The sequence below is a fragment of the Panthera tigris genome, chromosome A2 (assembly GCF_018350195.1).
Source record: "Panthera tigris isolate Pti1 chromosome A2, P.tigris_Pti1_mat1.1, whole genome shotgun sequence".
In the NCBI taxonomy this organism is placed as follows: domain Eukaryota; kingdom Metazoa; phylum Chordata; class Mammalia; order Carnivora; family Felidae; genus Panthera; species Panthera tigris.
The window spans coordinates 39,542,427-39,614,188 of record NC_056661.1 but is presented as its reverse complement, the minus strand read 5'-3'; the positions used below and the strand labels follow the sequence as shown (position 1 = coordinate 39,614,188).

The following is a 71,762-nucleotide window of genomic DNA, read 5'->3' as shown; positions in this document are numbered from 1 at the left end:
TGGCAGAGGAGATGAGATTACACTGAAGGGTTGGGCCAGTCACGGCCCATCCTGGGCCTGGGGCTGGGTCAATTCGATGCAAGCCCTGAGCTGTCACACAGTGGAGCTGGGTGGATAGGTGGTGGGGAGGCAGCCACAGGGCTCACTCCGTGGATTTCAGGGGCTGTGGCATGATCTACCAGCACTGCGACAATCCTATATTTGTCCGAAGTCCTAGTTTGATATGGTCCATACTGTATTTCCAGAGCTTTCTTCCAACTCTTTCTCCAGAGATGATTGAGCCCCTGAGTCCTGCCTGGTCCTCTTGTGAGTTGTGAATCTGACACTGAAAAGTGCCAATTCAATGTTTTAGAATCCTAGAAAATCAGAATAGGAAGGGGTGGTTTGAAGTCATCTGGTCCAGTTCCTCATCCTTATTTTTATAGAGGTGCTTTTCCCACCCAGATTCCATAGTCAGTGCTCTTTCTCTGACTCACTGGGAGGCTCTACAGGTAAATTTTGGAAGACCAGGTATGATCCAGTTCTGCAACTTCACAGCCAGGCAAATGACTTAGACTGTCTGAGCCTCAGTTCCTTCTTATGTCAAGCAGCAATGTTGACAGTAGAGCTTACTTTATAAGGGACGGTGAGGATGGAATCTGTATGAGTTTCCAAGTGCTGCTGTAACAAACACGCACACATTGAGTGACTTAAACCAAGTACACGCATTTATTGCCTCAGAGGTCTAGAGGGATGAAGCCTGAGACCAGGATACCTGCACGGCTGTGTCCCTTCTGGCAGCTCTAGGGGAGAATCCATCTCCTGGCCTCTTCTACCTTCTAGAGGCTGCCTGTGCTCCTGGGCTGGCGGCCCCTCCTCCGTTCCCAGAATGTTTCACTTCACTCTGACTCCATAGTCACATCTCCTTTCTCTGACCTTGACCCTCTTGCCTCCCTATGTCAGGGCCCTTGAGATGACACTGGACTCAGCCAGATAATATAGGATAATCCCTCCCTTTCAAGATTCTTAACTCAGTCACATCTTACGAGTCTCTTCTGCACATATGGTGTCATATCCACAGGTTCTGGAAATTAGGATGTAGATGTCTTTTTTTTTTTTACATTGGGAAGGACATTTTCTTTTTTTTTTTTTTTTTTTTTAATGTTTATTTTTGAGAGAGAGAGAGACAGACAGAGCATGAGCAGGGGAGGGGCAGAGAGAGAGAGGGAGACACAGAATCAGAAGTAGGCTCCAGGCTCTGAGCTGTCTGCACAGAGCCTGACGCAGGCCTTGAACTCATGAGCCTTCGAGCTATGAGATCATGACCTGAGCCTAAGTTGGCCGCTTAACTGACTGAGGCACCCAGGCGCCTCTGGGAAGGACATTTTCTTTGTATCACAAAATAATATAACCAACATGAAAGCATGTTGCATGGTGATGGGTACGTAGTAAGCATTCAATAAATGCCGTTATTATCATGGAGGCACCACCTACTGTGTGCCCAGCACTGTGCTAGACATGAAGCTACCACAGCAATCAAAATGGATGTGGCGGGGTGCCTGGGGGGCCTCGGTGAAGTGTCCAACTCTTGGTTTTGGCTCAGGTCATCATCTCATCGTTTGGTTCATGGGTTTGAGCCCCGTATTGGGCTCTGTGCTTATAGCTCAGAGATTGCTTGGGATTCTCTCTCGCCCTCTCTCCCTGCCCCCCCCCACCTGCTCTTCTCTCTCTTTCTCTAAATACATAAATAAATAAATAAATAAATAAATAAATAAATATTTTAGAAAACAAAACATACAGATGTGGCACCTGCCATTGTGGGACTTCTCCAGTCTCATCAGCATAACATTTGAACTCTCAGACTCTTATGCACCATGATATGCTTAAATCTATTTCAAATATGCTCAGTGACTGTCATCAGTCAGCTTTTTCTATGTAACAAACTACCCCAAAGCTTACCAACCTCAAAACAACTACTTATTTAGCTCTCAATTTTATAAGTCACGAATTCTTATTCTTCTGGGCGGGGCTGGACGTGGGTGGTTACATCGGGGCCATGGTCAGCTGGGGATGCTGGTTTATAATGGTCATGGCTGGGATGCCTGCGGCCTCTCTCCGTGAGGTTTTCATCATCCAGCATGTTGCCCAGGCCTGTTCGCATGTTGGAAGAAGGAAGCACCTTGTTGCAAGGTCTCGTAAGTTGTCGGCTCAGAAACGACACACTGTCACATCTGTCCCTTCCATTGACCAAGCAGATCGCAAGCCCTGAGTCAAGAGGTAAGGAGATAGACTTCATCTCTTGATGGGAGCAGCAGTAAAGCATTGTGGCCATTTTGCCATGTACCATGATAGAAGAGAAAGGCAGAATGGAGGTTGCATCCCCGTGGAACAGTTATCAGAGGAGAATGTTCCCCAGGAAAGGAGGTGGCAAGGCCACAACCTGTTCAGGAGTGGCCTTGGGCTGGCTAATTATTCTTGTGCTCTCTGTGAAGCACAACGCATTAGCATATTTCTTTCTCTTTCTGCTCAAATACCAGGCCCCAAGATCTCTATTATAAATGACACAATTAAGTACTTGGCAAGAAAAAGTCAAGTTCACTAACCTTTCTTCTCATTTTCAGGAAGCTAGTGAGCACATAGCAGAACAAGTACACGAATGTCCACACAAGAGACAGAACACATAGAAATTTGGACACATTAAGTGAGGTCATTGAAACACTAGGTTTCCTTAAAACAAAGGCTTCTGTTTGTCACTGGAAAACGTGAGTGGAAGAAGCAGGATGTAAGAGAGTTGATGCAGCTTCACCTTATCCCAACCTTTTAAGGAGAAAAATATTTCCTTATAGTTAGCTCCAGAAAAACACCTGTGAAGACCAGCACACCACGATATCAACAGTGGTTTGTCATCTTTGCTGCGACTAGAAGTGATTTTAATTTTTTTTTTTTTTTTTTTTTTGGCTTCTCTGAACTTCCCAAATTTTCTATAGTAAGGCTGAGTTACTTTAGTATCCGGGGAAAAAATACAGTTTTGTCCTAATTGCTTTGACATTTAAAAACAGAGCTCTAAGTTATTTGATTGCGGTGTTAATGGCATTTGCAGGAATTGGGACTTCCCCATTATTCCCTTTAAGGGGCGCCTGGGCAGCTCAGTCTGTTGAGGGTCTGACTCTTGATTTCGGCTCAGGTCATGATCCCAATGTCATGAGATCGAGACCTGCGTCAGGCTCCATGCTGAGCATGGATCCTGCTTGGGATTCTCTCTCTCCCTCTCTCTCTCTTTTTCTCAAAAAAAAAAAAAAAAAGTATCCTGGGGCATTAATTTATACACTAAGGTCATGGACTCTTATTTTCAGCTTATGAAATAAAATGTATTTGTAAGTTCCTTCTGTTTGTATCCAATCTCTCACTTTTCTAAATGCCAGGAGCTCAAAAATCTTTGGCAAGTGGGATACTCAGAGGCCATTACAGTGTCTTCCCACAAGTGACTCTACATGGTCACTGGCTCTCAGCTCATATCAGGTTCTCTATATACACAAAACAGGCCTGCAAAGAATATTCCTGCACCTTTTGTAAGGATCTTGTCTGTATTTGGCTCATGGTACTTTCCATGGAGATCCCTTTGGTAGATTCCCCTTGTATACCTTTTGAGGAAGTTTGGTTTCCACAGTGCACGGCAGTGCTTCCTGTTAGGAAACATCAAAATGAGGTTATTTATCTTGGTTTCTCTTTGCCTTTGCTGCTGGGAAGCTTTGAATCAAATTTTGTGCTCAATTAAAGGGGACTTCCTTTAGCCAAGTTTTTCTGTCTTGTTAAATAGTACCACCATCTATCTCTCTGGCTGAAGCCAGAAACCCCAGACAACATTCTAGAATTTTCTGTCTCCTTGTGGCACTTATCCATCCAGGAGCTTTTTTCTTTGAAACCTCTCTCTCTAATCTCTCCATCTGCCATTTCATGCCTGAATTACTCAAAGGGTCTAACTAGACTTCCCGAATCTCACCTTGCCTTGCTTCTCCACCCACCCTCTTAGCCAAAACCAAAAGTCCACCTTCTATACTAACAGGTAAGTGGTCTTTCTTACATGCCAGCCTGATCTTGTAACCTCTCAGTTACAAATCTTTACGCATGCAGTCTCGACCCCTCATCCTCTCTCGCATATGTCCCCATCTGCCTCTCTCAGCTCCGGTATTCCTTGACTCCAGCCACGCTCAGTCAACAAGGCACACCCACCTCTCGTGTCTGGGATTCTACACATTCTGTTCCCCTGCCTCGAATGCCCTTCTCTCTTCCCCAACCCTCTCTGGCATGGTTAGTGCCACGAACCTTGCTTTAGGGTTTCTTCCTGGAGGCCATCCCTGGTCCCTTCTCCCACAATGGCCAGGTGCCTCCCCTGGGAGTTTTGACACTTGCCCACAGTTCTCCTGACACAGCCTCGCTCATGGTGAATTGCAGGGTGGGTGTCTTTATCTGTGTCCCACTCCAACATGCAGTCCCGAGAGGGCCTGATCCCAGGTCTGTCTCCTGCTGCACTCACAGGGCCAGCACAATGCTGGGCCTGCAGCAGATGTTCCCTGAATATTTGTCAAAAGAATGAATAAACTAGTTTTCTGGCACCACATCTCTTCCTTCCGTCCACCCCCTCTCCCTCATCCTCATTATTTATCTATTGCTTGTCCTTGTTGCTTTATAGAGTGCATTTCAGTTACGCTAAGCCAACCTGTAGGTGATTGGTTTTCAGAAATGGTCACAACGTCCCTTTCCTTGCAGTACATCCTATGGGGGAACCTATTTCCCCACCTGTTGAGCCTGTGCCACCGCCTGATTAATAGCCTGCAGTGGATGGAATGGGGCTGGTTCTGCTTTAGTCCGGGTGGCCTCGAGTGCTTCTGTTCCTCTTTTCGAACGGCCATGTGAACAAGCCCGAGCTGGCCTGCTGGAGGATGGGAGACACAGCTCCAGAGACCCCCACCGCCCCGTCCCACAGCCTGCCGGCCGCCAGACACATAAGCCCGGGAGAGACTCAGCCCCAGGCAGCCCCACAGACGGTAGCACCGGAGTGAGCTCAGTGGGGATCAGCAGATCTTGGCCCAGATCACTGGGCATGCCTAGTTTGACAAACAGACTGGGGAGCAGTAACAAAGGCTCATTGTTGTAAACCCCCAGGTGGGAAGGTGGTTTGTTACCGCAGGTGTTGGTATTGTTCCTGGTTGCTGACCTCAAGCGACACACTCTCCCTCCAACCGCAGGTTACTACTTCGAAGACTCCAGGTCACGGCAACCCTCCTTTATCCTTCTTATCGTCACTCTTCTAGCATCTTCCACCTCCACCCCTAAACGCAAAGGAAATTTCAATTTACTTTCTCCTCCCTGGACTCTACCTAAAGTATCCACATGTTGCTTGCCCTGAGATCCTTAAAACTAGCCCAATGACTGGCTCTGAAGTGTGTGTGACCTGGTGCTAGTATCTGGGTCCTCCATGACCTCCGCGAGTCACATGACTTCTCTGAGTTTCAGTTTTCCTGTCTGTAAAATGGGCACTACAATTCTACCTACATCTAGGGGCTTTGAAATTTCATCCATTCCATGAATACTTACTGAGGGACATACCAGTGAGCAAATAGAGGGGGAAATAGTCTTAATCCTATGAAACTTACATTCTACCAGAGGGAGACAGACAATAAAGAATGTGTAGAAGAAGAAAATTATGTAGTGTGATTGAAAGTTAAGTACAATTACAAAAATTAAATCTGGACGAGGAGGATCGGGAGGGTGGAGAGGGGACTGGCAGTGTGGGTCCTGGTTGCAATTTTAAATAGACTATTGTTAGGGTAGGTCTTACTGAAACGATACTTGAAACAAGGCTTTAAAGAGGTGACAGCTTTGTGGGATCTGAGAAAAGAACAGGTGCAGGCGGGGACAGCCGGGGAAAAGACCCCAAGACAGGAGTATGCCTGGTGTGTTGAAGAAGCAGAGAAATGGGGCGCCTGGGTGGCTCAGTCGGTTAAGCATCCGACTTCGGCTCAGGTCATGCTCACGGTTCGTGAGTTCGAGCCCCACATCAGGTTTTGTGCTGACAGCTCAGAGTCTGGAGCCTGCCTCGGATTCTGTGTCTCCCTCTCTCTCTGCCTCTCCCCCACTCACACTCTGTCTCTCTGTTGCTCTCTCAAAAATAAATACACATTAAAAAGAAAATTAAAAAAAAAAAAAAAAAAAAGAACCTGAGAAGTGCATGTGTCTGGAGGGGAGTGCGGGGCCTGAGCAGCCGGAAAAGCAGGCGGAGAGAAAAGGAGCAGGGAGATTGCTTGGGGAGCCCAGGCCTTGGGTTTTACTCTGAGTAAAATGGGCAGCCAGTGGAGGGCTTTGGTCAGAGAGATCAAGCTTGCTGTTGACCAGCACGGTGCCTGGCCTGGAATAAGGCCTCCATAGTTTTAGAGCAGACAGAAGTGTGGGTGTCTCAAAGGAGACAGTAGGGCCCCTCTGAGGAATGTAAGGTGGGGGCCCCATGCCCCTGCCCGAGGCCGTTGCAGGGCTGCTAATATGCCTGTCCGCCTCTGTACTTCTCTGTATACACAGCTCCAGGGAGTGGGCGGGCACATTTGCATGACGGCCATGGAGCCTCTTGGGAGAACACGAGGACACGTTTGAGGCTTAGCAGTAGCAAGCGCTATGTTGATCGCAGAGATGACACCTGAGGTCAACTACCCAGGAAAGATCCCAAGGACCCCCCCCAAGAGGAAATCACCTCGGGGCAAGAGGGAGTGTCAGCCACTTTCTGGGTTTAAGGTTCAACCAAGCATGAGGTTGAGCCTCATGCTTGGGGCTCTCTGGCCAGCAGTGACTATACAGACACTGTGATATTCCCTCTCAAGATTCAGGATGGCTGGTGTGGGCAGCAGCCAGAGATGCAATATGCTGATCCCTCTGGAGTGGTGAGGGCCTGGGGTTCTAGAAAACAGGAGGCACAGATAGGGCAAAAGAGAAAGTTAGGTAATAGGTATGCTGCTGATCAGACAGGAGGAGGCTTGGAATCAGTAATGTGAGTGTTAAGAACGGGTGTGTCCTTTTTTGTGTCCTAAGCTGCTGGAGATGGTCAAGTCAGTTGACCAGAGTGTTGTTCTTGCTGTTACACGCATTCTGGAGAGTGAGTTGGCCATGTTATCCCTTCATGACATCTGGGCTCCCCTTCCAGCCTACATCATGGTCTGTCCAGACCTCAGCCCTCTCCGTTACCCAGGCCATGAGCCACCTGCTGAGGTAACACAGAACTGGGAGCCGTTGTTCCGGTGAGGCTCCAGGAGCCAAGCGGTACGGGCCAAGTCGTTTAGCTCCGAGCGCCCATACAGCAGTGTTGCTCAGGCTGGAGCATGGCGTGAGTGCCCAGGGGATGTGCGCAAATGCGGGCTGCGGTGCCGTCGGGGGGTCTGTGATGGGACCGGAGCCTCATCCTTGTCGGGGACTCCCTGGTGCTGCTGCCTGGGGGCAAGACCACCTGCCGTGGTTGCAACTCCAGCTGCACCTTAGAATCCCCCGGGGAGCTCGAACCAAATACAATTTCAGGGCCCATCCCAGCAAATGTTCTGATTTAATTGGTTTAGGGTGAGGTCTGAGTATCCCAAGTTCATTCTCTCCCAGTGACTCTGTTGAGCCACCAGGATTGAAAACCACTGGTTTGGTCCATGTTCCTCCTCTTCCAGGGCTTCAGGTAGGGAACTGCATAATTTATCTACCAAGCTGGAAGACATTTTAGAGTGAAAGGGGTCACAGGTGATAACCACACAGGCGCGACAGGTATCAGCCTGGGTTAGCCTGGGCGTATCCCCATGTGTAGCCAATTCCACCGTAGCCTCATGGGGCCTCAGCCCTGCCCAAGGTCACGAAGGTGATTAACGACTTGGAATCCAAGCTCCCGTCTCTTGAGTTGTCACTTCACTTCCCCAGAACCTTAATTACTCAGCCTGTGAAATGGGAATAAGAATGCCTATGTCACTCCAGAGTGACTGAATATAAAAGGAGACCATCTTCCATGAAAATGTGCTTTAAAAGATTGAGCAGCTCTATGGAATGGGAGGGCACTTTTATTGTTATTATTTTATTTATCTATTTTAGAGAGAGAGAGTGCGTGTGCTAGTGAGGGAGGGGCAGAGAGAGAGAGAGAAGGAAAGAATATCCCAAGCAGGCTCCGCACTGCCAACGTAGGCTGACACGGGGCTCAAACTGTGAAACCGTGAGATAATGACCTGAGCTGAAATCAAGAGTCAGATGCTTAACTGACTGAACAACCCAGGCGCCCCTAGAAGGCACTTTTGTTGTTGTGAGTCCATGGCCACCAGAGCCAGGCTGGGATCTACCCATCTTGAGTTAGAGCAATCACAGCTATTTGAATAATAAATAATAAATGCAGCATATTAGCTAAAATAACCTTGACAATGTGGAAAAGTGGAGAGGTGTGAATCAGAGAGGCATTTAATAGAGAGGAATGTCATTCCCTGGATCCAGGTTGAGCAGAGGCAGGCTCTTAGGATGAAGGAAGATAAGAATCTCAGAGTGGCCCACAAGCTAAATGGGAATCAATAACATTGTCTCTAAAAAAAATGAAGTTACCGTGACACATAAATAGAAGCATGGTTTGTGTAAACCATGAGCTCATCCTAGCTGACCTCTCCGACCTGATGATGGTATCAGCACAAAGAGGGTGGAGATGACATTGGAGTTGAAATTGTCGAGGTTGAGATGGTAGAAGGTGATGAAATCCTTTCCAACCTACACATTTTGCAGATGAGAACACTGAGGCCCAACAACCAGCAATTTACTGGCGGAGCTCGGACTGGGCTCAAGGTCTTGAACCAGTCACTCCAAAGTTCTTCCCCGTGTGTTTATGTCAAAGGAAATGCCAGTTAGGACTTCAACAATAATACTGACCACATGCTCTTATAACATCCCCCCAAACTAATGGTAATCCACTCTCATCATCTAGTACAAAGTGCCTGTTCAATTTCCCCCAATCATCTCAAAAACATAGCTTCATGGTTGGTTCGTTCAAATCAGGGGCTAAATTCTTCTGTCAGTCCCCACACTGCATCTGCTTGAGTCTGCGATAGTCTTTAACAATTTCCTCTCTCTTTTTAAAGGCTATTCATTAGGTTAAAAAAGAAACCCCAGAGTGGGGGTTGGGGGCACCTGGCTGGCTCAGTCAGTAGAGCATGTGACTCTTAAAAAAATTTTTTTTTAATGTTTGTATTTATTTTTGAGAGACAGAGAGAGAGACAGAGCATGAGCAGGGAGGACAGACAGAGAAGGAGACACAGAATCCTAAGCAGGCTCGGGGCTCTGAGCTGTCAGCACAGAACCCGACACGGGGCTTGAACCCATGAGTTGTGAGATCATGACCTGAGCTAAAGTGGGATTCTCAACCTATTGAGCCACCCAGGTGCCCTGAGCATGTGACTCTTGATCTCAGGGTTGTGAGTTCAAGCCCCACATTGGGGTTAGAGCTTACTGTAAAAAAATATATATATTTTTTTAAGACAGAGAAAGAGAGCATGCAAGCAGGAGAGATGGGCAGAGTGAGAGAGAGAGAGAATTTCAAATAGGCTCCGTGCTTGGTTTGGAACCCAATGCAGGGCTTGATCTCATGACCCTGGGGTCATGACCTGGGCTGATATCAAGAGCCAGACGCTCAACCAACTGAGCCATCCAGGTGCCCTGAAAAACTTGTGTAACATAAAAAATACATAAATACAGAAAAAAAGAAAACGTGGGTTATTTGCCCTGTAGAACATGGCACGTTAATGGACGTAACTGATTGTAATCTGGGGGTGACAGTGAACACACCCCAATTCCCTGTAGTTCCCGTAAAGTCCAGATCTTGAGTCAGGCTCAGTATCTGTGGCAACATTCCTTTATAGGTGGTGCCCATGCTTTCTACTGCATCACGTGAGGTGCTCATAATGTAATGAGGGCCTGTATCTGTCAGAAATACTGGGGTATTTAAAAGAGAAACAATTACATGTCCTTATATATTTGTCCAAACGCATAGAAGGTGCAATCAAGACTGAGTGTGGACTCTGGGTTCTGGGTAATAACCATGTGTCAGTGTAGGCTCATGGATTGTAACAAACGTGCCTCTGTTTGCAGGGGGTGGGGGGGGATGTTGGTAGTTGGGGAGGCTGTGTGTATGGGGACAGGGGTTATATGGGAAATCTCTGTACCTTCTCCTCCATTTTGGTGTGAAACTAAAACTGCTCTAAAAAAACAAAGTCTATTTAAAAAAAAAAAGCGAAGAGTGGTGCCTGGGTGGCTTGGTCAATTGAGTGTCTGACTTTGGCTCAGGTCATGATCTTACAATCTTACATGATCAGGTCATGATCTTCCATGGTTCAAGACCCACGTCAGGCTCTGTGCTGACAGCCAGGAGGAGCCTGGAGCCTCCTTCAGATTCTGTGTCTCCCTGTCTCTCTGCCCCTCCCCCACTCGTGCTCTGTCTGTCTCTCTCAAAAAATATTTAAAAAAATTAAGGGACACCTGGGTGGCTCAGTCGGTTAAGCGCCTGTCTTTGGCTCAGGTCACGATCTCACAGTCTGTGAGTTTGAGCCCTGCGTCAGGCTCTGTGCTGACAGCTCAGAACCTGGAGCCTGCTTCAGATTCTGTGTCTCCCTTTCTTGCTCTCTGCCCCTCCCCCGCTCATGCTCTGTCTCTCCCTGTCTCTCAAAAATAATAAAAAAAGTTAAAAACATTTTTTTAATTAGAAAAAAAAGTGAAGCGATTCCTTTATAGTATTCTAGTGGGGGCAGTGGGGAGGTAGTCAGGAAGGGAGAGGTGTGAAATCAGAATGGCAGAAGATGGTCGTTGCAGTTGGCCAATGGGGACACGGGGTTCGTTGTATGATCCTCTCTTCTTTTGTCGTAGATTTGAGAATTTCTATGACAAAAATTAAACAAAACCAAACACTGCTGGAAATGCCCCTAAGAAGATGTGGCAGACACAGTGGGTCGCTTCTAACCCAGTGTTCATTCCCTGCCACCCCATCTCTCTCTTTTGCAGAGAGAACAATTCTGTTCAAGAGAGGGTGCTCTCTACCTGGCCAGGACGGCTGCAACAGCTCCAGACCCAGCAGAGAAGGCGGCTGCCCCCCCCCCCCCCCCCCCCCCGCCACGGCCATGTGCAGTGCCGGCTGCTTTACGACATGGCCCATGTGACATGTTCCGTAGAGGACATGCTCAAAACACACGCCTCATGTTCATTACAGTCCTTCATCTTCACAAAAAGACCAACGAGAATATCGTCGTCCCCCATCTTACAAGTGGATGTGAGGTTTAGAGAAATCACGTAGCCGCGGGCCACTGGCCAGCAACTTTTGGTCTGTGCAGCAGCCCCAAGCCCAGATTCCTCACCACGCCATGCCTTGCTTCCAGTTCTGGCATTGCACGTTGTTATCACGTTTTCTCTTCAGGTTGGTTGAACCTCACAGCAATCTGTTATCGGGGGATAGATTTGTTGGGAACAGTGAGACAAACTCTTTGACATTAGAAAGACATTGTGGGGCACTTGGGTGGCTCAGTTGGTTAAGTGTCTGACTTCGGCTCAGGTCCTGATCTCACCGTTCATGAGTTCGAGCCCCGCGTCAGGCTCTGTGCTGACGGCTCAGAGCCTGGAGCTTGCTTTGGATTCTGTGTCTCCCTCTCTCTCTGCCCCTCCCCTGCTCATGCTCTGTCTCTCTCTATCTCTCAAAAATAAATAAACATTGAAAAAAATTTTTTTAAAGAAAGACATTGTGCTCAGGGAGCTTGGGTGGCTCAGTAGTTAAGCATCTGACTTTGACTCAGGTCATGATCTCACGGTTTTGGGTTCGAGCCCCACCTTGGGCTCTGTGCTGACAGCTCAGAGCCTGGAGCCTGCTTTAGATTCTGTGTCTTCCTCTTTCTCTGCCCCTCCCCTGCTCATATTCTGTCTATCAAAAATGAATCAACGTTAAAAAAAAAGAAGAAGAAGAAAGAAAGACACTTTGTGCTATGGTTCTGTTTTCCATAATTTTCTGTTGGTAAGAATCTCCTTGAGTGTTTATTAGAATGCGGTCCAGAGAAGGCAGGCCTGGTAATCTCTGTTTTTAACAAAACACCCTCCTTTCTCATATGATTCTCACAATCAAGCAAGTTACAAAAACTATGCCTCATGGCATTGAATACAGGCCCAGATGGAGCAGATTTATTAAATCTTGGCAGAAAAAGGTATCTGAAAGCTCTGCTGATGCCCCATGACCCACAGCGACTGGGCAGCGAGTTCTGATTACACATACAGTGGACCCATTGACAGGCAGGTCCTCCTTGGGGGCCCAGACTGACCTGCCTGCACCTGGTAACTAACCCTGCCTCTAAGCCCACAGCTGATTGGACACCTGATCAGGCTCACCCAGTCAAAACTGTCCTCCCAAGAATGTTAAATTAAAAATTCTAGACTAGCTATTGCTGGGCATCCGATCTGACAATTTATGTGAAGTTCTGGCCAGTACAAGCTAAATGATGAGGAAGCACCAAAGAGAAGTCTCATTAAAAAAAATTTTTTTTTATCTTTATTTTAATTTTTGAGGGAGAAACAGAGAGAGAGTGCAAGTGGGTGGGGGTGGGTGGGGGTGGGTGGTGGGGTGGCGGGGAGGCGGGTAACAGAGAGAGAAGGAGACGCAGGATCCAAAGCAGACTCCAGGCTCTGAGCTGTCAGCACAGAGCCTGACACGGAGCTCCAACCCTAGATCTGCGAGTTCATGACCTGAGCCGAGGTCGGACGCCCAACCAACTGAGCTACCCAAGCACCCCAGAGAAGCTTTATTTTAAAAAGGCAGTGGAGAGAGAAAAGAGAGGCGGGAAGAGGGGAGAGAAGGGGAAGAAGAGGGAGAGGGAGAGGAACAAGGGGGGTGGGCAGAGGAGTGGGGAGAGGAAAAGGGGGTGGATATACAAAATTGGGGGTTGGAGAGAAAATAGAAAAAGCATTTAGTGAGCTAAATAGTGGCCCCAAAAGATATACAGTCACCCAGAACCTCAGAATAGGATTTTATTTGGAAAAAGGGTCTTTGCAGATGTTATTAAGTTAAAGATTTAAAGACGAGATAACTGGGACATCTGGGTGGCTCAGTACTTTAACCGTCTGATTTCAGCTCAGGTCATGGTCTCCCAGTTCACGGGTTCGAGCCCCACGTGGGGCTCTCTGCTGTCAGCAAAGAGCCCACTTTGGATCCTCTGTCTCCCTCTCTCTCTGTCTGAGCCTCCCTCGCTCTCTCAAAAATAAACATTAAAAAAAGAATTTTAAGATGAGATGACCCTGGGTTTGAGGATTTAGATCCAATGAGTGTGGTGTCCTCAGAGATGAAAGGAGAGGGACTCTGATACAGAGACGGGGGGTGGGGGTGCATGTGAAGAGTGTGGTGGAGGTCCTAGTGATGTGTCCACAGCCCAAGGCATCGGGAATGCCAAAGACTGCTGGTGGCCTATACAAGGAGAAAGATAAGACACCAATTCTCCTTCAGAACCTCCAGAAAGAACCAACTCTGTGGACACCTCGATTTCAGATCTAGCTCCAGAACTGGGAGAGAATCAATTTCCATTGTTTTACGCCACCAAATCTGTGGTGAGCTGTTACAGCAGCCATGCTGTAGGGAGAGGGAGAAAGGACTGGGAGGGAGGAGGATGGAAGGGCAAGGGAGGGAAGCAGAGCCAAAGTGGGAAGGAAGGAGAAAGTCAGAGTGGCAGCATCTGGTCTCAGGGAACTGGGGAGAGAATGTGCCTGCCCCTCTCGGCCCCTCCCCGGTGTCCATACTCATGGCCCGTGGTTCTGAGGATTCCACCTTAGGTTCCTGAGGAGTCCCCTGCATCCTGACAGGACACCACTGCCATAAGAATTCCTTCCACGCCTGCTGGAATACTCCAGAACAGAGGCAGTGGGGCACATGCTTGAAGGTTTGATGGAGACCGAGGTCTCTCCTCTTGCTTTCTGTCTCATGTAGTGTTATTTTTCATTAGTGATAGCAGCTGGTCCTTCTGAAAACCTTCCCGTGGGCCAGGCACTGAGTTAAATGCTCTACAGGCTTCCTCTCAGTGGGTTTTCCCAGCCACTCCATGAGTAGGTAATGCTGGGATCCCACAGTAGAGAGAGAAACTCAGGCAGATCAGGGAGGTAATGAGCCTCCCCAGGGTCATCAGAAGAAGAGGGACACATGGGATTCGAACCCACAGGCTGACGGTTAAACACCACACCCCGCTGCTTCTCTCTTCCAGCATACTTTGAGGATAACCAGAAAATTCCCAACATGTTTTCACACTCATTTGTTAGTGAAACTGTAACTGACTTTCATTGGCACTTTACTTGGGAGAATGAGGACCTGAGTGGTTGTTACCTGGGCTTCTCAGCCATGGGTGCCTCCCCTCCGTTCCTGGGGTCTACACTCCATTCCCTGCATGGGGAGGGCTGGGGGAGGGGCCAAAGGAAAATGAGCGCGAAGAGGAAGGCTGAACACAAAGCCCAAATAAAGTCTCCCAGACTTCTGGGCACCCCCAGTCACCCCGAGTCTTCCTGCCAGCCTGGAAGTCTCCCATCCCAGCCTCACCAGGGCCATCATAGTGTCGCCTCTGGTTTCCTACAGGGGAGTTGGAGTGGAGACAGAGAGGGAGGACAGGGCCTGGGCTGGAGCCCTGGAGACAAACCTGCCCTCACAGGTGTAGGACCCTGGAAAGGCCAGCCTCCCCTCTGTGAGCCTCACTGTCCTCATCTGACAAACTGAGACAACAATGATATCCACCTCAAAAACTGCACTTTAAATATGTGCCATTTTTTGTATGTCAGTTGTCTTTTAATAATGAGATTTTCAGGGGTGGCTGGGTGGCTCAGTCAGTTAAAAGTCTGACTTCGGCTCAGGGCATGATCTCATGGTTCGTGAGTTCAAGCCCCGTGTCGGGCTCTGTGCTGACACCTCAGAGCCTGGAGCCTGCTTCAGTTTCTGTGTCTCCCTCTGTCTCTCTCTGCCCCTCCCCAGCTTGTGCTCTCTCTCTCTGTCTCAAAAATAAACATTAAAAAAAAATTTTTTTTTAAATAATGAGATTCTCAAAAGTACAGTCGTCTATTATTTAGGGATGCATACTTAGGCAGATAGGACATGTTAGGAAAAAGAAAGACATTGGTCTGGACTACTTTCTCCGTGTGTAAAGTCATGTACCTTTCCTGCTTCCTCCTGACATTTAAATCTGTGCTTTCAATGCATTTTCCCCTTTTACTGTCGTGTTTTAGGAGCCTTCTAGGATCTGAGTGTTCCACAGTTGAGCCTTTAGTCTTAGATCTTTCTCCCATCCTCCGGCTTTGTTTTCTGCTAAATCACACAAATAAATCTGGTTTCAAACAATAATGCATGTAAATGGGCTTGCGTGAGTTTCCATGTTCCTCTGCCCGAATAGGTGCTTGTATTTGAACCTGGCTGTTTTCATGACACAGAGCCCACTGAATGATGAGAGTTTGAGGCATCTTAACTGATTGTAATGGGTGGTAATATTAGGGTGCCTGTTTTTCCAGTCACCTTGCCATGTAGATGGTCATCTCTTTGCTCCCTCCTGCTTTTCTCTGGCACTACATTCACCCCCTGATGGTATAATGGTCTATTCACGTCTGTCTCCCTTGCTCCATTTTAAGGTCCTTAAGGGCAGAAGCTTTGAGTTCTTTCTAGCCCCTGTATGCAAAACTGTTTGATGAATGAATGCATGGGTCTTGATTATCATTGGAATCTACCTTTGAAGCATTTGAAAAATCAGCATTTTTTATTTTCTCATATCCTTAGAACTCTATGGGCCATCGATACCATAGTCATCAGGCACATAAGCTACGGAGCCACTGAAACGTGGCTAGTCTGAATTGGCCTGTGAAACTCTAGACCTAAGGCACTGGATTTCCTTGACTTAGTATGAAAATACAAAAGTAAAACATCTCATTGTATATAAAATATCTCATTAATATCTCATGTATAATTTTATACTGATTTAGGTTAAAATGATATTATTTTGGATATTTTTAATAAAAAATATTATTAAAATTAAATTATTATTTAATATTTAATCATTAAAACGATTAAAGCTTATTTCCTCTTCTTTTGTTTTACACAGCCACCAGAAAATTTAAAACTGCATACTATGGCTAGCATTATATTTCTCTGGGACAGTGCTGCCTCAGAGAAGTCTTAGTTCCCCCACTCACATCTGCAAATTTTCTTTGCTTCCCTGGGGAGTAATTCACGTGAGTCTGGAAGTAGAGACATCTCCAGAGACGAAGAACACCCCACAGTAGCTCTTCCTCTCTTGGCCTTTGATTCCCTCCAACACAGTTTGTTTTTTGTTTTTTTCCTTCCAATTTCTTGGGTGGGGAGGAAGTCATCAGCCTGTAAATGCCGGCGGCTCAATCCTGCTTGAGCCAAAGCATCATTTCTATCAGCACTGGGTCTGTAGCAAAGGTTCTTTTTGGTCCTGGTTGGCTGAGCCGGTCTTGCTCCTAAGCCTAAAAATCCCTATTCTGGGACAACTCAATAAGTGGGGTCGACAGGCATGAACAAGTTAGCAGAGGAGGAGAGGGTAGCCCTGCCGGGAAGCACGAGGGCGCTTCTAAAGCCAGGAACGTGGTGATTCTTGATCCATTGTGCCAGTTATGTGGGGGCGATCATTTCATGAACAATCTTTTTTTTTTAATAAAGATTTTTATTTTTAAGGAATCTCCATACCCAATGTGGAGCTCAAACCCACAACCCTGAGATCAAGAGTCCCACACTCTATTGACTGAGCCAGCCAGGTGTCCCTATGAAAGAAAGTCTTCAAACTGTATACATCTATGATTTGTTCTCTTTCCTGGAGATATTCTTATACTTCATTAAAAATTTTACATAGTGACTTAAAGAGAAGATGAGTGAGAATCTCAAAAAATATGATAAGGAGAGAATTAAAGCCCTGTAAAAATAATGGTCTCAGACAGAATATGAAAAAAATCTTACATTGTTTCATTTTTTCAAATGCATCAAATTCTATAAAATTAAATATAGCATTTGTGGCAGATGCTTAAGGTGGCCCTGTGATCTGCCTGTGGTTATGCCCTTGTGGGTCCCATCCCCGTGAGACTGGGCAGAACTTGTGACTCACTTCTTTTTTTTTTTTTTTAATGTTTATTTATTTTTGAGAGAGAGAGCAGGGTAGGGACAGAGAGAAAGGGAGACAGAGGATTTGAAGCATGCTCTGCACTGACATCAGTGACCCTGATGTGGGGTCGAACTCACAAACTGTGAGATCACGACCTGAGCCAAAGTCGGTTGCTCAACCTCCTGAACCATCCGGGCGCCCCACATGTGACTTGCTTCTACACACTAGTACACATGATTACGTGTATGTGATTAGCGGATGTCAGGTGCTGCTGTAGTCTCTACGTTCCTTGCAGGCTTGGAGGAAGCAAGCATGCATGCTGGGGAACATCTGTAGAAAGGACAAACCTTGTGGTGTCTCTTGCAGCTGACAGTGGCCTCTGACCAGCAAGATTCAGCCAGCAAGAATCTGAAATCTTAGCTCTAAACTATGAGAAACTGATTTCTGCCAACAGCCTGAAGAAGGCTGAAAGCAGGTCCTTCCCTAGTCGAGCCTCTAATGAGCATGCAGCCCCAGCTGACACCTTGACTGTACTCTCATGAGAGCCTAAACAGAGGACCCAGCCAAGCCGTACCAAGGTTCCTGATACACATGGAATGGTAGAGAATAAATGTGTGTTGTTTTAAACTGCTAAGTGTGTGGTAATACTGTTACACCATGATAAAAAAAAAAAAAAACATTACAGTAGTAAAGAAAAAAAATACAGATCAGCACCTGACCTGCAGTGGCTGTCAGTTGAAGCTTGTTGAGTGTAAGAATTCTAAGATACGGGTTTTCAAGGTCTCACTCTCCCTTTCTCTCTCCTCTTCTCCTTCTCTCTCTCTCTGTCACACACATACACACACACACACACACACACTCACACAAATGGGCCTCAGGCATCCCTTAGAGATGATTTACTGTGTAAGGGGAAAATCTGTGTGAAAATAACTTTTTAAAAAATGAAATTAATATCTACTTATCGTAGATATTTTAGAAAGTACAGATCGGCAAAAAGAACATAAAACCACCAGTTTCTTCACTGAACATGTATTAATTCTGTCATACCCATAAGTAACCATTACTGACATATAGAAAGATAGCATTGATTTTGTGCATTTATAAAAATCATATTTGTTCCCTATAATAAGCCTACAAAAATAAAATGCTGAAGCTGAAAGTCCCCAGTAATCCTACTCACAGAGATAATCCCAGTTAACATGGCTTCATGCCATCTGTACACATGAGTATCTTAGCTCAGGCTGCCAGAACAAAATATCATAGCCTGGGTGGCGTAAACAACATTTCTGGAGGCTGGAATTCCCAGATCTGGGTGGCCACGTTCTGGTGAGGACTCTCCTCCTGGCTTGTAGACGGTCACCTTCTCGCCATGTCCTCCCAAGGCAGAGAGAGAGAGACGGTGGGCTCTCTGGTGTTTCTTCTTTTAAGGAACCAATCCTGTTGTATCAGGGCCCCATTCTTATGACCTCGTTGAACCTTAATTACCTCCCTGTAGTCTGGATCTCCAGATACAATCACATTGGCATTGGGGCTTTAACTTATGATTTTTGAGGGCTACACAGTTCAGCCAATAACAGTGTGCTCACAGTTTTTAAAAATGGAAGGTAGCATTTTCTTCTGTTTTCACTTAGCAGCATATCCTATTCTCTCACATCATTGGATATTCTTCTACATTATTTTTATTGGTTGCATCGTATTCCCATGTGATAGCTGCATAATGGCGGTGAATGTACATTAGCTGTTTACTGATTCTTGTATGGTTGGATATTTAAATGGTCTCCAACTCTTTTCCTTTATAAATTTTAGAGGGATTAATATGCTTGTAATTTAGTAAGCTTTGTATGCATGATTAATTCCTTCAGGATAGATAGAAGACATTATCTTGAAGAATTTATCAAAAAGGAGTCCCTATATCTTTGCCTTTGTTTTAAGCTTTGTTACAGCAGAAAACGGAAAGACAGACATTATTTGGAACGTAGGGAAATCTTGGATTTCCCTTGTAGCTTTAGAAGCCTTGGGGTGGGGCTCAAGGAAACAATGTTACTGGGAAGCGTCCAGGGGCCTTGTTGGTACAGGTGCTTTGTGCCCTGAGACCATGTATGGGGGGCAGTCTTCAGTCTCTTTGGAGAGAAGTCAGGGAGACGGAGTGCCCTTTTACAAATTAGAGATAGAACTGGCAAGGGAATGTTAGATCCTCATACTTGTGTTCTAGATTATAGAAAGAAGCAAGGACAAAAGAGAATCCATGCCAGAAAACACATGGCCAGCCTCACAGGAACTGGTGATGTTGGGTGGTGTTACGGAGATGCTTTTTGGCCAAGACATCAACCTATCCAAATCCTGCTTTGGGCCACCTTTCCTTGGCAAAGATAAAGACAGAGAGAATGAAACCAAGGAAAATACTGAAGAAGGCATTTATAGGTTTTGCCTTCCCAGCATTCATTCTCCATTCTTCTGATAATAGGATCCCAACCCTCCTTTGGAGACCAGCCCTTGCCTACTCTCTGTCCAGAGGTGGGCACAAAACCTAGGCGTGACCAGTCCATAAGCAGGTGCTGTGATAGACTTGTGACCAATGGAGGCTTGCCAGGACTCCTGCCTGATCTAAGACAAAAGAAGGCGTCCATTTATTTCTACTGGTAGAATGTAAGCCTTGAGTTACTAATGGTGGTGCTTACCACTCAAGAATGAAGAGAACTAGAGGTGAGGAATGGAGAAATATTGAGTCTTTTTTTTTTGTTAATTTTTTTTTTTTTACTTTTATTTATTTTTGAGAGACAGAGTGAGACAGAGCATGAGCAGAGGAGGGGCAGAGAGAGGAGACACAGAATCCAAAGCAGGCTCCAGGCTCTGAGCAAGTGTTAAGCACAGAGCCGGATGCAGGGCTCGAACCCACAAACCGTGAGATCATACACTTAACCGACTGAGCCACCCAGGTGCCCGAGAAATATTGAGTCTTAATGAGAGTGTTGGAGTTCCTGAATGCAGTGACAGTGGGATGTTCTAAAGTAAAGGTACCCTCCCCCTTCCTTTCTCCCCTCCCATTTGTGTCTTACCCCATGCCTGCCCTTTGTTTTTTGGCCAATTTGAATTGGAATTCTTTTTCACTGGCAACCAAAAGGGTTGTGGATCAAATATCCATATTTAACTGGGACTCCACCTGCATCTCAGTGCAGAAAGCTCTGGTGAGTTATGCTGTAGAATCTTTTTACCTGAATTCATAGGACACCTATGACATAGCACCAAAGTAGTTCATATTTGATTTTCCAGTCTTACACCTCAATGACTGGAGAGACAGTGGGGGGTGAGAATATCTGTCTGAAGGTAGGATGAAGGCAGTTCCACAGAGGAGAACAAACATGTGGAGGCAAAAATGGCTGCAGTTGTCCTCGGTCTTTTTGCTTAACCACATGGAAGAAGTCAAGGAGAAAACACACCCATGGATGCATGACCTTTGGGGACTGTGGCCCATGAGGGTCTTTGAATTAAACCCAGACTTCCATCGCTGGTCTGTGGGGTGGCGGAAGGGGGAGGAGGTCATTAGCTCTACTTAGCCAACAAACTTCGTGGGCAAGAAACCAGTAGGGAACATGGCTGAGAACATCAGCAGTACTAGTGACCTGGCCACCCTGTCAGCACCTCACAAGGGCTGCTTATTCTGAAGACTCTGTCCTCCTGGTAACCCAGTTTCTCAGCCCTCCCTCTGTTTTTGTCTCACCTCCTAACCACTGCTGCTGCTTTACCGTCATCCTGTGTGTCCCCCAGAGAGTAGCTCTAACTTGGACAGCTAGCCACTGCCCACCACAGAGCTTCCCTATTGGTCAGAGTTCTTGCACCAGGCCTCCTTATTGGCTGCTGGACTCCCTTAGGCCTACAGGTGGCAGTTTGGGGCTAATAGGACTGATCAGGCTGTGGTCAGGGTGGAGGTGGTGGGAGGTTGCACGTAATGCAACTCATGGCTTCAAATGGGGCGGCGTCTGGTTTTTTCCATCAGAACAGAAAATCCCAAGAAGGTTCTAGAACACTTCCCTTGGGCTGAAAGGATAGATAGTATATCATTATGTCTCTCTGTATCTGTGAGAGCCTGGATGAGCATTCAAGTGTTCAGAACCTTTGACACCAGAGATTTTCTTTTACAGATTTTCATTTCTTCCCCCCTCCTAGGCCCTCTCTTTTTCAAGTAGTCCCTAATCATGTGAGCCAGACGGCATTGCCTAGGCTATGGGTGTTTTCTCTCAGTCTTAGCCATCAAATGTAGGCCCCCATCCTGGAAGGTCAGTCACCAGCGAGCCATTTTTAGTCACACCTAACTAGATAATGCACCTGGTGAAAGGTGGCCTGGACAGCAGATCCTTCCACCTGTCATGGCAGGCCACTGGAAGAGCCCCAGCCTGGCCATTTCACCCAGAAAGATGGAAAAGAATTCGCCTTCTTGAGTCCCCTTCCCTTACTTGGTTTGTAGACCTGGTTCTCAAAGTGTGATCCCTGGGCCAACAGCACCCGGAAAGCCTACCTGTGAGAAAGTCACGTTCTAAGTTCCCAGCCCAGACCTACTAGGTCAGAAACTGTGCGTGTGAAGACCAGGGAGTTGTCTTAACAAGCCAGGTGATCCTTAGGATTAGTAGAGTCTGAGAACCATGGTTGACAGCATGGCATCATGGGGTTTGAGTTTGTATGGTGAAAGTGTTCCCAGACACTGACATTAGCTGTGGCTGACCTTGGGGGAACTGAGGTGAGCACTTCATGTGTATCAGCCAGCGTAGGGGCTCTCACTCTGACTGAACATTAGAATCAATGAGAAGCTTTTGAAAAATACGGTAGTTCCCCCTTGCCCATGGTTTCGCTTTCGGTGGTTTCAGTTACCCCAGGGCCAAATGTGGTCTGGAAGCAGATGATTCTCCTTCTCACCAAGTGTCAGAAGGTCATTACTAGCCTGATGCTACGTCACAGCGCCTACATCATTCACCTCACGGCATCTCCTACACAGGCATTTTGTCATCTCCCTGTCACCAGGAAATGAAGGATGACTGCTGTACAAAAAGGTATTTTGAGAGAGAGAGAGAGACCATATCCACATAACTTATCACATTATATTGCTAGAATTGTTCTATTTTATTAGTAGTCATTGTTATTCTCTCACTGTGCCTAATTTATGAACCAAACTCTATCATAGGTATGTACGTACAGGAACAAACAGTAGATACAGGGCTCGGTACTATCTGTGGTTTCAGACATCCCCTGGGGTGTTGACATGTATCCTCCTCGGATAAGGGGGGGCTTATATGTCCTGACGCTCGGGCCCAACTCTAAGTGAACAGAATCAGGTTGCTGGTGGAGATCCAGGCAACAGATCCCCTTTATTTTTTTTTTAATTAAAAAAAGAATTTTTTTTTTGAGAGACATAGCATGAGCAGGGGCGGGGCAGAGAGAGAGAGGGAGACACAGAATCCAAAGCAGACTCCAGACTCTGAGCTGTCAGCACAGAGCCCAACGTGGGGCTCGAACCCACAAACTGTGAGACCATGACCTGAGTCCAAGTCAGACGCTAAACCGACTGAGCCACCCAGGTGCCCTAACAGGTTCTTTTTAAACACTCCCAGCTGATTCTGATTCCCAGAGGGGGTTGAGAAGCACATTTCTGGCCCCTCTCTGACACCCTGCAACTGGGTGACTGAGAAAATTCCAGTGGCCACCCCCACCACACCTTGATTTCTGAGTCTTTGAAAAAGGAGTGATGATTCGTAGCCTCTGGCCCCCCAAGACTGTTATGTGTAATAAATGAAGTAACAGATGTGAAATCTTGTAACTGCTCTTAAAATTATGAACAAGATGAGCTTGAGTGCCCAACTCAAGCACAGTAAGAGACCCAGATTTTCTCTCATGGGAAATAGGGGCAGGGGCAAAGGGGGCCTCCCCTCCCCTAACCTCCTTTGGCTCTGACTTTCCATTTAGATTCCCTTCTCCATCTTTGCCTACCACGTATGTTCTATCCTACCCCGATTCTCATCTGGCCAAACTTGCACCAATTCAAGCTCAAGGTTATGTGAGTGACAGACGCTGCTGAAGGGTCAGGGCTATATCAAAAGGCCTATAGCAAAACATAGCAAACACATTTAAATGGCCAGACTTTATATCAATCTCACCTCCAGGGGCTGGTGGCCATTCCTCTTCTCTAATCTGGCCCCAGCAGCCCACCATCTTGCTTCCTCTCCCTGGGTCCCAACCTCCAGATTCACTTGTTCAATCTGCCCACACCACCACCCCAGTGTTCTTTAGCTCCTCCTCCCACTCCCGTCCTTCTCTTCCTTCTCTTCCTTCTCCTGCTTCTCCTTCTTCTTCTTCGCACCACATAAGCAGAACGGTTAAGAGCACCAGCTTTGGAGGCAGCTATTCAGAGTTCATAGCCTGGATGTGACCTCAGAGGGGTTATGTCACCCATTGCTACTCCAAGTACGATCCAGGAGCCAACACCGTCAGTGTTGATTGGCAGCTTATTACAAGATACCGACCCTCAGGCCAGCCCCAGACTTACTAAATAAGGATCTGCATTTAAACAAGACCTCCCCAGGTGAATCATTTGCACATGAAAGTCTTAGAAACCCCATTCTAATTTCTGTGAGCCTCAGTTTCCTCATGTGTAAAATTGAAATAATTCAGGAGTGGGGGAGGGGCTGTGAAAATTATCTGAGATGATACATGCAAACATAAAGCATGGTGTCTTGGAGAGCTTTCGATAAATGGTAGCAAATACTATTAGCTCTAAAGCTTTAACAAAGCTCTATGCCTGCATCAGGATTGTTACTCTAGCCCAATATAGCCCAGGATGCCGGGACCCTCAGGGTACAGAGACTGGTCTGTACTGGGGCCAGGTGGTGGGGAGTTGAGGTCAAAGCAAGCCCTGAGGTTTCAGGACTTTGGACTGAGGGAAGCAAGAGATCAGCCTGGACACTCAGCAAAAGATAAAGGTTGAGAAATTTAATCTCTGCCAGCTTGCGTCTGCCTCGTCAGGTGTGCTAGGGGAGATGCATAGCCTCTGGGTCTTGGTATCTTCTTGGCATGCCATGTTTACTCCTGGCACATAATTGAAAACAGCATTTGCATGTTAAAAATGGGTAGAGAGTACAAACAATATGGTTCCAGGTTTTTTTTTTTTTAATGTATTTATTTTTGAGAGAGACAGAGAGAGAGAGAGAGAGTGGGAGTGGGGAAGGGGCAGAGAGAGAGGGAGACACAGAATCTGAAGCAGGTTCCAGCCTCTGAGCTGTTAGCATAGAGCCCGATGTGGGGCTCAAACCCATGAACCGTGAGATCATGACTTGAGCTGAAGTCAGGTGTTCAACCAACTGAGCCACCCAGGCGCCCCGGTATGGTTCCATTTCTAACAAGTTTTCGAACAGACCAAACTACACAAAGATGATAGAAATCAAAAGATCACTTGCTTGTTGAAGGGTGAGGAGATTGACTGGAAAGGAGTTTGAGGAAATTTTCTAGAGTGATAGAACTTTCCAGGGGGACAGATATGGATTGGGGTAGTGTTGACCTTTGTCACGATGCATTGAGCGTGCAGTGAGTCAGCCAAACTTTACTTGAGTTTAATTCCTTTAAAACAAAAGCTGGGGGGCGCCTGGGTGGCTCAGTCGGTTAAGCGGCCGACTTCGGCTCAGGTCATGATCTCACGGTCCGTGAGTTCAAGCCCCGCGTCGGGCTCTGTGCTGACAGCTCAGAGCCTGGAGCCTGTTTCAGATTCTGTGTCTCCCTCTCTCTGACCCTCCCCAGTTCATGCTCTGTCTCTCCCTGTCTCAAAAATAAATAAACGTTAAAAAACAATACAAAAGCTGGGAATAAAACAGAGAGACCACAGACACCCCTTCCCATTTTCTTAGTCTGGGACTTCACCAGACCTCCAATGAATGAAGGCCCTGTGCCCTAAGCACAACCTCAGCCATTACCTACAAGCTGGGACCAGTGTGGACTGCGGTGGGGGTGAAAATCCTGAGTGAGACTTCCTCCCGAGGCCTTGGGCCGGATTTCCAGCCGCACAGGGCTCTGGCTCATGTATCTCAGTGAAAAGGAGGCTTACAGATCTCTGAGTGTCCCATGCCATGCAGCCTGTGACTTCTGTTTGTTCCCAAAGTATTTTGTTTTTGTTCTTTTGCTTTTTTTTTTAAAATAAACTCTGTACCCAGCGTGGGGCTCAAGCTTACAATCCCAAAATCAAGAGCTGTATGCTCTAACGAATCTGAGCAAGCCAGGCGCCCCCCTCCTGTTTGTTTCTAAATGGTTACGGCACAGCGCACACAACATTCATGCTGAGAAATTTGCTCTTCTCAGTGTCCCTGTGGTTTAGGAACATTTCCCAAAGTACCACGTTGCACCTCTGAGCACAGTCTTTCACATTTTTCCTTCCTGGGCTGCTGGCCTTGCCCCATCATTCCATAAACTTGGCCTCAACTGATCACTGCCAGGTTGGGCTGTGTTCCCTTCGTCACCTTCTTCAGTAGCCCCACCTTGGCCTGGAAAGGGGCCCTGAACTCCCTACTGCTCCTCACTTCACCCTGTGTCCTGGACCAGCCCCTAACTCCCCTGAACATCCTGGGAACCGTACTTTAACCCAACACAGGCCTTTCTTCACCTTGGAGTCTTCCCCATTAAAGAGAAAGTTTTCTCCTTTAAATCTTCATTTCCTGTCTCAGGATTAACTTCTTCCTGGGAGAATCAGCAGTGGGATGTCTGTTCCTTTGAAATTCCGCTTCCGCCTTCAGTGGGAAAAAGCCCGGAGGGTGGGCAGATTATTCAGACTACACACACACACATGCACACCCACACACGAATGCGTGCACGCACACACACACACACACACCCACACACGAGTGTGCACACACTTGAGCACAGAAAGAGGAAATGACTTCTGCTCAGTGGTTGATGACCAAATCACTACCGGAACACAGGTCTCCTGATTTCCAGGACAATTCTGGTTCCTTTGACTAGGGCTGAAATTCAGCCTCTACCAGAGAACTTACTCTGCTTGCAGCTCTGCTGCACGATTCTGGCAAGCCACTTAATATCTCTGCAGCTCAGCTTCTTGACAGTAATTGGGGATGATAATAGTTACCTACTTCACAGGGATATTCAGCAGCTCAATTAGTAAAAGCTTCTAAAGTGCTTGAGTCCCATTATTACTTGTAATGGAGTATGTCTGCCAGTGTTGGCCGAGCTGTTGGCTCTTGGTGGGAAGGAAATGCTCTTTCCAAGGAAGAACCATAAAGATACGAGCTCTAGGGACCTCGGAAAGTAGGAGTAGAGGCCCAATGCTCCTTGATGTTTCCAAACCTTCCTTGTCATTTGACTTTCAAGAGGAGAGGTTCGTGTGGAGTGCTCTATGGAAAAATTTCAGCCTCCCAAAGTGAATCTTGAGTTTATAGCCATGGACAGACACATCATCAAAGTGACTGCATTGTACCGCATGGCTTCAGGGACAGGAAATTGGGACAAGAAAGTGATGGGAAGGAGCTGCTTCAGGTTCTTGGAAATAAAGTCGTGTTTAGAGTTGTCCAAGTAGAATTGGTTCCCAGAGGTCGTAGGTAGCCGTCTGTATTCGTTAAGATACAGGGTAAACTGCCAAACCAAGAGTTCTCCGGGCTTCCACAAGATACAAGTCATATCCCTCATGTCACAGTGTCACAGTGCAGAGGTGGCAATTCAGGGCTGTGGGACCACTCCATTCTCAACTCATGCTTTCTTCTTGTGAGTCCATTTCTCATCTTCTCCAGCCAGTAGAAGGGGGGAAGGACCAGGAGCACTCATCGACTTTTTTCTCAAGACAGAATTCCAAACTGGTACCATAATTGGTCTTTCTAGCCCACTGGTTAGAACTTAAGTCTAATGACCCTGCCAAATTGCAAGGGAGGCTGGGAAATGTCGTCTTTACCTGGGCAGTCTTTACCCTGAAAGGACAGGATAGATCGGCAGGGGGATAACTAGCTGTCTGCCACACCATCCTTGAGAGAGCCTGCAAACGTGTAATTGAAGAGTGCCGGAACATCCGAAACCCCGGTGGCCTCACTGGGGATAATCACAGGAGTTGGTGTGAAATGTGATCGTAACTTACGGAATAGGAATCAGAAGAAAGGCCAGGCGTCCTGGAAGAAAATGTGAACATAGAAACTAGTCCTATGCCACTGAGGCCTTGTAACCTCTTTGAAAGATTCCTAGAAAAGAGTGCTCACCTGTGCCCAGGAGTTTGATTTGTGAAAGAAGCTTCCTTCCTTCCAGCTGGGGGTTTGAACTTTGAGCTCTTGATCTTGACTCATCCTTGGAAGGGGGAAGGCCGGGGCGGGGGCAGAAGAAGCTCTCCCAGAGGGTAGCCTCAGTTATACACTGAAAGAGGAGTTTCTGTACTTCTGTACATTTTGTTAAAGTGGAAAGAATAGAAGGGGGTAGCACCGGAGGGGGAGGAGAGGAGGTGGAGACACCTCTGCCTGCACTTGAAAGCCCCTCTAGGCTGACCTGCAAATTTCTGGAACAATGTAATTTGCATGTGACTTGAATGACAATCTGGTTGGTGAATTAGAATATGCAGGGAGGGAGAACACCCCAGCAGATAGTGAGGCTTTTAACCCGGTTACCATCTGGGGGGAACTTGGCTGCAGAGCTTTCTAATGCAACAGCCCTCTGATAAGTTCAGAGACTGCTTTTTCCTCAGAACCTTTATGCCTAAGCCCCTCTACTTGTCAAAATTAGACCAGAAGAATGCCATCCTGGAAAATTTATTTTAAACGATTACAGGATGGAGCCGGGGAAAACAGAGACTGAGTTAGAGAGATGAACTTTTCATTGGGAAAAATGTAACACATATTCAGGAACCACCAAGTCCTGGCCAATCTTGTCTGTATCCCCCCATCCGTTTCCTGTCTTCCCCCTGGATTATTTTGAGTAAATCCCAGAATTGTATCATTTTTATCTGTATATTTCAGTGTGTGTCTCTAAAAGATAAGAACTCTTTTACAAAAGACATAACCAAAATGCATAATCACACTTTAGAAATCAGTAATAATTCCCTAATATAACCAAACAGTTCCTCGTTCTTGAATTTTCTCCAGTTCTTGCAGATGCATGAGGGCTCTCTCTCTCTCTGTCTCTCTGTCTCTCTCTCTGTCTCTCTCTCTGTCTCTCTCTCGCTCTGTTCTCACTTTCTTACAATTGATTTGTTTACATCAGGATCCAAACAAGGTCTGCTTGTTGCATTTGGTTGCTATGTCAGGTGTCTCTACAATTTATTTTAATCTCCAGCTTCCCACCTCTTCTGTTTTTCCCCCTTTATACCATAAAGTTTTCCAAGGTCTGGATTCCCTGGTGTCCTTGAACACATTCCTCACTGCCTGCGTTTCCTTAAGATTGGCTGCTAGATCCTGCCTCTTGGTGGCCTACAGGTCTCATTCACGTTAGATGTGACTTCATATAAGTGTGTGTTCCTACAGCAGGAGGCCCATTGTGCCTCAAGGTCCCTCTGTGCTCTTAGCAGACGCTGATGATTGTTTGCCCCAGCCATTATTGCAGCAGGAGTTTGCAAAATGGGATCTTCTAATTCTTTCATTTGTTCTTTTTTTTTCCGCGGAATTGCTTCCATAAACATCTGTTTGTGGTTGCCCTGAGGAACAATTCCTACAGGAAAGACAGAAAGACTTGACTCTTCCCCTTTATTTACCAGGTTTCAAAAATAAGAAATTGTTTCCCTCTCATCTTCCAGAAGGACTGAAAGGGTTTTTGTTTTGTTCTTTATGAACTTATGAATTTTTACATATGCAGGGTGATTCAGTCTTTTGTGGTTAATTCTTATTAATCCTCACATCCTCTGGCCACTGGGATCTTCTCTAAGTTGACTCCCGAATCCTTTTGACAGGACCCCACTAGTCTTTGATATCTGCCTTATTTTCTGATATGACTCGATGGCCAGGCTTATCTTAAAAATTTCTTGCCCTAGACTTGGAATCAGCCACTTTTCTAAAGAGCCAGGTTGTCTTAGGGGTCATTCGTATTTTGAGAGCACAGTCGGGGTAATTCAACCAGGATTTTAGAAAATGTTTTTATTTAATTTGAAAATAAAGTATAAGCATTGTAAACACAATTTTAATTCAAGGACTATATGCAAAAGGTGAACAAGGATGCTGTAGAATAGAGCACTGTTCAATAGAACTTTCTGTAGTGATGGACATATCCTGTACCCGAGCTATCTAATATGGCGGCCAGTAGCTGCACGTGACTGTTGAGAGCTTGGAGTGTGGCTAGTGCACCTGAGGAACTGATTTTTAAATTTAATTTTACACTGATTTAATTTTAAATTTAAATAGTCATGTGTGGCTAATTAATACCTTATCAGCACTAGAAATCTAGACTCCAGTGATTAACTTCCACAGCTATGTTTTTTTAAGCACCATCCCTATGCAATATAGAAACCTGAGTAGTATGCTGTCATTCCTGCCAGAAACTTCCAGTGTATTATAGTAAAAGAAATAAGATAAATCCCCTAATAATTTCAGTGTAACCAAAATGGTAATTGCTAGACAAATTGCAGTGCAATGAGAATTCTGAAAAGGGAGATATATTTTTAATAATGTGGTTAGGATGGTCAGAAGTGGATTGATGGAGAAGATTACATCAAAAGATACTTTTTTTTTTTTAAAGGAACCATGGCTTTTGTTATTTTATTTTAAATTCTTTATTTTTTTGGAGTCTTTAAAAAGTATACTTTAGGGGCGCCTGGGTAGCTCAGTCGGTTGAGCATCCGACCTCGGCTCAGGTCATGATCTCACGGTCCGTGAGTTCGAGCCCTGCGTTGGGCTCTGTGCTGACAGCTCAGAGCCTGGAGCCTGTTTCAGATTCTGTGTCTCACTCTCTCTGCCCCTTTCCTGCTCATGCTCTGTCTCTCTCTTCTCAAAAATAAATAAACGTTAAAAAAAAAAGAAAAAAAGTATACTTTATTTTTGAGGACAGGTAACTGAGAGGAAAATTATACCATTCTCGTATACCCATTGCCCCAACGCACGCATAACCTCCCCACTTATCAACATCCCCCCACCAGAGTCGTGACATTTGTTAAAATCAGTGAACCTACATGGACACGTCATAATCAATCAAAGGCCATAATTTACATTAGGGTTCACTCTTGATGTTCTATATTCTGAGGTTTTAGACAAAAGTATAAGGACATATATCTATCCCTATAGTGTCATACATATATTTTCACTGCCCTGAAAATTCTCTCTGCCTGTTGGTCTGTCCACCCCTACCCCCGGGGAACCATTGATCTTTTCACTGTCTCCATAGATTGGTTTTTCCAGAATACCATATAATTGGAATCATCTAGTATGTAGCCTTTTCAGATTGGCTTCTTTCACTTAGTAATGTGCATTTAAGATTCCTCCATGTCTTTTCATTGCTTGCTAGCTCCTTTCTTTTCAGTGCTGCATAATATTCCATTATTGGGATGTACCACAGTTTATTCATTCATTCACCTACTAAGGGACATCTTATTTGGCTCCAAGTTTTGTCAGTTATGCACTGCATTATGAAAGCTGCTATAAACATCTATGGGCAGGTTTGTTTATGGACACCGTTTTAATTTTGTATGAGCAGATATCAAGAAGTACAACAGTTGGATTACATAGTAAGACTATGTTTAGTGTTTTTTTTTAAATGTCTATTTTTGAGAGAGCACAAACAGGGGGGAGGGGGACAGAGAGAGAGGGGACAGAGGATCTGAAGTGGGCTGTGCACTGTCAGCAGTGAGCCCGATGTGGGGCTTTAACTCACGAACCATGAGATCACGACCTGAACTGAATTCAGATGCTCAACCAACTGAGCCACCCAGGTGGCCCAGACTATGTTTAGGTTTGAAAAACCTGCCAAACTACCAAAGGTGCTTTTAAAATGATAGAAATCATCATCATCATCATCATCTCTTTCATTTGTTGAGTACTTGCTCTGGACTAAGAACTTGATATACAATAACTTACTGAATTTAATCTTAATCATACTATAATGTAGATGTTTTTAACCCCCATCTTACGGAAGAATGAATGGAAGCTTTAAGAGGAATAAACAGAAGTTTTAGGGGAATAATGACTTACTCAGGGCCCCACAGCTCCCAAGTGGAATTGGAATTCAAACCCAGGTCTGTCTCACTCCAGAGCCCTTGGCTTTCACTGCTGGGTGGAACTCTCAGCGCGCAATGATTTCACAAAAAAACTTTTAAAATGTGCCGCATCGTCTTTGCTTCTTGGAGCCCTCCTGAATAAAGATAGCTTTCCTTCTGCGTCTCTGAAAACCTTCTTGCAAAGAAGCAGGATGACCTTCCTCCGAGAGGGGAGGCAAACACAGAGGGGAAACACACTGCAAAAGCAGAGCTGATGGCTCTCGGGGGCCCCGGTGAGGCTGCACCCCCTTTGAATGCCTCTGTCCAGTCCCTCAAGGCTTCTCTCCCGGCCTCTGTTTTTCCACCCCCACAGCTTGCTTGATGCTGGGGTCTCTGGTTCCTTTCTAAAGCCTTGACCCCAGTTTCCATTTCCCTTCCAAGCCCCATGAGTTGGCCTTGGTGACACTGTCTCTGTGTCTCCCAGTGTTCCTTTCCTATCTCCCTTACTACCAACTTTGCCCCAGTGCTGGGCCTCGCAAAAGTTTCTTGGAGCCCGGTTTCAGTGGAAAGACTCAGGCCTGTTTCCTCATCTTTAAAATGAGGATATCACTGGTATTTGTTCATAGATTTCTTTTTTATTGCTTTTTTAAAATTCTCCTTTTTATTTTTGGGGGTGCCTGGGTGGCTCAGTCGGTTAAGTGTCCAACTTCAGCTCAGGTCGTGACTTCACTGTGGGTGAGTTCAAGGCTCGCATCCGGCTCTCTGCTACCAGCACAGAGCCTGGATCTGGCTTCAGATTCTGTGTGTGTGTGTCTCTCTCTCTGCCCCTTCCCCACTCATGCTTTGTCTCTCTTCATGCCTCAAAAATAAATAAACATTAAAAAGAAATTCTTAATTTCCTTTTTATTTTTAAGTAATCTCTAAGCCCAACGTGAGGCTTGAACTCACAACTCTGCGATCAAGAGTCACATGCTCTACGGACTGAGCCAGCCAGGTGCCCCATCTCATGGATTTCTTGATAGGCTAACATGAGATAGCACTTGTAAAACTCTTAGCATAGCATCTGACACTTAGTAAGCATTCAGTATATATTTGCCATTGATAATAATGACTACCCCCACGATGATGGATGGCCCCTGGTTCGGGAGAAACCTGGAACAAGTAACTTTATAATTGGGTTAATGTAATCCAGTTACTTGAGTACTAAGAGGTCTGAAATAACTGATGAGTAGCTGGGTTCAAGATCAAGGTCTTCTTTTTACCTGTCAGGGGGCCTTGGGCAGGTTAATCTTCTGAAGCCTCAGTGTCCTCATGCATAGAGTGGGAATCATAACCTCCTGCTGCCTCTGGGCCTTTCCACTGCCTTTCCCTCTTCCTGGATGTTCCTGCCAGAGCTCTTCATGGCTCACTTCTCTTTTCATCGAGGTCCCTGCTCAAATGCCATCTCCCCAGAGAGCCTCCCTTGACACGGTCACAAATCCTAGATAGCACTGAGGACATAGTTCACTCTCAGTGAACACTGTTGAAAGAGAAAATCGTGTAAGGAAGTCTTTTCAAATTGTACAGAGATCTAGAGCCGTAAGTGTGGGCAGCTAGTTTCTGGGCCAACTGGAGAACAATGTGAAAGGTCTGCAGATTGAAATCAGCAAGTGGACATGTTCAGCTAAAATGTTCAGCTTTGCTGAGAGAGGCATCTTTTTAGAGCCATACCTTCTTCTGTTGGTTTGTGATGGGCTTTAAGGAGTCCTACCAGTGCCAGAGGGAGACAAAGCCAACCATGATGGAAGTGCTCTGGTCAGTTGCTTGGGGCGCTAGCCAATTCGGTGTTGCGCTCCTCTCGGTCTGCACCTGAGGGCTTGGAGAGGCCTCCCTGTTCCTTCCCTCCTTGTAAAAGACTTACAGAAATTGTCCAGGTATGCCCTGTACTTACACCATCATGTGACTGTAAAACCCACCACCTCTCCCAGGGAGTTTGCTTTTAAAGCTAATCCCTGGGGTGTAATCTCACGACCCGTGGCCTTATCTATTGTTAACTGTCATTAATGAGTGACTATTTTAATCATCAGTCAATTATCCCAATAACTCTCCAAAGTTAAGTGTAAGCCCCAGACTTCACCAATGGGGAAACGGGGAAACGGAGGCTCTTCAGGCTTTGTAGCTTACCGGGGATGTGGCAAACTTGGCAATGACCTCGAAGCCGGGCTCCTTTCTGTGCCTGTAGTTCCTTCCTAAACCAAGGCTTAGAGGGGAGGGGGCTGAGAGCAAACACACAGTCCTTCTCTGGCTGCTTTTGCTCCCAGTAGGGGGATATGTTTCTAAAGGGCTGCTGGCAAATAATTTCGAGGGTTTGGCTAGCCTGAAATAACCGATCTATTTAGAGGTTTGAAGACCAGGCGGCAGAGGCTAAATAAGGTAAAGTGTCTGTCAAGAGCGGAGGCCCAGGGAAGAGAATAGAATATTTAAAAACTCATGGTTCATGTCATGTTTTTCTTTACCCGAAGGCTCTTTTGAAAGTGTGCTGCAAATAGAAATCATTGCTGTCCTCACCTTATAATACAGACATTGGGATACAAGGCCAGATAAAACACACACACTATAAATGTAAATCTAAATACAGATTTAAATTTAAATACAAATTTAAATATAAACATGCATGTGTAGTGTATACATATTTTGGTTTCTGTTCTACAACTAAACAAGTTTGGAGAAAGTACGTTGGTTATACATAATTTGGAGAAAATCGGAGAATTCTCAGCCAAAACTTCATGTTCAGATTGTAGGTATAAGGATGCAGAGGCTTCTCCCAGGGAACGTTACATTTTTAGGAATAATAGTAGCTATCTCTTGCATAGCACATAGCACTGTGTCAGGAACTGGGCGAGTCCCCTCCCACATGTTTTACTCTTAATCATCGCAATCCTCTTTTCCATGTTTTCATTTTATTGATGTAGAGGTAGAAGTTCAGAGAGATAAAGCAGCTCATCCAAGGTCACACAGCTCGTAAGCAGCACAGCCAGGTTCTGAACTAAGACTCCAGAGTGTAGAATCCATAAGGGGACAGAAGGCTTTGTTTGCCAGGTTGTTATCGGATGCCCAGAATGGGGCTCTTCCTTGCAAGTGCTCAATAAACCCTGAAATGAGAAATGAATGAATGAATGAGTGAGTGAATGAATGGCTCTAACTCCTGTATTCTCAATAGCTCTGCTAAACTTCCTTCTCATTTTGCTGTGCACCTGCCAGCATCATGCTCTTGGTATCTGAGTAACACAGGCATTAGGAATGAGTGTTTTCTGCATCTAAGGTAGAATAAGTCAGACGTAGGTGTGTTCTTGCCTTCTTTTGTCAATTTTTGGTGGGAAGCAGAGGGCAGCGAAGGAACGGCGAGACTGTGTGTTTGCCTACCTGTATGAAGTGATCAGGGTGGAAAGTGTGGATAGAAGGGCAGGTCCGCTCTAGGTACGGCTGCCAGCAAGTTCTCACACGTTTTGCCGTCGCTGCTCTTGTTGAGAAAACGGAGGGCTCTGGACCTCCAGTGTCAAGGGAGGGAAAGAGGAAGTGATGGGCAGTTCCACTGCAAGAAAGGAAAGCAGAAATTCAGTAAGAAACAGAAGTTCCCTGGCAGTGCCTTGTTTTAGTTCCGCAAACCTGAACTGAAAGTCAGAGGGGTGTCCTAAAAAATCTCACGGCACTGAAAATCAGATCAGGGGCTAATCCCTGCTTTGTCATTGACTTGGCCGAGTCATCTTTTTTCCTTTGGACTTTAGTTTCCTTATCTCTAAAATAAACAATTTAGACCAAGACCCTTTCCTTCTGGGGGCAGCGGGGAGGGTGGGGTGGGGGGGGAGGTGGGAGGGGTGGTATTTTTGGTGACCACGTGATTGATGAGTAGCATTTATGTGTATGTTGTGGGGGGGTGGAGCGGGGATGCTAAATGTATGCAGTGCTTAAGACCACACAATGAGAAACTGTCCCACTTAGAATCTGGAATGATAATTAAGAACCGCTTCATTGCTAAAATACTGTGATTCTATTCTAGCTACACTGATTTGAATCATCCAAGTCACATGATGAAGAGAAATGAGATTCTGTGTAAAAGAAATCAGAAGTAATGGATATACTACATTTCCAAACGTCTTCCAATGTACCTCTTGTGACTGTCAGTACCATTTGTTTACCTGTGGTGCGTCTCACTATTGTCCCAGGAAGCAGGAGGGAGCTGGGCCCAGACAAGAAATGTCCTAGGCAGTTGCTATCATAAAGGAAGGGTAAGCAAAAAGCCCTTTCTGGCGCTGCAAAAAAAGTCCCTCCTCTAGAAGGCTCTGATTGGCGTGGGCTCCAGGTCCGTGGTGTAGAAAGGGCTGAGAGAGGCAGCAGGGCCTTGAGCCTGAGAAGAGTTCCTTAGGGCCTGGGGCTTTCCCACCTGGAGGGGAGGAGGGGCTGAAGTGCTCAGAGAATACTGAGCCAGAGGTCTGGGGTTGATGAGGGGCTCACAACAGGACGCCAAGGCACAGACTTCAGCAGTGAGTCTTCTACAAGAAGTGGAACCAAATACTCCTCAACAGATACTTGCCAAGGACTCATTTACATAGCACCCCACCCCCACCCCTCCCCCTGCAGAAGGCCAGTGAATTTCCACAGATGAGCACTTCCTTCTCCACTACCCAGAAGGAGTTAACCTTTTCCACATATCCAGATGCCGTCCTGGTTGGTATCGTTTTATTGAGATATCGCATAGATATACAGATCTAAGCATAGAGCTCGATGAATGTTTACCCCCGTACACACCTATGTACCCACCACCCAAATTAGGATACAGACCATGCCAGCACCCTAGAAAAGTATCTTGTGCTCCCCCCTCATCACTGCCAAAGAGAATCACTTTTTCACCTGATTACCAAAGAGTAGCTTTTGAATTTCAGTAAGTAGAATCATACAATGTGTGCTGTTTGTTGTCTGGCTTTCTTTATTCAATATTCATCCATTGGAGATTCATCCATGCTGTTGTAGGTAGGAGTTCAATTTTTCTCCACTGCTGGCTGCTATTTCATTGTATGATTATGCTGCGATGTGTGTGTTCACTCTACTGTGGCAGGACATGTGGTTGTTTAGAGGTGCCGTCCTGAGAAAGAGTAAGAAGTATGGAATCCTCTTAAGATGAGAAAGGCAGTCTGTGTAGGGAATTTGAACCCCGAAAGAGACCATTTTAAGCCAGAAGTAGGGGGGTGACCTTCTCTTATCAAGTTTACATTTTTGTCCACCGTCTATAGAAATGGGGACTCCAGGGTTAAATGAGGTCAGGTAATGGAAGGTTTTTTTAATCACATTTGAAAACATTTTTTTTTTAATGTTTATTTTTTTTTGAGAGAGAGAGAGAGAGAGAGAGAGAGAGAGAACGTGAGCAGGGGAGGGGCAGAGAGAGGGGAAAACACAGAATCCAGAGCAGGCTCCGGGCTCTGAGATGTCAGCACAGAGCCCAGCGCGGGGCTCGAACTCACGGGCAGTGGGATCATGACCTGAGCGGAAGTCAGACGCATAACCGATTGAGCCACCCAGGCGCCCCTAAATCGCATTTTTGTACATCTGAGTTGAGGTGTAAATTTTGGCCCTGCTACTCTGACTTTCTAATAAGAAAACATGGTGCACAGGGCTGGCTTTAGGCTTTTGGAGGCAGTAGACAAGTTGCCGCCTTACTATTGAACACTAACAACTTGGAAGAGATATATTTGAGAGGTGGTACGTTAAAAACAGGATGAGTTTTAGTGGAAAGTATTCAGAAGATGTGGAAAATCTGAGTGAACACCTCCACTGGGGGAGCAGAGCCAAGGTCACGGAGGGCTCCGACAGAATTTAAGTCAGCGGTACAACAGTTGTCAAAGAAAACACCAGCCTAATTCAGAAAGGTGCGCAATTAGTCACCCTGCAGTGGTCAAGGGCTGTTCTAGCTGTTCTGACTAATTTCAACCTGTTTCTCTCAAGAAAAATGGGAGGCACTTGGAGAGGTCTCAAATGAAATAATCTCAGTGATTTAAGAAATGAAAAATGGGTCCAGGGCGAAAAAGTTAATGGAGTTAGGGTTGTTTTTGCTTTCACAGAGACTTTGCTGACCTTAGAATGAGTATTTCAGCCCAGGAAGGAAAGTGTTGGCATCCTTTTGCAGTAAACTAGGTGTAGCTCTCCCTGAGTGCCTTTATACACACGACTGGACGGTAAGAAGAGGACACAGGTGAGAGGTGGGTGCCCTCCCCTCTGCGGTATGCAGGAGGCATCCACACACACTTCGGCTCTTGCTTTCTTCCGCCACATGGTAAGATCGTCCTTTCCTGCCCACTTGAAGTTAAGCACAGCCATGGGGCTTCCTCTGGCCAACAACATGTTTAAAGCAGAAGTTTCATGAGCCAGCGTGATTTCTCTCCAAGGACTTGTTTCCCCTCTGCCATGGTTCCAGCGAGGAGCTGCTTCAGCAGCCTGGGCTCCAGAGGGAGCAAGACCCCGAGCCCACCCTCGATGGACCTCTTTGCGGATGAGAAATAACCTGCTCTCCTTCAAGTCCCTGAGATCACCTGTTATCACAGCATAAGCTGGCCTATCCTCAGTGATTAAGTTGCTTACCAGAGTCTCCAAAAATGGTCACTTGTGCTCTTATGACTGTGGCCTCTTACACCTAACTGTAAGCCAAGGGCCTCGGATCAAACGCCAGCCCATCGGTTCTTTCCCAGGACTCGGAATGCCAAGAGATAATAGAGACGATTGGCAGTCCGTAGTAGAAGCTGCAGCTAGGCAGATACGAAGGGTACTCCGCACTGCAGGGCCGTGTTGGGCCAAGCACAAGGCAAATGGAGGACAGCTGCCCAGGAAGAGTGGCAAGTGGAGGGACTGAGGCGAGAGAAGGAAACTGAGAAATGCGGTACAGCCCCCAAGTAGTCCCAGTTTTGACTTTCCAGTTCATCCCTAAAGGGCTGGTAGTGCTTTGTTTCCTGTTTTTAGTTTCTGTAAGATCCCTGGAGACTCACACTAACTCCCAAACACACCCCCCTTTGCCCGCTTGAACGAGTCCAGGGTGCTTCTGTGCTTTCCAACAACCTTAATGAGAAGGAAGTAGAAACAGCAGAAGGAAGTGAATGGCACTTGCCAACACCCGGCCAACGCTCACTGTGCGCCAGGCACTGCCGTAGGCACGTCAGGCGCGTCAGCTCGTCTCGTTCTCAGAGCAATATTATGAGGCACGTGCTGTCAGCATTCTCTTTTTTACAGATAAGGAGACTGAGGCGTGGAGAGGTTGAGCACCTTTCCCATGCCATATCACTACTACGTGGTGTCCAGTTGTAGATTTCAGACCTTAAACCGCTACACTCTAATGAGCTTCTAAATAGATTTTTGTTTATTTAATTAATTAATTTATGTTTCTTTATTTTTGATTGTTCATTTTTTTAAAGTGTATTTATTTTGAGAGAGAGAGAGACCATGAGCAGGGGAGGGGCAGAGAGAGAGAGGGAGAGAGAGAATCCCAGGCAGACTCACACGGTCAGCAGGGAGCCCGATGCAGGGCTGGAACTCAGGGAGCGTGAGATCATGACCTGAGCTGGAACCAAGAACCGGCTGCTTAACCCACTGAGCCACCCAAGTGCCCCTTACTTGTTTTTAAATAGGCTCTACACCCAACGTGGGGCTTGAACTCAAGACCCCATGATCAAGAGTTGCATGCCCTTGGGAATGAGCCATCCAGATGCCCCATTTTTTAAAAATAGACTTAAAAAGTTTTTTTTGAACTTCTAAATGTCACTGGTGGTGTTTTGTTATGTAAGACGTTTTTGAAATTGTGCTTTATTTAGCATGTTTAAAGTTAGAATTATTGTTATTTGTTTTTAGGTGTAACAAGGATATTTCTAAATGTAGTATTATCTTTAGAAATGCACGCTACAATATTTACAGGTTTGTCATGTCTGGGATTTGCTTCAGGTAATGAGGGAGATGAGGGAGTGGGTGGGTGGCAGTGTAGATAATCCATGGTTGGACATAAGTTTGTCATTGTCAAAGCTGGGTGGTGGATACATGGGGGTTATTATGTTATTCTCTTAACTTGTTTATGTGTCTGAAATGTTCCATAATACAATGTAAAAAACAAACAAACAAACAAAAAACTCAACAGCAATATGGAAGGCCTGGAAAAGACTGGAACTGGTATGAAATTTAAACGCCACTTTTTACCTTATCTATGCTATTTTCATTCTGGAGCAGGGATTCTCCAACTGTGACCAGTGGTACAAGTGTTTTTGTACAGCTTATAAGCTATAAATGGTTTTTAATAATTAAAAAAGTGCCCACTGCATGAAATTCAAAGTTTAATGTTGGTAAATAAAGTTTTATTGTTACCTTAGCCCCACCCACGGTTTATATCTTGTCTGTGGCAGCTTTCACACTACAAAGGCAGAATTGAGTCCTGTGACAGAGACCACGAAACCTAAAATGGGCCACAAAACACAAAATATTTACTGTATGGCCCTTTATAGAAAATGTTTGCTGACCCCTATTTTATTTTGTTTTTCAACTTTTTATTTATTTTTTGATTTTTTTAAATGTTTATTTATTTTTGAAAGACAGAAAGACAGAGTGTGAGTGGGGGAGGGGCAGAGAGAGAGAGAGACACAGAATAAGAAGGAGGCTCCAGGCTCTGAGCTGTCAGCACAGAGCCAGACACGGGGCTTGAACTGGTGAACCACAAGATCATGGCCTGAGCTGAAGTCGGACACTTAACAGACTGAGCCACCCAAGTGTCCCTGCTGGCCCCTATTTCAGAAGGGGATTTATTCATGTATAAGTTTGTTTTTGAAAACCAATAAAAGGAAAACCAATATTTTCTTTTTTCATTAGGAAAGTAAAACAAGACCATTGTAGACAATATGGAACATACCAGAGTATGAAAAAATGAAAGTCTTCAACTGAGGGTGTGCTTGGCTGGCTCAGTCTGAAGGACATATGCCTCTTGAGAGCAGGGTCATGAGTTTGAGCTCCACATTGGGTATAGAGATGACTTAAATAAAAAAAATAATAATAAATTAAATTAAATTAAATTAAATTAAATTAAAATTAAAGAAAAGAAAATCAGGGGCAGCCGGTTGGCTCAGTGAGCTAAGTGTCTGACTCTTGATTTTGGCTCAGGTCACGATCTCATGGTTCATGGTTTGGAGCCCCATGTTGACAGAGGAGGCCTGCTTGGGATTCTCTCTCTCCCTCTTTCTCTACCCCTCCCCTGCTTGCACCCTCTCTTCCTCTCTCAAGATAAATAAATAAACTTTAAAAATATATATTTAAAGAAAGAAGAAAATCATCCCCTGGGTACCCATTTCTAAAATCTTCCCTCGTAGCTTTTATTGACCAACTACTGACAAAATGAAAATTGCTCCAGTTTCAGGAAAAAGTAAGGATTGTCTTTCTGGTGCCTCTATGGACAACGGCTGCAAGCAAACATTTGCTGGGATGGGGAGGCACCTGAAAGGCTTTGAGAGAGGCCACCTGGGATCTTGTTGGATTTAAATTGTACGTTAAGGGGCGCCTGGGTGGCTCAGTCGGTTGAGCGTCTGGCTTTGGCTCAGGTCATGATCTCACAGTCTGTGAGTTCAAGCCCCTCGTCGGGCTCTGTGCTGACAGCTCAGAGCTGGAGCCTGCTTCGGATTCTGTGTCCCCCTGTCTCTCTGCTCCTCCCCTGCTTGCGCTCTGTCTCTCTCTGTCTCAGAAATAAATAAACATTAAAAAATAAAAATAGGGGCGCCTGGGTGGCTCAGTCGGTTGAGCTTCCGACTTTGGCTCAGGTCATGATCTCATGGTCTGTGAGTTCGAGCCCCTCATCGGGCTCTGTGCTGATAGCTTGGAGCCTGCAGCCTGCTTCAGATTCTGTGTCTCCCTCTATCTCTGCCCCTCCCCTGCTCATGCTCTGTCTCTCTCTGTCTCAAAAATAAATAAAAACATTAAAAAAAATTAAAAAATAAATAAATAAATAAATAAATAAATAAATAAATTGTACGGTTAACTTTCCATAGCATCTTAAAACTCATGTATAGTAAATCCTGTTGGGAGGGCATTGTAGGGAACGTTCAACACAGAAGTGAGAACTGATATTCAAGGTGTGAATCCAGTTAACAAATTCCTGTGGGGGAAAAATACCAATATTTTATTTTAGTTGTTTTTAAAAGTTTTTATTTTTAAGTAATCTTTATATCCAATATGGGGCTTGAACCCACAAATCTGAGATCAAGAGTTGCATGCGCCACTAACTGAGCCAGCCAGGCACCCCAAAAATAACAACCTTTAAAGCTGACTTAACTCATGTTCTAGCAGCACACTAGCCAAAGGGTAGAAGCCACCCAAATGTCCATCAACAGATGACTGGATAACAAAATATGGCATGTATGTAACCATGCAATGGAATACCAACTCAGCTTTAAAAACAAAGGAAATTCTGGCACATGCTGCGATGTGGATGAACCTTGAGGACATTATGCTAAGTGAAACACAAGCCAGGGAGCACCTGGCTGGCTCAGTTGGTTAAGTCTCCTCCGACTCTTGATTTTGTCTCAGGTCATGATCTCGCTGTTCGTGAGTTCGAGCCCCTCATTGGGCTCTGCACTGATAGTGTGGATCCTGTTTGGGATTCTCTCTCTCCCCCTCTCTCTCTGACCCCCATTCAAAATAAATAAATAAACTTAAAAAAAAAATAAGCCATTCAAAAAAGGGCAAATGTGGTGTGATTCCATTTACATGAGGTCCCTCCAATAGTCAGATTCAAAGAGTGAAAGTAGAACGATGTTTCTAGGACCTGGGGGGAGGAGGCAACAGGAGTTACTGTTTATGGGGACAGGGTTTCAGTGTGCGAAGGTGAAAAAGCGCCGGAGATGGACAGTGGTGATGGTTGCACAACAGTGTGAATGTACTTAATGCCACTGAACTGTAAGCTTAGAAATGGTTTAAGTGGTAACTTTCATGCTGTGTGTGTTTTACTACAATTTTTTTTAAGAATGACTTAAATTTCAAGTAGTTGAAAAGTGGTAATAAAAAGCAAAGAAGCTAAACTTTAAGCAGCAAAGAGTTCAATTAACTGAGAACAGTCTTAAGGCTGCAAGATTAATATAATGCTTAAAGGTGGTTACTAATGAGATGATGTGAAGTTTCTGGGCTGGCAATGCGAGTTTGCTTTCTGTGTGAAGGTCCGGGAATAGGTCTGCCTGGGAAATCAGAAACTTGATTCTTCCAGTTCAGTGGTTTTATAATAATGCCAAGAGAATGGTCTAAAGGAAAAGTCAGAGCTGTCATTAGTGGTATTAACAGTGATCTGACTTTTCACTATTTGCATACTGCACTTACAAATCTGTTTTCAGTAAAATTTGCTTGGTTTCTAATAACCCACCAGGACTGTGGCCATCGCCCACATCATTTAAGGACTGAGTGTTGGCTCCAGCTGCTGGGCAGTTCTCAGCTCCCCCAAGCCACCAAGCGTGTGCATAGACTCCCCTGATTGTCTGGTCAGGTTAGCTAAGCAGGCATGCCGTAAAGACCAGGGTCTGGTTTTCCGTGGGAAAGCCTGGGGAAGTGGGATGGGCTTCTCTCATCCATGACATCGCAAATGCCAAGTTATACCCCAGTCAGAAATGGTGATGAAGAACATCCACTGACCTGATGTGAAGCTGTGTAACCAGATGCCAATGATGGTTTGACCAAAAGTGACTCCTGGCTAGACCTGCCTCCAACTAGTGCAACCTGGGACAGTTAGACATGTTGCGTAAGGCCAGCGTCCATTCCATGTCAGCCGTTTGGTCATTCTGATTGGTTAATGCCCAGCCTGGCCAGTAGATAAATATTTTTATAAAGCCGCTCAGCCAAATCACTGTTTGCCAACAGCCTTCAGTATCTGAATGATACCACCCTAGGGTTAAAATTTCTGAGAATTTGCTTTTAAAAAGTAGAGTGGAAAACAGTGTGGAGGTTCCTCAAAAAATTAAAAATAGATCTACCCTATGACCCAGCAATAGCACTGCTAGGAATTGACCCAAGGGATACAGGAGTGCAGATGCATAGGGGCACTTGTACCCCAATGTTTATAGCAGCACTTTCAACAATAGCCAAATTATGGAAAGAGCCTAAATGTCCATCCACTGATGAATGGATAAAGAAGTGGTGGTTTACATATACAATGGAATACTACAGGGCAATGAGAAAGAATGAAATATGGCCTTTTGTAGCAACGTGGATGGAACTGGATAGTGTGATGCTAAGTGAAATAAGTCATACAGAGAAAGACAGATACCATATGTTTTCACTCTTCTGTGGATCCTGAGAAACTTAGCAGAAGACCATGGGGGAGGGGAGGGGAAAAAAAAGGTAAAGGAGGGAGGGAGCCAAAGCATAAGAGACTCTTAAAAACTGAGAATAAACTGAGGGTTGATGGGGGGTGGGAGGGAGGGGAGGGTGGGTGATGGGCATTGAGGAGGGCACCTGTTGGGATGAGCACTATGTGTTGTATGGAAACCAATTTGACAATAAATTTCATATTAAAAAAAAAGTAGAGTGGCCATTTAACCAACTCCTTATTCCCTCACACTTGGGGCTTTTGAATGTGTTTTCATTGGATTTTGTCTAAACTATCAAAAGACTGAGATCACTAGAAGTGGATAACCAGAGCCACAAAAAATAGTAAAAATGACAGTAAATCTGTTTATTGGCCATTTTACATGTTTTCTTTCTTTCTTTCTTTCTTTCTTTCTTCTTTCTTTCTTTCTTTCTTTCTTTCTTTCTTTCTTTCTTTTTCATCCTTCCTTCCTTCCTTCTTTTCCCCCTCCCTCTCCTCTTCCCTCCTTTCTTTCTTTCTTTCTTTCTTTCTTTCTTTCTTTCTTTCTTTTTCTTTCGTTTTTTTTTCAATTCTTTTAGTGTTTATTTTTGAGAGCTAGAGAGGCAGGGTGTGAATGGCAGAGGGGCAGAGTGGGAGAGAGAGAATCCCAGGCAGGCTCCACACTGTCAGCACAGAGCCCAATGTGGGGCTTGAGCCCACAAACCGTGAGATCATGACCTGAGCTGAAAACCAAGAGTCAGACCCTTAACTGACTGAGCCACCCAGGGCGCCCCTTACATAGGTTATTGCTAATTGTCACATGAAGAGTTAGGTCTATTTCTTATCCTACTAATGAGGGAAGCCGAGGCTAAGAGAAGCAAAGTGACTTGAAAAAAGGTCATTCATCTAATAAGCGGCAAACCCCACATTCAAATATAAGACTACGGTATTTTGTCTCACTTTTGGGAAATCCACGTATAATGCTTCACTGACTTGGTGGACCTCTGTGGTTTTGCCACTCAACACATCCATTCCAGTCACCTTTCTGCTGCTAACAGTCCACTGATACTCCTCTGAGGTACTATCTTCTCCCCAGCTGTCATTCCAGGTATATGGGGGGGTGGGGTCATGTGACTCGAACCTGGCCAATCAGTGCATGATATTTCTCTGGCTACAGTGACTAACTCTTTCATCCATTCAACAAATATTTATTGAGAGGAGTTGGGACATTTATTGAGAGGAGTTGGGACATTTATTGAGAGGAGTTGGGACATAAAGTAGGAATCAAGATAGGTGAGAATGCTGCTGTGGGGAAGCTTATTTTCTAGTGGGGGCATGCAGAGAATCAACCATAGCAAATCCTCAGCCTAATTTCAATTGGTAATAAATATTTAAAAAAAAAAAAAAAGAACAGGGTTATGGGGTATAAGAGTAACAAGCAATAAGGTTATCCAGACTCTTTTTAAGAAGGTGGTCAGAGTCAGGGAGAGGTGATGGCACTTGTGTTGGGTCCCATTTCTACCTGACTTGAACTTGGAAGGGCATGGGACCCCTCAGACTACTGGTAGCCAGCCATCTTGCCCATCCTTGGAGTCTGAGAATGAAGTCAATGTGGGGGAAGGATGGAGAAGAGGGGAGAGAGAGAGAGAGAGAGAGAGAGAAATAGGGTCCTGAGGATCTCTTAAAGCCTCTGAATCATGCTGTAAGTGAAGTGAGACCGGGTTTCTAAACTTGTATGCCAGGGGAGCCTATAGATGTTTTTTTTTTTTTTCTTTAATAAGATTCCTTCATTTTATGTTTTATGTGTCTCATACCAGAAAGAATCTCACGTTGTACCACTGAATGTTCAGACTAATTACTGCCTGGCATATGAACCCCCTTCACCCCTGGCAGATGTGAGTAAATTTTGGATAGATAAGCAGATGGCTAAAGAGGTAAGTAGCTCACAGGCTGATTGATCTAGAAAAGATACAAGTTACTGATTGCCCATGCGTGGAGAAACGGATCAGAAAGATACACCCTCAACTCTTCACATAGTTAACACTCTAGATGAGCGGTGGGGGGTTTCACTTTTTAATTATTAACTTCTAGAATGTTTGCATTGAAAAGCAAGAATGAATCACTTCTAATATAAAAAAAAAAAAAAAAAACCTGCAGATCTAGAAGGGTGTGGACTGAGAAGCCTGTGGAACAGTAATGAATCGGGCCCCCAACACCATGCCCATAGCATGTAAAATGAGGTGTTGTCGGGCTGTTACTCCACGTAGCTACCAAGAGAGGCTATTCTTGGGGGCTACTTTGGAAAGAAGGGGCCACCGTGCTCTCTTTCCTACAGAGCCTCCCAACGTTTTTCTTGTCCGTAGGGGCAGCCAAAAGACGATAATGTCTGTATGGCTCATAGAATAAAGACGTAAGGCCATATGAAGCCAAAAGATTTTCCTGGGCACTTTTTTGGCCCCAGACCCTGCCCAGTTCTCCTAAGAGCTGAAGGGATCCATTTCTTTACATGGGAACCCATTCACTGAGCAATAGCAGGCCGTGATTACAGGACAGGGGCTCTTTCTACTGGAAATGCATGATTCCTCAGGGCATCTGACTGGCTCAGTCAGCAAGGCCTATGACTCTTGATCTCAGGGTTGTGAGTTTGACCCCCATGTTGGGCATAGAGTTAACTTAAAAAGAAATGCATGAGTCTTAAGTGCTTCTCTTTCATACCTAAGGAATTATATCTATTTCAAAGTTCAGAATCTTGACAGGCATTATTATAGCTGCTTTTTAATTTTAAAATATTTATAGAACTGGGGCGCCTGGGTGGCTCAGTCAGTTAAGCGTCCGACATCGGCTTAGGTCATGATCTCGCAGTTTGTCAGTTCGAGCCCCGTGTAGGGCTGTGTGCAGACAGCTCAGAGCCTGGAGCCTGCTTCAGATTCTGTGTCTCCTTCTTTCTCTGCCCCTCCCCTGCTCACATTCTGTCTTTCTGTCTCTCTCAAAAATAAATAAATATAACAAAAATTTTTTTAATATCCATAGAACTTATGGGGCACCTGACTGGCTCAGTCAGTGGAGTGTGTGACTCAGGGTTCTGAGTTTGAGCCCCACATTGGATGTAGAGGTGACTTTAAAATAAAATCTTTAAAAAATAAAATAAAATACTCAAAGAACTCACAATTATAATCTTATTGTGCTTTAATTTTGCTTGCTCTCTCTTTAGTAAATTTCTTTTTAGAGAACAACTTTGGCAATCATTTTGGCATCTCCTTTCTCTTGGACAGTTCCATTAGATCATGGATTGTTCCTGAATCATAATCCTAGGTGAATGCTGTTTCTTAGAAGAGTCCAAAGCCCCACATAGATTCCAGCTTTGCTGTTTAAAGAAAGGAACAAAATTTTACCACAATCTTGTCAGAAAACTCTTGAAGATTCTATGATAGAATCAGTCCTCATCGTTGCTTTTCAACTTAGGAAAAAAATAATTACTTCCACATAGCAGATTCCATTTGGACCCAAATAAATTGTGTGCTAAAGCCATCTAAAGCTGTAGCTACTGAAACATTCCCCTTGCAATTTGACTTTTTTATTTAATCACTTTGCTCAGAGAAAATGAAAAGGCAAACTCCAAACCAGGGAAGGTTGAATAATCACAAATTCCAACCTTAAGGAATCTGAATTAATGAGATTTCATGGGATTTTTCTTGCCAAGAAAGAACTACCACCTTCCTCCCTTGGGTCTATGATGCTTATAACTTTACTTACAGGCTTACAATATCATTCCCTAGAGAAGGAATTATGGTCAGACTTTAATTTGGACCAACAGATAAAATTAGAAAGTCTCTTGAGGGAAATGTCATTCATTATTTACAAATGTACATAATTAAAGGAAGAAGTTATATACAGAAGAAAGACTGAAGTGTCTGTAGAGCAAAGACTTAAATATAAGTAGAATTCCCTGGAATCTTACCAGGTGCATGCCTGAAATACATTAATTTAAAGTCTACAGGTTGGGGGCACCTGGCTGGCTCAGTTGGTAGAGCATGCAATTCTTGATCTCGGGTTGTGAGTTTGAGCCCCACATGGAGTCTGGAGCCTACTTAAAATAAATAAGTAAATAAGTAAACAAACAAATAAATAAAATAAAGTCTACAGCTTGGGAAAAAAAAGCTTGAGATACATACATCAAACTATTTTTTGTGTGCTTCTCTGTGGATTGAGGAGAGAGATGGTTATGGAGGAAAAGTTTAACTTGATAGAAGAGATGGCTTATGTTTGGTTATTTAAATAATAAATAGAGCAAATATTGGTTAGACTCTTTGGCCACCCAGCAACTAGAACACCTTTTGTCTACTTGTAGAATTTCTCATCTTATGGGTCTGAAAATGTCTAAGCCAGAAACTCATTTTTCTGAACCTCCCTTGTAACTAGATGTAGTAATAGAATTTTCAGGAGAAATAGAACAAATAGGTTCTGGGTTTTTGTTTGTTTGTTTGCTTTGTTTTGTTTTGAGAGAGAAAGAAAGAGAGAGAGAAGAAGGAAGGAAGAGAAGGAAGAAGTTTCAGGAATTGGCTTACCTGATTATGGATACCCAGGAAGAGCCAATATTGCAATGCAAGTCCAAAGGCCATCTGTTGGCAGAGTTCTTTCTTGCTTGGGGGATGTCAGACTTTTGTTGTATTCAGGCCTTCAACAGATTAGATGAGGCCCACCTCCACATTATGGGAGACAATCTGATTTCATCAGATGCCGCTCATTTAAATGTTTATCTCATCTGAGCACTGGCTATTATATGTAAGTGATGAATTACTAAATTCTACCCTGAAACCAACACTACACTATATGTTAACTAACCTGAATTTAAATAAATTCTTAGGGGAAAAAAAATACAATACAATACAATACAATATCCCCATACTTACTTAAAAAAAAAAACAAATAAATGTTTATCTCATCTGAAAATACCCTCATGGAGAAATCCAAAATAATGGTTGGCCAAATATTTGGGCACTGTGGCCCAACCGAGTTGACACATAAAATTAAACATCACAACGAGATATACACATTTGACTTAATCCTTACACAGTCTTTGGTTTGCAAGTAAGCACATGTAAAATCCATTCTTCATGTGGGGTTGGTCAAGATATCCAGCTTACAGCAGCAAGATGGCAGCAATTCTGGTGGCAGCACTTGTTGCTAGAGTGGGTAGCAGAAGGGTCTCCACAGAAAGTGTCATGGCTTTGTTAAATCAAGTTTCATTCTTTAGTCCTCCCAGAAATTCAGTGAACTGCTTAGTTCCTTGAATACATCCCTCTTTTGTTTAAACTAGGTGGATTCTGTTGTTTGCAACTAAGAACCCTGAAATTCAGTAAGCATGTTGTATTAATTACTAATGCATAACAAATTACCCCGGAACTTAATGACTTAAAACAATAATAAACATTTATTATATCCCACATTATCTGTAGATCCAGAATTTTTTTTTTTTAATTTTCTTTATTAATTTTTTTTAACGTTTTATTTATTTTTGAGACAGGGAGAGACAGAGCATGAACAGGGGAGGGTCAGAGAGAGGGAGACACAGAGTCTGAAACAGGCTCCAGGCTCTGAGCTGTCGGCACAGAGCCCGACACGGGGCTCGAACTCACGGACCGCGAGATCATGACCCAAGCCGAAGTCGGCTGCTTAACCGACTGAGCCACCCAGGAGCCCCTGTAGATACAGAATTTGTAAGTAGCTTCACTGGGTGATTCTGGCCCAGGGTCTCTCTTGAGGTTGTAGTCAATTTGTTGGCCAGTGCCATAATCATCTGAAGACTCGACAGGGGCTGGAGGATCCACTTTCAAGATGGCTTATTCACATGGTTGGCCAGTTGGTGCTGGCTGTTGGAAAGAGGACTCTGTTCTTCTTGTGTGGGCCTCTCCATATAGCTGCTTGAGCGTTCTCAGCATATAGGCTGTCTTTCCCCAGAAAGAGTGATCCAAGAGAGAAAGGTGGATGCAACAATCCTTTTTATGACCCTGGCTGTGTGAAATCACATGCTCTCAATCCATTGCATTCTGTCTGTTACAAGAAAGTCGTTAGGTCCAGCTCTTACTCAGAGGGAGGAACATTAGTTTCTACGTTTTGAAGGAGGGGGTGCAAAAGAATTTGTAGTTGTATTTTTAAATTTTCTATGTTGTCTGTTTCAAGATGGCCCCCCAACCATCCTCACCTCCTGATAGTCACACCCTTGTGTATGTCTGTCCTATACTCTGTTACAGTTGTTCTCTTTGACCAATGGTCTCTGGAGAAGTGGGGATGTGCCCCTACCAAAATTAGGCTATAAAAAGCTGCATCTCTTTCACTCTCTTGCTGTTTCCCTACCTCCCTCGCTCTGGAGGAAGCGAGCAACCTTGCTGTGAGCAGCCTTACTTATGGAGTGGTCCATGAACTAGAGCCTCTGGCTAACAGCCAACGAGGCGCCGAGGCCGGCCACCAATCGTATGAGCAAGCTGGAGACAGAGCCTTGAGAAGACTGCAGCTCCACGTGACAGTTTGCACCCTTATGAGTCCTCTTGAGACCTTGAACCAGAACCATTCAGCCGACTGGCGCCTGGATTCCTGACCTGTAGAGCCTTCGTGCGATAATGTTTGTTGCTTTAAGTTGCTGACATTTTGGGGTAATTTTTTAATGCAGCAGTAGATAACCAATATATTACCATACGTGTAGCACTGTTTTTTCCCAGAAGAAATAAAGGTTTGCATGTGTGTATGTGTAGTGAAAGTGTGTGTGTATAAGTGTGTGCGTGTGCGTGTGCGTGTGCCTTGGAAAGAGAGTGTGAGAATAAAATATAGTTCTACTTAACTCAGCAAAGGCAGGCATGACGCTCTTTCAGTTCTCAGAGAGTATTCTGATATGTCACTAGCCCCCTAGAAATTCTCAACTAAATCTTAGGTTGAAATTATTCTTTTTTAAGGCTGGAGGCTGCTACTGACCAAGCTGTAACTTGCTGCCACCAAGATTGTGTCAGGCAAGGCCTGGGACCCCCTCCCTCAAAATGGGTTGGGGCCATATTGGGCTCCTATACATATTAATGAGTCCTGTGCTTCCAAAGTAGCAACAATTGGGGCACCTGGGTGGCTCAGTCGGTTAAGCGTTGGACTCTTGATTTTGGCTCAGGTCATGATCTCATGGTTCGTGAGTTCAAGCCCCACATCAGGCTCTGTGCTGACAGTGTGGAGCCTGCTTGGGATTTTCTCTCTCCCTCTCTTTCTGCCCCTCCCCTGCTCTCTTAAGCAAACAAACAAAAAAATTTTTTTAAATTAGCAATGATTGTTTTTTAATTTCTTGTTAGCCTTATTGCTTTAGAAAGTCTGTAGTCACAGACTATAACAAGTACCTTGTGGGTTATTCAGTCGTATTTTTAGATTTAATAACAAAAACAAATGTACATTTATTTTCAGTTATTCAAGATAATGCAGCACCCATTTGTTCAGTAAACATTAAAAGAAAACTACTGGATGCCAACCCTGGCCCAGGCCCTGGAACGGGCTTCAAATGTCCTCAGCACTGCCAGAAGAGAGCAAATGCCATTGTTGCAGTAGTAACATGATTTAGGGGACGCTAAAGCCCTCCTTTTCCGTGGGGCGAACAAGCCAGCAATCTGTCTCCTAGGAGCCCCACAGGGTGACTTGTGGATTCATCCGGGTCCAGGTTCTGGTCACAGAGCTTTGTAGGCAGCACACCAAGAGCAATCTATGCCCCAAGGGAGAATCTATTAACCACACTCATGAGACTCTTACATAAACCAGAAGGTCAGTTTATTAATTTACAATGAAAATCCTAACTATCACAGGGACCGGGACACTCAGGCTGGCATGTCAAACCCTAACCTTCCTCCCCCTCCTCCTGGCCTCTCCTCTTCCCTTACTTCATTTCCTGCTGTGACCAACACTTAGTGAGCATGTCCCACGAGCCAGGCACAGGGCTGAGAGCTGGAGAAAGTGGCATATGGAACCAAAAGAGTTCTTGCCCTCAGTCGGAGAAGTAGAAGGAAACCCTAATCGAAACATTCGTGCGAATAAATGCCAGGTCTCTGAGGTTCGTGGAGACCTTTTTGATGATAACGACCATGAAGGCTCCTGTCCTTGGGACCGTGGGCACTCCCAAACATAAACAACACCATGCACACAATCTCAGGAGGTTCTCAGTCACTCTGAAACCCATGTGGGGAATTAGGGTGCAGCATATCCCCCTCTGTTGGCAGAGCTACATGGGAAGCGGCCAAGTCACAGCCCGAAGTTTGCTTCGAGATCATGGAGTTGAAACAAGGGTGTTATTTGGGTGAATCGAGTGTTCGAGAGCATTAGGCTAAGATCGCCCACAACGTGTCATAAGCGGCTTTGCCACTTGAGATACTCCACCCGTTGGGGGCCTCCCCTAACCTGGAGCGATGCCTGAATGGAGTCCTGCCAGCATTAACCTTGCTCCTCTAAGTGAACAGAGCTGACCAAACCCCACTTGGCCGACGCATCTGTCTTCAGATAGGCCAATACCCTGATCCACGGACAGCCAACATCCCTAGCCTTGGAGTGATACGGTGGCCTTCAGAGGACTCCACATCCACCTATCTTGTCCCTGATCCTTCATGAATAGGTTTCAAGGCTAACCTCGGTGGAGAGCTGTACCTTTCTTACTTGCAAGTTCTTTTAAGCTGTAGTGTTCTGGGCCCCAGCAGCTCCCAGCTGGCTTTTCCAAGAGCATCTGGAACATAAGGAAAGGCAGACACCTGGCTCATCAAAAACCTTTCCAGCCTACCTTTCTCCTCCCCACAAGATAAAGCAGGAGTGGGCCAGCTTTTTATGTAAAGAACCTCCTAGTAAATATTTTAGGTCTCTCTCCTAACTCCTCAACCCTTTTGTGGTGCAGAAAGCAGCTGTAGCTGATACATCTATGAATGAGCATAGCCGTGTTTCAATAAAGCCTTAGGTACAAAAAGCAGGGGGCTGGCCGGATCCAGCCTGTGGTCTGTAGTTTGCTGACCCCTGGTCTAGGAGATAGATGATCATCTTCCCTACGGCTTCTCCCCAGCTCCCTCTGCTCTCCTTCACTGGTCTTCCTGAAGGATTTATTTCCACCATATTTCAGAGGATTTGACAGACAGAGAAAATGGTTCTGTGGGAACAGCAAATGGAAGATTGCTTTCAGCTAGGAAAGGCTTCCCAGCCTCGGTGCTCCGTCCTTCCTACTTTGGGTGCAGAAGTGGTGGGAGAGAGCCGTCAGACGAACAAGGGAAAACATTCAGGACGTCAAAAACGTTTAATGCAGAGAACAGAAGGTTCCAGCAAGGCACAAGGCGTCGTGAGGAGTACTTCCTCTTCAGTCAGATAATGACAATAATAGTAACAGCAAGGTAACGCGGATAACATTCGCTGAAGGCTTACCACGTGCCAAATGTTCCGCCAGGTGTTTTTCTAACTATCGTGTGTGGTGCTGGGTTTGCTTTCCAGCCCTGCCACCTTCTAGCTGTGTGACCCCGCCTCACCCTTCCAAGCCTCAGTTTCTCCATCCGTTAAACAGAGGCTATGGCGTAACCTATGAAAAGCACTCAGCACAGTGTCTGCCCTCCCCCCGCCCGCAAGTGCTTGGTAAGAGTTAGACCTTTGCTATTCGAATCTGTAGAGGGGCCAGGTTTGTTCTCCGCACCCCCAGAGCTTAGCAATGAAGCCAGTTGATGGAACCCTGGGAAAGAGAGATTCCAACCCCAGGGGAAGCTTGCTGACTCAGCACTTCCGAGATACAGGGTTCTTGTGGGAAGGTTGTAGATTCCTGAAGGACGTGTTGTGTAGTAAAATAAATTTGAGAGATTTTCAGTTAAGCAAAATTAAACAAGTTTCTCAACGGCTGTATTTTTTAGAGCCCTGAATACACTGCTGTGGTATAGATCACTAAGCAGGTATTATCACAGACAGCTCTTTCCAGATGTATTTACCAGTTGTTTCTTGACTCTAGAGAGCCCGTGGGGATTGGTTTGTCGCAGAAAATCCTTTAGGAAGGTATAGTTGGAGATGTGTGAAAATTGATTGGCTAAGCGAGGTAGTGAGCTCCTCATTAAGGGAAGTATGCAAGCAAAAGATGGCTGCTGAAAGGGCAGGCGTGTGGACAGGGTCATCCTGTGGTAGATGACAAGGGGGCTGAGTCAAGTGAAAGGCTCCTATGATTCCTGGCTGCTGGTCTTGTGCCTTCAGGCTCAGGGGGCTGTGCTCATTTTCGGTTCCAGATCTGGAATTTTGGATTTGACTTTGATATCAAGGAAGGAGCTCTTTGGGGTGAAGCAAGGTACTGGACTGTTCTGGTAGCCCCAAGTAATGAGGCCCTGAGGAGCCAGGCTGACCTTCCCCCTGCTTTAGGGTCCCCTCAAGTCTGCTGAGGATCAAGGTATGGGTCACCAAGGGCAGTGAAATCACATTGTCTGCTATAACATAAGAGCTCAGGAAATGTTCCTCTTTGAGATCCATCCTCAGTATCCTGAGGTGTCACTGGTCAAGGGCAGACAGCGTGACTGGGGAATTATTAACTGATTGTTATTGAAAAGTGAAGTCTGGTCCACCTTCTGGTCTCCATCACACCCGTGCATACGTGCACGTGCACACACGCACATGCTTATACCCCAATTCTAAGGCTACTTGAAGTCTCCCAGTCCTGGCTGAGACATGCTAAAATGTCCCCTGCTCACTCAGAGATGCAGAAGCAACCTGGTTAATAAAACCTTTCAAATCCCCTGTTTTCCACTAAATCTGGACCAACGACAGGACATTCTGGGCTAACAGTAGGACTATTCTCTTTCCACTGGACCCGTTCCTCTTCTCCTACCACTCTTTCCTCCTTGCTGGAATTTTCCCACTTGTCACCAGAAGGGACCAATTCTAAAGCTGACCTGGTGGATAAAGGCAAGAGGCCCTGACTAGCCCTGGAAACACTGAGCACAAGCAGGGGCGATTTTCGAGACTGGAGACAGGTGGGTTCAATAGATGTCGGTTAATAACAGAAGGCGTTTGGATGCTTTTACAAGGAGCAGCTGGGATGTGCCCTCTGCTTCTGACGTCTCCTGTGACGGTAAAAAGTTCTGTATCTCCTGCACAATTAGCAGATTTTCTGCCCATTACATGTAAGTGCCTCCTCCCCCATGTGAATCATCAGTCAGGTTGGAGAATGTCTTTGTTGAAAACCCACCTTTCTGGGTGCCTAGGTGGCTCAGTTGGTTGAGCATCCGACTTCAGCTCAGGTGATGACCTCATGGTTCATGAGTTCGAGCCCCACCTCAGTCTTCATGCTGACAGAGCGGAGCCCACTTCAGATTCTCTGTCCCCCCTCTCTCTTCCCCTCCCCCTCCCCGGCTCACGTTCTCTCTCTCTCTCTCAAAAATAAATAAACATTAAAAAAAAAATCACCATTCATTATCATGCTTCTCAACTTCCCGGACAACAGAGTAGTTTATGAGAACCCAAGACCATGATGGCTGTTGGAAACCCCCTCCCCGTTTCCCTCTCTGTCCTGTCGTCTCTCCTCAATAGCAGGGCGTGAATCGAGGTTGTTGTTGCTACCTGCCCAGTGACTGCCCGGCCCCCTGTCTGTGAGTGCCCCCTCCCATGCCTTGTTGAGCACATCACTGGTTAAATTGGGGCAGTTTTCCAGTAACAGGAGGTGACCTACAAATGAATAAAAGTTACCTCTTGATCTAGTTTAGTAGATAATGACGACAGAGAATTTTCATATATAGTAAAGAAAGAAGACAGTTTTGTGATTACGGAGATGAACTGAGGCACAGGGGAAGGAGACTGCGCACGGGAGGCACAAAAGATCTGAGGTTGCATCTAGCAGCAACAGTTACTTGCTGTGTGTTTTGGACAACGTGCTTGACTTCTCTGGGTCTTATAAGAGGGGCAAATTATACCATGCAGACGTCTTTTCTCCCTTTTTCTTCGTTTCTTTTGTCTTTCCAAAGAAAATTACGGGAATAGCAGATCCTATTTCCTGTTGTTTTGGTGGAGGTGCCAATCATAGAAATATCCATCACCTGCCACCTTCCCCTTCCTTCAGTGGCCAGTAAAATAGGGACATCTGAACGAGGCAGGGCTCCTTCTTAGGATTTTGTGTATAAATGCCTCTTGGAAGAGAGACCCTCTCCCTTCCCTCTGCCGAAGTGAAATGATGAAAGTCTGGATGTCTGGGTAGAGGCTCCCTGTCCTTCTAAGATTCCACCCTTCCCCTCCCTCCTCTCTCCTGGGGTAGGGGGGCGGGAGGGGGGCGGGAATAAAGCCAAAGCTCAGAAGCAGATCTGTAAGGAGGGAAGCGCAACAGCAGGTGTTTAAGTTTCTTTTGAATCCTCTTTTGTAACTGTTATTACTTTTTGATTTTGATTTTGATTTGGGTTTGGGTACTGTGTTAGAACAAAAGGGTCTTTAAAGGTTGCTGGGTCAACTTTTGTTGTTTTCCTGATGAATAAAATGGGGTCAAGGGAGGCAGTACCTCCCCTCAAGCCTCCGGCTTCTAAGGCAGGACTGACAGTGCAGGCTTTGGACTTGAAGGCTGGAGCTCCTGGCTTCGTGGCCACGGTGGTACCTCAGCTTTCTGTTAGGCTAGTCAAGTGCCTCATAGGCTGCGTATGAGCATGATTCCCAAGTCACTAGATGGTGACTCCCTCACCTCACTGTCCCCAAATCCTTCTTATCTTGCTCTCTACCCTTCATCATTCCAACGGTGTCTGGAATACCACTGTGGTACTGATTCCTTTGAGCTCTTTTCTTGGTGCTTCTTACAGAAGTGGTAATACAGAAAACTAATTTAAACTACTGGATGAATTCCTTTTAAGACCCTCTTTCATCAGGAATAAAAAGAGAGAAAGAAAAGGGCTTCCGGTATCTTGGGAGAATGGATTAGAGAAGGGCATAATGTATGGGAAAGAGTCCAAAAGAAGGAAAATGGTATACAAAGGGGAATTCGGTGCTCCTGAAGACAGACTGCTTCACTTTTAGAATCTTCCTCTTCTCTCCATCACCATATCTCCCTTCTTTGTGGTCCTACATAGAGTCAAAACTGCCGAGCTTGCAGCAGTTCCCTCCTCTTCTCCAAAGCTGCAGAATCTACCTCCTGCTTCAAAGGCTGAAAATGCAACTCACTTTCCCAGTTTGCTTGCAGCTAGAGCATGTGATCTATGCCTGACCAGTTAGACATCAAGGAGACTCTGGTGGCGTTGCTTCTGGGAGGGTCTTTTCTCCTTGATAAAGGAGAGGTGCACAGGGGAAAATCTCTTTTATTTCTGCTTTTGAATGTGGTAACACAGAGACATGATAGTTGGAGCTGTTGCAGCCATCTTGCCATCATGAGGAGACATGTCTAAGACAAAGGCCACCACGTTGAAGTTTATGACATGGAAGGCTGCAAAGACGCAGGGTCCTAGATGACACTGTTTCTGTACAGAAATAACCCTAGTACAGCCCAACCACTGGATTTCTTGTTATATAAGATAGTGAATATTCTTTATCATACAAGCCACATTTAATGGGGTGCTTCCTTTCTTGCCACCCCAAATCATTCTATTACCATGTCTCAGACTTGTTTCTAAGATGTATCCTTAATGGAATATAGTTTTGTCTCTAAAATAGTTTTTTAATGTTAGTTGTTTTTTTTTTTTTAATTGCTGGAGGTTCTATTTGGTTCTTGTCAAATCTAGTGGGTGACTTGATACTTTCCTGTCCCATGTAGCTATCTTTGACCTTGTCTTTTATTTCTGTAAATACATTATGTATGCCTACTTTATAAGATGTTCCTGATAACTCTACTCTATAACCTCATTGCAGGATTATTTCTGCTGGCTGCTATTTCTGCTTGTTCTTCATAGAGACTTATTTCTTTTTATCCCTGGTTATCTTTGATTATATGCTGTTCATTGTACCTAAAGAATAATTGTAGGAGTAATTTGAAGTCTTAGGTAAAGGTACCTTCCTCCAGAGAGGATGTGTGTCTGAATTTGTCAGGTGTTTGGGGATCACCTTAAACCAGGTTTGAGGCTTGAGGTTTCCCAGAACACCAGACACTGGCTCCTGGCTGCAAATCCACAAAGCATAGGTTACTTCTGGTTCACCTCTTCCCTGAGTGTATAGGGCCATGGCAGAGTGGGGGGTGGGGGGAGAGGGGGGACAGGTCTCTGTTATTATAGAGAGGGTCTCTAATTAGCCTGCCCTTTTGATTTCTGCCTCCTTTTCCCCCCAAGACCATGAAAACAAAAGTTCACATTGCTGGAATCAGCTAATGCTCTTGGTTCACAAGTGACTTCTGTGCTCCCCTTATCTGTTTGGGGTCCTGTTTTCCCTTCAGTTTTGGTCTGCTGGTTTCTTACTGTATCATGAACTCTTAAGTGCTTGTAAGATACTCAATTTATTCAGCAAGTTTTCTTGTTTTCCAGAGGAGGGCTGGTCCAAACAAACTAACACACCGTGAACAGAATTGCAAGTTTTTCTTTGTCCTTTTGCCAAGTTCTCTGTCGATGACGAAACTGTGTCTTCAGGGTCCTCATCAGTTGGTTTTTCCTGTTCATGGGCCTGGCATTTCCTTGCCTGTCTCTTCTGACTGCTTTGTCCTACTCTTGATTTTGCTTTCCTCCTGATTTTTAAAAATTTTTTTACTTTTTAAAATTTACATCCAAATTAGTTAGTATTAGTGAAATTCCTTCCTGATTTCTAGCCTTCAACCTGATTTCTGCTTGCCCTGACCCCTGGCACTTATTCATTCCAACTTCTTTTGGGGGTTTCTGTGCTGACTTGGGTATAATAGGGTCCCAGCTACTCACCCAGCTCTTGACGCCTCAGCTGAGTCTGGATCCAGGACCTTATATTTGCCAACATTGGCCCCTCAAGTGCCTCCCTTCTTTTTTATTTTTTTTAAGTTTACTTATTTATTTTGAGAGGGAAAGGGAGAGAATGTGCATGAGTGGGAGAGGAGCAGAGAGGGAGGGAAAGAGAGAGAGAGAGAGAGAGAGAGAGAGAGAGAGAGAGAGAGAGAATCCCAAGCAGGCTTCTCACTGACAGCACAGAGCGAAGCCGGACATGGGGCTGGAAGCCATGAACCATGAGATCATGACCTGAGTCGAAATCAAGAGTCGGCCACCCAACCGACTGAGCCACCCAGGGGCCCCATGCCTCCCTTCTTTATAATATCCTGGCTACCCATCTGGCCTTGACTCTTCTGATTAATTCTCCTTTCCTTTCTAGAGTCACCTGCTGCTTTGGCATCACCTACCTGGTTCATGGCACCACCTTAGGCTTCCCTTGATTGAATATTTTAAGTAGATGGACTTAAGGCTGAGTCTATTTAATTACCTTGGTCAGATAGAGAATCACACTGTGGGGGACCTCACGGTTGTTTTATACTAATGAGTAACTCTTAGATTTTAATCTTCCTTTAAAATGTAGAGAGCCAAAGTTTATGATAAAAAAGAAATTGAAAATGGCAACAACAACAACAAAATCAGACCTGTTCTTAAGACTTTTCTTTGGGTTTTGAGAGTCTATTTGGCCACCCACAAGAAACAAGCAGTTAAGGATAATGATAGAGGGCACAGTCTTATAAATCTAGTGGGCCCAGGTTTAATACCATTTCCACCCCTTATTAGCTGTGTGGATTTGTACAATTCATCCTACTCTTCTTAATGTGTATTTCCTCACCCATAAAATGGTGCTAATATTTCCTTCTTCATGAAGTTGTTATGGGCAAAAAGAGATAAAAAGGCATGTTTAGCACAGTTCCTGCCATCCATAATCACTCAATTAAAGGCATTATCATTAACACTGTTATTATTAACTGTAGTAGGGTCTCCCTTCCTTCCCAATACTTCACAAACCGGGTTGTCATGTGCCTGCTCATCCTTTATTCTGGCCTGTAATCTCCACCCCATGAAGCTTGACTTCATTAAGCAACAGTGTGGTGGTAATTATTCCCCAATGGCCCTGGCTAAAACTCGCATGTTCCTCTGGCTCTTACATGGTCACGTTTGTGTAATAAGGTGACTAGTTGAAACAAGTCCTGGTTCGTGAGGTTCAGGGCTTGCGATATGAGGCAAGTTACATTCATGGTTGAAAGACGTCTTGGTTTTTTATGTCCAAGAGTTGTTTTTCAAAAGATAGGAAGCCCAACAGAAGACAAAGATAATTAGGCTCCTGCTAGGATATACATGGCCTTCTGTGTCTTTGGTATAGACACTGAAGGATTTTAAGACTAAATGGGTCAAATCCAGCCGCCTCATTTGCCAGATAAGGAAACCAAGACTCAGAGACATGGAGTGACCTGCCCAGGGCCACACAGTCTATTGGTGGCAAAGCCAGAACAAGAATCCAGATCCTGGTTCTATAATTAACCAGCCATATGGGGACTCACTTCTGATGAATAGAATGTGAAAAAGTGACTCTGTTTGATTCCTGAGGTTGGGTCATAAAAAGAATATATTTTTTCCTGGTTCTCTCTGTTTCTGTCTATGTCCAGCCACCAGGTTTCAAGGACACTGAAGGGGAGGTCTGCTGGGGAAGAACTGGGGCCTGTCACCGACAACCAGTACCAACTTGCCAGCCATATGATTGAGCCACCTTGGAAGTTGACTTCTAGTCCCAGTCAAGCCTTCAGATGACATTAGCCCGGGAGGAAATCTTAACTGCAACCTCATGGGAGATGGATGGCAGGTGAGAACCACATAGTCAAGTTTCTCTCCAACTCCTGTCGCACAGAAACTGTGGGAGATGCTGCATTTTTATTATTACCCTAAGCTATTACATTTTGGGGTAATCGTTAAGCTATACTAGGTAACTAATATGCTACAGTAATTAATACTAATATTTAATTTAACACTAATATTTACCCAGGACTTTTCGAGTTGGAAGTGATGAAAATCCAGTTCACTGGTGAGAAAGGGAGAGAGAGAGAGAGAGAGAGAGAGAGAGAGAGAGAGAGAGAGAGAATTATTGGTCCTTTACTTGGGAAAACCAGAGACTAGCTTTAGAGACGCCATGTTGTCAAATGATGTCATCAGGATTCTTTTTCTCATCGTCTCTCTGTTGGTTTCTCTTTTGTGACTTCACTCTGATGGGATCATTCTCTCCCTCCACAAAGACACTTTCTCAGGACACCTGAGTTGGTTAAGTGTCCAACCTTGGCTCAGGTCATGATCTCATAGTTCATGAGTGCAAGCCCTGTATTGAGCTCTTTGCTGTCAGCACAGAGCCCGCTTTGGATCCTCTGTCTGCCTCTCTCTCTCTCTCTCTCTCTCTCTCTGTCTCTCCCCTGCTTGTGTATGTGTGCATTCTCTCTCTCTCTCTCAAAAAAAAAAAAAAAGACACTTCTCTATACAGTATGGGTTAGCCCAGCCAGAGGCAACCCAGGGTTTCTTCATTCCGGCTTAATGACCATAAGAGAAGCACAGGACTTCTCTCCCCCAACAGTCATGTATATTCCTAGGAAATACTATAATTGGCCAAGTTTGGTCCCCATGCCTGTGTCTTAGCCACTCACTGTAGCTAGAGAAATGGGGAAATATGACTGGTCACCAATACCTTGGCCACAACTAACTTGTTTTTCAAAGTGTAGTCCATGGACCGACAGGAAAGCATCATCTTGGGCCTTGTTTGAAACCCCAAATCTTGGCCCTTCTCTAGACTGTGACTCAGAATCTGTATTCTCTCTTCACAAGATCTCCAGGTAATTTGTATACACATTAAAATTTGAGAAGCACTATTCTAGTATAATTTATTTCCCAGCAATAAGTAATCTTTCTTCTCATCTGCTAGGTGAATTTATACTCCCCTGCCCCCTGTTTGGTAGGATACTTTTATCTTTTAACCACCTTATGTATTTTGTGTGCACATCTTCTCTTTCCCCACCATGCTTGGGTCCTGAAGGAGAGAATCCAATGTCTGATGGACAGTGTCCTCTTCCATAAAATGGAGATAATGTTATTCACCTTAGAAGGGAGCTCATGAGGACTGAAACAAATAACACACGTGGGTGCATAGCACAGTGCCTATTATATCATAGATGCACCATCATGACAGCTAGTGCTCTCCCCCTAAACTGGCTGCCATTTTGTGCTTACCTAGCACCGTGCTAGGTCCTTTGTTATTTCTTTCCATTGAGTCCTCACAGTAAAGCTCACAGCTGTAGCAGTGAAACAGGTGTTTTGAAAATTCAGGTATTTAGACAAGTTCTAAATTCTTCCTTTCAAAATCAGGAAATGAAGCAGGGTTACATAATTAGCAAATGATTGAGGCAGGATTTGAGTCCAGAACTGTTGGCTCTCTGGCCTAGTTCTTAATAGCTCTCTCTGCTCTATCGTGTTGCATAATGAAGTCTTTCAACCAATATTTGTTAAATTAAAGAATAAAAGCCACAGGCTCCCTAAAACAAGCCAACTTTGGCCAGGCTGATGATATAACTGAGAGACAAAGGTCAAGCTAAGGGAAGAGTCTCTTCCCTCTTTACTATAAGTGGGTCAAGCAGGTACGATAAATGGCAGGTGACCTTCACCTCAATGTCAAGGAGACAATAGGACTGAAAGAGGCCCTGGGAGCTGGAGAACATGGCTGGTCTGAGAGGGCAGACCCCCACCTTCCCGCCAGTATTCGTGGTTATGGCATCTGGGTGGCTTATGCCTGGCATCTGTTCTGATAAGACAGCACCAACACATACACACGGTGTTAAATATTTCGAACCTGGCCTCCGAGAAGGTGGACCCAGTGTTGTCAGATCTGATTTGTTCAAATAAAGCCAGAGATCTGGACTTTTATGTGAAATCCTCGACTTTTAAATATTGATGAATAATTTAATTTTTTTTAATTTATTTATTTATTTTGAGAGAGAGTGCATGTGCACGCATGCATGTGAGTGGGGGAGGGGCAGAGAGAGAGGGAGAGACAGAATCCCAAGCAGGCTCCGTGCTCCCAGTGCAGAGCCCTACACAGGGCCCAAACCCACAAATCGTAAGATCACGACCTAAGCTGAAAGCAAGAGTTCGACACTCAACCTACTGAGCCACCCAGTCACCCCTAATTTGTTTTAAGTGCGCAGGCCATACGTGGGGAAGCGGAACTGGGGGATGGATAGTAGTAACCAGACTATAACCTCTGTCCTAAACTATACAGGGAAATCTATACTGTTTTTGTTTACTAAACCAGTACAAAACAAATAGGCAGGGAAAAGGAAGAAGAAAGAAGGAAGGGAGGAGAATGCCGGCTACTTGACCACTTGAGTCTCAGGCAATAAAGTGGAAGACAGCTCTCAGCTGGGGAGGAATGGGGGAAGAAAGGAGGGGTTCTCTGTGGCTAATTGTCCCAAGGGCCATGGCGTCCAACGGGGAGTCCCTTCCACCTCCCAGGGTTGCCAAGGGCCAACCCAGCTAATCAACTTTTTTTTTTTTTTTATCACCTTGGAGGCCCTCTCTGTCTTTGTTCAGCTGTAATCTTTCTTAATTAGATAATTGAAATAATCATCCAATTAAGTTAGTTCACATGGCCCCCCTTACTTGAGGAGTCGCTGAATCCAGCTGGCTTCTCATTTCCGCTGACTCTGTTCCTTGCCTCATGCAGGGTCTGAAACAGGTTTCAAGCTGTTTTCTTTCCTCTTTTTCAGTTTGCCGTTTCAGTTCATAGGAGCTACGACTAAAGTTCTTTTCTGGGTGATGTCAAGACAGACTCCTGAAGCAACTGAAGCCAAAAGTTAGAACTGGCACCATCACTGTGGGGGATAAGAATTTCTGGCCCACGAGGGTTTGAATCCCTATTCTGCCATTTAGTAACAAGGTGACTTTGAAAGTGTGTGCTGACCTTGCAGAGCTGGCAGTTTCCCCATCTGTGAAATGGGAATAAAAACAGAACTTACCCCACAGCTAGGGTTGTTGTGTGACTTACTTGAGATAATGTAAGTGAGGCCACCAGCTCTGTGCCTGGCACACAGTAAGCACCCAGGACATGTGTGGGTTGTTTTTCAACATGCAGAATGATGTACTCTTTTATTATTTAAAAAAATTGTTTTCAAAACATTTTAAGTTTATGTATTTTTTTTTAACATTTTATTTATTTTTGAGACAGAGAGAGACAGAGCATGAACGGGGGAGGGGCAGAGAGAGAGGGAGACACAGAATCGGAAGCAGGCTCCAGGCTCTGAGCCACCAGCCCAGAGCCCGACGCGGGGCTCGAACTCACAGACCGCGAGATCGTGACCTGAGCCGAAGTCAGACGCTTAATCGACTGAGCCACCCAGGCGCCCCACGTTCATGTATTTTTTTGAGAGAGACAGAGATAGCATGAGTAGGGGAGGGGCAGAGAGAGAGAGAGAATCCCAAGCAGGCTCCCCACTGTCAGCACAGAGCCAGATACGTGGCTTGAACTCATGAAACCATGAGGTCATGACCTGAGCCAAAACTGAGTCAGACGCTCAAACAACTGAGCCACCCAGGCGACCCTCAAAATTTTTTTCTTAGTGTTTCTTTATTTTTGAGAGAGAGAGAGAAAGAGAGACAGAGTGGGAGTGGGGGAGGGACAGAGAGAGGGAGAGACAGAATCAGATGCAGGCTCCAGGCTCCGAGCTGTCATCACAGAGCCCAAGGCAGGGCTGGAACTGATGAACCTCAAGATCATGACCTGAGCCGAAGTCGGATGCTCACCCAACTGAGCCACCCAGGAGCCTCCAGAATGATGTATTTCTAATAACTCAAATTGTTTCATTATGTGTTTGCAGTAGAAATTGAGGAAAGAAAAACAGAGGGAAACCATAGAGACACATAAGATGTAAATGATGCCAGGGATTATGTAGCTATTTGCTAGACTTATATGGTGTTTATATGCTAATCTAATATCTCCATCCTGGCTTCCTTCCAGTTAATTCTAACACCCCCCACCCCCACCCCGTAAGATTTACAGATAGCTGGTTTTCCCTTCAGGCCCATCTTCTGTAAATGAAATCACAAGGCAGTATTCCCTTCACTTACTTGCCCCCCAGGTTGGAAGGTCCATGTGGGCTGCTGGGCTGTGTCTGCCATGGCATCATGATATCCCTAGGGAATTACCAAAAAATAATTGTTAAATAAACATTGAGCATGGAGAAACTATTCTGTAAAAGGACATCCAAGCCAATTTCAAGTAGTAAAGCATTTTAAAACAAGGATATAAGACATGTCACACATTAGCTAAGAATGGAGAAAAATCTAGAAAAGGGCTAGTATTTCTAGGATCACAGAGTAAAACAAAAATCAATTGCAACTCCAAAACGCAAATGCCCAGGCCTTACCTTAACCTGCTTAAAATGCTGACCTAGCCAGAGCCAGCAGCCAGTAACCACGGTGGATTCCCCCTTTGCTGCATTTCATTGCTCAGTGCAGACTCCTGGAAACTCATTCTCCTTTATTTCAGGAGAGTAACATATTTCGGAGGAGAATGATTGTAGCTCTGTGCAGAGCATATTTTTCATGCTTTTTAATCTTTTAAAAATTACACAAGCACTACATCATTTTTTTAATGGGAAAAATGTCCATAAGTAAAAAGAAAAATGAATTTTCAAAGATTGTTTTCCAATGTGGCTTCCCCTCCCACCCCCCACCCCCCCAGGAGTGTACTTTTAAAAAGCAGTCATCTTCAACTCCTGTATAGGACCACAATGTGCTTTACGTAGAGTGCGTTCTCGTTCTAACAAAACTAAAACGTTTCTTAGTGCTTTGCTCTAGATTTCAGCTATGGATAAGGGGAATCCAAATTCCCATTTCCTCACACATGTTGGTAGATCAATACTCTCCAAGGTTGGATTGCTGGACTTTGGCTGGAGAGCGCTGTTTGGTGTTGAATATAGTGGGAAGTCAGTAACTTCCGGACAACTGCCCCATCACTAATGTTCTGAGCAGACGCTCCCTATTTCTTCCTCTGTGACTTAGCGCATAGTCTGTATCGCAGCCATAGTCTGAGCTAACCCTCAGTGATCCTCACCTCTTGGTGGTCACACGTTTGTACAGGGCTGGCTTAGGTAATCAATGAGATACTGCAGAAAGGATGGAGCGTGGCGTAGAAGCAAAGTCACGGAAGTCATTGCAGTTTCTGCTTTGCTCTCTCTTGGAACTCTTGCTATGGGGGAGGGCCACATGGTGGGGAACTCCAGCCCACAGACATATGAGTGAACCATCGTGGAAGCTGATCTTCTAGCCCCAGTCAAACCTTCACATGACTACAGCCCCAGCCTGTATCTTGGCTACACCCTGAGCCACAACCACCCAGCTAAGTCACTTTCAAATTCCTGATCCACAGAACTGTGCAAGCTAAGATTCATTGTTTGTTTTAAGCTGCTAGGTTTTATAGTAATTCGTGATGCAGCACTAGGTAATTTATACATTCACCCGTCTATGTATAAGGCTTACTCCTTTGCCCTCTAAATTCACTCTCTCAAGGCTCAGGTCAAATTCATCCTGCCTGGATTCTCCAGCCTGGAGGGATCTCCCTTTCTCCAAGCCCAGTCACCATGCCTGTCCTTCTTATGTGGCATTCTTTTGAAGGAAGGATAGATCAGCCAGGCCTGACATGTGTTGTGCCTTTATTAGTAAGTGACCATATAATTTATAGTCCGTACTAAGACACTTCTGAGAGTGAAGGGGGTGCTATTAATAATGATCATGGGAATCAGCAAAATCCAAGATAGCTCTAGGGCAGACTATAACATCCATTCACCCTATCTGTGAGAGGCGCCAATGCCTCTCCCAGAAAGATAACAAAGGCGAGAATATTGCTTAGCATGGTTACAGTTTTGCTTGTCGGATGCTTGGAGGTACAAAGAAAATGTAACTTCTTTATCTTTCTGTAATAGGTCTTTTTCCTTGCTTATCTCCACCCAGCTAGATAGTGAGGGGACGAAATATGATTTTTTTAATTAAAAAAAATTTTTTTAACGTTTATTTATTTTTGAGAGACAGAGCATGAGTGGGGGAGGGCAGAGAGAGAGAGGGGGAGACACAGAATCTGAAAGAGGCTCCAGGCTCTGAGCCATCAGCACAGAGCCTGACGCAGGGCTCAAACTCATGAACCTGGAGATCATGACCTGAGCTGAAGTCGGACACTTAACCTACTGAGCCACCCAGGTACCCCTATGCCAGATAATTTAAACAGTTTGTGAGATTGTTCCGTCAGCACCCGGCTGAGCAGGGGGGAGAATGCGGCCAGGGTTCTGAGCCTTGTCTTTCCATCCCCATGATTGGAAACCCTCCTCCTCGCCATTTAAGACGGAACCTGGGCATATGGGGGATAGGTAGGAAGTGGACTGGGAACCAAGAGCCTCACAAGGTTTCCTTTAGAATGATTGGTCTGAGGGAATACCTGGACTGGGGGATGGTTGAAGGGCTATCTGCCTAGCTTTTTGTGGCAGTGTTCTGAAACTAGAGCCATCTCTCATGGGTGTGGCTTTCCCTCCTACACAAGCACACCCACCAAGGGTTTGAAATGTAGCCACTGCTTTGCTAACCAAGCTATGAGCCCGTAAGGCTGTGTCTGTCAGAAGAAGGAGGCTTTTGCTAGTTAGCACAAAGGCGTTCTGTGGGCCAGGACAGACCCTGGCCAGCACCCAGCGTCCAGGTTATGTGCTCCTGGCTTTGCATTCTTTGCCTGTGGCAGCTTGCTGCTCCCGATTACAGGCCAGCTTTGCCATTACCATGGAAATTCTGGGCCCCCTGCATGCCCCAAACAGGCTCCAGGGGCCCAGGGTATCTTCCTCAGACTCCTCTACACCCTCCTGCTACCACCTGCACACCATTGCTCCTGGGCTGAGGGACACAGGGCGTTAAGCCAGAGGCAGGTCCCCCAGGGGTGGCAGACTTCCTTCTACCCTGCCCTGGGATGTGAGACACTTAGCCTGATGTTCTCACACCACCACCCCCCCCCCTCCCTTATTTTCTAGGTGTTTCTAAATCTCCTCTCCCTAGAGGCATCTGACCTTATCGGTGGCCTTCAGCTTTTCCTTTCCTGCCTGCCATCTTCCCAGAGTGGCATGAATAGGTCTGGGGCATATCTGGGAATGATAAAACTCCGTGATCTGGGGTGGCACCTGTCTACCTTTTTCCTCTGGTATCACCTCTAGAAAAGAATATGTATATGGCCCACCGGGTGACCTGGAGGAGACCTGGTACCCTAGCGGGCTGTTTTGCAGGATTAAGCCGGTTGGGGGGGGAGGGGGGTGCGGCAGGAATCCCAACCACCAAGATCATAACCAGGCTGCTCCAAGAGCAGTGGGGATCAAGTCCCCTGGGTTGTGTGGAAGCACTCTGGCTAGGCAGTCCTCTCTAGAACCTTCAGCCTGGCTTTATTAGAGCGGAACTGTGTGGTTGAGAAATCCCTTTTCCCCACCAAAAAGCCTGCTTTCAAGGCCATTGTCTCTGCAGAGGTCAAGAACCTCAGTTTGGAGACTAATGCTGATCAATGGTCTCTTTATTCTTTGATCTTTCTTTTTCCCTAGGGCACTAAAGCTCCTGGCTCAGCCCTGGAGCTGGGAAGCGGCAAGAAAATATAGTTTCAAGTGGGAAACTAAAATACACAGGCAAAGTGTTGGTGAAATAGGATCCCCAATACAGTTGTAATGATAGGAACTCCTCTGGCAGCGTGTGTGGGGGGGGGCGGGGAGGGGGGTAATATGGGTTTAGGGTTGTTGGGTAAGACTTCAAGGCAGCATTAGGCTTGAGTTTGAATACACTGAATTTATCAGCAGGCTTGAATAAATTGTGGCTACACTGCCTTGTAAGGGAGCAGATTCTTGTCACCTCCAGGGCTTTTGTTTTGCTGAGTGGCTTATGCAAATATAGAGCCAGCCCAGTGGTTCTGGGTGAGAAAGGGGAGAGCACACAGACCTTCCTTTCCAGCTACCTGTCCCTGCAAGACTGTCCTGTGCCCCTTCCCTGTCAATAGTCATCACCACAGATAAATTTTGCCTATTTTTGAATTTCCTAGAAATCAGATTCTACAGCATGTGTTCATGTATTCTGATTTCCTTTGTTTAACATCCCGTCTCCGATACTCATCCATGGAGCCGTGGATGTTCTTTTTCGTTGCTATGTCGTATTCTGTTGTAGCAAAATACCCTCAATTTATCTTGCCTTTCTACACTTCATTTGGTTCGTTTCCATTTTAGTTATCACACACAAAATCTGCCATGAACATTTTTGTTCATGCCTTTCTGTGGACATTTTTGAAAAAATTCTTGTCAAAGTATTATTTATTTCTGATAAATGTTATACATATTCATTTAGAAAATGGAACATCCAAAAATACAAAGTGTTTTAACAAGTCGTCATCAATGTACATTCAATTTTGTACTTGGCTTTTTTTAAAAATTTTTTTAAGTAGGTTCTGTGCCCAGTGTAAGGCTCAAACTCATGACCCCAAGATTAAGAGCAGTGTGCTCTACTGACTGAGCCAGCCAGGTGCCCCCAACCTGACTTTTGCACTGCAAATATCATGAGCCGTTTTTCATCATACTCCGTATGGAAGGCTCTTACCCTCTTTTTAGTTCCATTTGGCCTTGTTCCTTGATAGGCCATCAGCTAACATTTGCGATGATTCTGAGGTTTTACCCAGAAGAGACCTGGAGACAGCTGGCCACCTACCCTGTCCACCACAATCCCCAGGTAGATGCAGGCTGTCTAGTGTGAGAATGTGCCGGGTCAGGAGGGCAGATGCCTCTCTCCATCACCTCTGCCCTGAGCAATCACAAATGGACCTAACAAGGTGAGAGTAGAGGCTGCAGATTGAGAAGAGAATGAGAAGTGCAGCTGTGAACCTGGAAAACAGTCTGATAGTAATGAGGGAAGCAAGCAGTGAGTTTGGAAAGCAGTCCCTTCCCTCACCCAAAGTGTCTTCTTGGGCAGCTCAACCTGCATGTGAACGATTTCAGCGTATCAGTTCAGTGGGATCCATGGATTCACATCACCCTGACAAAGAAAATCACAGGACAGGTGCAAAGCAAACGATTTCCCATTTCCTCCCTCTCTTAGTTCATCTCAAATATTGGCAAACTTTTTCTCAATCCCTTGTTTGCATTCATTTTGCCAATTATGTTTGATCATAAACCTAAGTATCTGGAAGTACCTCTCTGTACTTGTTTCCTCATCTGTAAAATGGGTTGACTGATGATTCCCCTATCTCTTACAGCAGGGGTTTTCAGCCTCAGCACTATTGACATTTTGGGCCAGTTAATTCTTTGTGGTGGGGCTGTCCTGAGCATCATGGGATGTGTGACCCACTAGATGCCAGTAACAACACCCTCCCCTAAAGTTGTGACAGGCAAAAGTGTATCTAGACATTGCCAAATATGTCTAAGGGTTGAGGGGGAAAGCAATATAACTCCCCTTTGAGGAGCACTGGCTTAGATTTACTACAAGTATCACCTGAGATAACATAGGTAAAGTGCTTAGAAGAGTTTCTGGCGGCAAGTAAGTATTCAGTAAACCTTAACCATCGGTGTCTGAGGAGCTCTTAGAAAGATGTGAACTTGTGGCTGGGGCTACTTCACAAACCAATTTGCTTGTTTATTTCATCACTGTTACTTTTTGCATTTTCCGTTCTTCCTTCGTAAAGTGCCATGGTTTAAAGGGATTTTTTTTTTCTTATGAGAGGTGCCTTTCCTTATAGGTACAAGTATCAGAGATAAAACTTGGAAGTACTGGCATTTGCAAGTGGCTTTTGAAAGTGGAAAATGTCAAAGAAATGTAAATCATACTCTCTAGGAGCAGGAGAGTGTCTTTTTCTAAAGCTTTTGCAACCATTAACTCACCGGACGCCACCATAGCGTGTTCTAGCTGAGCCTAAACGGAATTACTAGCTTTGTTGTTTGCGGGGTGGAGGGGAAACCCTGGTCTGGTGACAGCTCACAGGGTCGGTGCGCCACAGTGGTGGGGGGAGGATGGGGGGATGGCGGGGAGGGAGTGGCAATAGGGGGAGAGGGGAAACGGGTGCTATTTCTTCCTGGTGAAAGGGACAAGATTACCCCGTGGGCTGGGAGACCTGAAGAAGACAGAAGATGAAAAAGAGGGTGGGATAGTGTAGGTCCCTTCATGCATCCTGAGGGATCTGGATGATGAGAGGGGGCTTAGGATCCTGGTGCAGAATACTGCTGCCCCATGCACGGGAGGGGCAACCTTAACATCAGGCTCTCTGCCACAGACATTGTCAGCTTGGGCTTCCTGAATGCACATATCCTGTAGAAAGAAGTCCGGGTGGTTTCAGGTCATTTGCATGCCAAACCCCACTCTCACCAGAGGACCCAGAAAGCACCAAGGTATGTGACTGGGACCTCTTCTCTGATTTTTGCTGCCCGCCCCCCCCCCCCCCCCTCAGGGCCTGTGTCCATCCTTAGCTCAGTTCTACTTTGATTCTGCCTAGAGTTCTACCTGCTCTGGGGGACCAAGAGCACAGTTTTTCAAGTCCCTGCGGTTCCTGAGATGAGGCCAGCCAGCAGGGTCTCCCGGGGTTAACCTCTTGAGCCCGATAGCCACGCCCACAGCATGCCCCGGCCCGGACACGCCCACTGCCACGCCCCTGTTTGTGACCACACCCACAGCCCGTCTCCAGGCCCCAGCCACACTCACAACCACACCCGTGGCTGCGGCCACTCCGCCTGGACATTCCTTCTCACAGCTGCTTTCAGCCAAGTGGCTGCCACCAAGTTCCTGCGAAATGACTCACAGAAGATTGCTAACTTTGGGGGAAATCTCGTGCCTGTTTTATTTGCATGGTGTGAAGACCAGCATGATGAGAGGCCACAAAGCAGTACCTGAACTCCAGAGCTTTTAAAACTCAACATTCAGAACAACGTTTTAGAGGCCCGTGCACGCCCCACCCTGTGATTCTTTGGGACCCACTCCCCGTTCGCTCTCTTTGAGTAGAAGACAAGCCAGCCACAGTTCTGTATCTCAGCGTGGCATTTGGGAGGGCACGCAAAGTACCGCCGGGCCTCCAATGTATCTGTCCAGCCCAGTAAAACTTAAGTTCCCATTCTGTCCCTTTGTCCCCGGGATCCTCACTAGATCAGGCTGTGCCGAAGCCAGCTCAGCCCTGAGAACCGTGCCATGGCCTTTGGAAGCCCTCAGTATCTGTTTGGACTGTCTGGCCGGCTCCTCCCTCTTAGAACACGTGCACTCCAAGGTCACAGACTGTGTCTGTT

General features: G+C 45.4%; 1 long non-coding RNA gene across 11 annotated transcripts; it reads right to left on the bottom strand.

The window, feature by feature from the left end:
* Positions 1-33,930: 33,930 nt before the first annotated feature.
* On the bottom strand, positions 33,931-71,158 carry LOC122236720. Of its 11 annotated transcripts, none has more exons than XR_006214930.1 (9): positions 70,990-71,158; positions 64,570-64,635; positions 63,106-63,286; positions 60,451-60,490; positions 48,644-48,919; positions 46,740-46,937; positions 36,145-36,376; positions 34,660-34,828; positions 33,931-34,388 (listed from the first exon to the last, which is right to left on the bottom strand). It is a non-coding gene; the product is annotated as an uncharacterized LOC122236720 (long non-coding RNA). The 11 variants fall into 11 exon arrangements; XR_006214926.1 differs by lacking the exons at positions 60,451-60,490; positions 63,106-63,286 and adding exons at positions 48,139-48,248; positions 52,232-52,307; XR_006214933.1 differs by lacking the exon at positions 63,106-63,286.
* Positions 71,159-71,762: the final 604 nt, after the last annotated feature.